This window comes from Chiloscyllium punctatum, chromosome 12, assembly GCF_047496795.1.
Source record: "Chiloscyllium punctatum isolate Juve2018m chromosome 12, sChiPun1.3, whole genome shotgun sequence".
Taxonomy (NCBI): Eukaryota; Metazoa; Chordata; class Chondrichthyes; order Orectolobiformes; family Hemiscylliidae; genus Chiloscyllium; species Chiloscyllium punctatum.
The window spans coordinates 81445813-81517901 of NC_092750.1; positions in this window are offsets into that span (position 1 = coordinate 81445813).

Here is a 72089-nt window from a genome sequence, read left to right on the forward strand (position 1 = left end):
CAATGCAATAAACTCAACTGGGTTTTGGTATCAAAGACTTAATTTAAAATTATCCGTTAAACTTCAATTGTTCACAAAACAGCAGCCAGAACATGTGTTTCCATTTAACAGCAATTATTATATCTACCTATTTTGGAACAACCCATCTCCCAATGTTCCTTACACTGGCAACTGGAAACATTCTATTCGGGTGCATAATGGTCTGACATGGTAACTGGTCTGCCCAGGACCATAAATAAAAACTACAGACGGTTGTATGCACAATCCAGACCATCACGGAAGACCACCTTCCATCATTCATGCTTGTCATTGTCGCAGAAAGGCTGGCAACATCAATGATCTCTCCCAAAACAATAATGATCTCCTACAACCTCTTCCAACAGGGAGGAGACACAAAGGTCTGAAAACATGGACGATGTATGCTCAGGGACACTTCCTTTCCTACCATTATTAGACTGACAAATTGATATCTCTCACTTTTCAAATAATATTAATCTTGCTAATGTCGAATTTGCTTTGCTCACCTCCTGTGAAGCTGTAACCATGTTTGCCTCACTGTGTGTAAGTACCCCACGATCACTGTTTACTTGGTTACTATCATGTGCCTGCATTCCTCGCAAATCAAACCTTTCCATTGTACATTTGATTAAAATTAACCAAATTAAATCAGGTCAATCACGTGGACTGCAGTGGCTCAAGGTCTTCTCAAGGGCAACTGGGAAAATGAACTCATGCTGGCCCAGTCAGAGATACCCATATCCCGTTAACAAATAGAAGAAGATGACCACACTCAGGGAATACTGACAGGGGGAATCAAATCGCTTAAAACATAACCTTAGACAAATACAGACTTCCCTCACTATCTGAAAGAAACCATTCGCAAGCTGATATGGTGTAAAGTGCAGTTGCACCAATTTATATGGGAAAAAAAATCGTCTTTCTTCATAAAAGTGAAAATCCTCTTTAGATTTCTTTTGGTTAGCGAAATAAGGCCTAATGTAGGTCATTTGGGAAGGTAAGTGGCGAAAAGCGAACTTTTGAAAAGCGGGAAATACCTATATGTACATGTGCATGATATTCAGGAAGATGGGAATGGCAAAAAATAAATGAGGTGAATCTCACATTTTCTTTCCAGCCCAGCTAATCATCATTCTCTTTGTTTCCTCTTTTTCTTCTATATCCCTCTTTCTCTATTGATTCCTCCTTCCCTTCAAAGCACACATCCCTGTCAACGGTATTAAACACACACTTTTCCAAGTGCTTTCAGTTCAGGAAAGTTCCCCAGCACTTTTTGTTCGTTTCTTTGCATTGCCTTGTATAATTTCAGATTTTCAGCGTCTTCCATTATTTGATTTCACCTTCAATTTTGTTCTTTCGTGGGATGTTGGCATCTCTGCCAGGGGCAGCATTTGGTGACCATCACTAATTGCCCTGATTCTAAGGCCATTCCACAAGCCAATATAAAGTTAAACACATTGTTATGGATCTGAAGTCTCACTTCACCCAGACCAGGTAATGACATTAGATTACCTTACCGATCAGTGAAACAGGAATGTTTTCAGACAAAATGTTGCTTTTACGTTTGTTTTTGTGAAATTCACTTTTATTCCAATTCTTATCAGTTTTATTGAAGTGCTGTCATCAGCTGTGATGGAATTGAAACAAATCACTTGAAACAATATCTTTCGTTTAATTAGCATTGCTTCTGAATTACATCCAGCGACATTCCTACGTTCATATATTGCCTTAATCATGAAGTAACGTCCAAGACAAGAACAATTTTATGATTGAAATGATTGTAATCGGAAAAGTGGTCAGAAGAGAGCTTGAAACATTAAATCTGAATTTTACCAACGTGCAGCCAATGGTTTGTTCAGCAACAGCACTGACGCAGAGATGAAGATTGGGGAGATTAGGAGCTGGGAGTGGACAGGTTTGGTGACAGAGAGTACAGAAGACATAAATCAGTTCAGGGCAAAAAGGGATCCCGAGGTTGTGCACAATTTTATTCTCAGATGTTGGTGAGGGAGTGGTCTGCAATTCATGGGTAATGAATGGAGACTGCAATTGAAACTGAAGACAAGAGTTTCTTTCTCTGACAAATATAGATAACAGAAATTGCAACGAAGTTCAAACTTGTTTGTGAGATTAATGAATGGACAGAGGTAGAGAATACCGACAAGAGGTTAGTAATAGGTTAGTAGCACATCCTCCACCCCGCGCAGAATAACAATCAGCACTGCTGATATCCGATAGGGTAGAAATTCCCAACAGGGGGAAATCTTGAAAAGATTCAAGGAAAACCTCCTCTCCATTGTTGTTATGTTCCAGTCCGCTATTCTCAGATTCAGATCTGTCCTCTTTGTGTCTAGGCAGCTGTTGATCTCTGTTACTGTTGAAATTGATGCATCTGCTACTACACTGGGATAGCACAGTGAATGAAGTCCCTCAACCAATAGGAGAGGGAAACCCTCCAGTGACACAGTTACATTGCATGGAGACTGACATTAATCATAGTCACTGAGCAACCAGTCCCAGCTTTCAATACAGCACATTCAGTTCACAATATAACTGGACTGGACTATATGTTGACATTGCTGGCTATTGGTCAAATCTCCCATCACCAATTGCTCTAGTGAAGTCAGTTGTGAGGGAGAATGTCTTTTGTCTTTTGTCTGTTTACTATGCTCTTACCATCTCTCCCCAAATCCCTCCATCCACCAAAAGAAACACAATCAGGATGTTGTTACTGTGCTGATCTCTCCTCCACGGGAACAACCGTCAGCCAACACACTGTCACTGGGCACAGTCGCCCTGAACATAGATAGGAAATGTGGACTTCTCTGAATGTTACTCTCACTGCTCTAATAAGGCAACTAGGGAATATGCTTCAGTAATTTATTTATGCAAATTGACAAACTTCTAAATGCAGTTTTATTTGCTGTAAAACTGTACTTTTTTGCGCATTTTGGCCTCAGTCCAAACCAAAAGTGGTAATTACAATGAACTTATTCAGTAAGACTTATGAATTAATGAGTCAGGTTCGAATGAACATGTCATTCGCTGGGAGATAGGACAGAATGGGATAGTGGCTGTGGAGACTGCATGGGGGGGGTGGGGGGGTGGGGGGGTACAATGATATTCCCTAGTCATCATCCCTCTTTCTGACCGACAGAATTAAATCTAATGCATAACAAGGAAACAGCAACATTTGAGAGATGCAATGCTGAATGACAATATGAACTGAACAGGATCATTTTAAATGTGATAAAGTGAACTATATTTAATGTGCACACCACTTAATCATTGGGAATACAGTTCGATTAGGATCACTGGACCAGAAACATTAACTTTGATTTCTCTTCACAGATACCGCCAGACCTGCTCAGCTTGCCCTCTATGTTCTGCTTTTTTTTTGTTTGAGCTTGATCATATGTTCATATATGGCAGGATACTTAAAATTAAAAGCACACACTAATAACAAAATGTGGAGGGCTATGGGGACAGTGCAGGAGACTAACAGTAGAGATATAGTCTTTCCAAACTGGAAGAGACAATGGGCTGAGTTACCACCACTTTTGCTGTAAATAATTCTGTGATATGTAATCAAAGCCTTTGGAGAGGGGGTAGACAAGCTAGTTCAACGAAGGACACGCCGTGCTCCACCATCAATAATTTATTCCTGTCATCTCATGAAATTTCAGCTAAAAATGCCTCTAAAATGTCTTTTCAAACAAAGTGGAGTTCCTGAGATTTACAGGATATTCAAAAAAGTATTTTTTTTCTTTGAATCTTAAAGAAGAAACAGATTTCGGCCGTAACACAGGTGTCACAGACACACCAACTATAACAGGAACAGGAAAGGACTACATTGTCCACATATAACAAAATTCAGCATGTAGCCCTGTCAAAAAGCATGAAATGTAGTGATACAGAAACATGAAAAACAAATAAAAATGGTGAAGAAGTGCCACAGATGAGGAAGTATCTGCAGAGATAAACAAAGTTAACATATCGAATATGATGTAACCCTGTTCTGAAAAAGTCATATTGGAATCAAAGGTTAATTCTGCGTATCTCTGCTCAGAGGGTGCCAGACCTGCTGAGCTACCCTCTATCGTTTTTTTCTTTTCTTTCTGAACTGTGACAAATTGACTGATCTGAATGATATAAGCAAAGCTGCTATCTGAGTTGAATCTCGAGTAAGTTGTAACCAAAAGAGAAAATGCTGGAAAATCTCAGCACGTCTGGCAGCATCTGTAAGGAGAGAAAAGAGCTGACGTTTCGAGTCTAACTGCCTCTGTTCAGAGAAATCAGAATTAAAGTTTCTAGGTTAGTGGCCCTTCCTCAGAAAGGATGGTAGCCCTGAAAATGTTTATTTATATACATAAGAGGCTGAATAGCTGTTAGTGGAGACTGTTAGTAGCTAACAATAAGGGGTGAGTACTAGGCTTGGTGTATGGGTAGGGGACATTGAGGAGTTCAGTCCCTAAAATTATTGAATATTATTTTGAGTCTGAAGGGCTGCATGGTCCACCCGCGGAAAATGAGGTGTTGTTCTTCAAGCTTGCGTTGAAATGCCCTGGAACACTGCAGCAAGTCTGACTCAGAGATATTGGCCAGGGAGCAGGATGGGGTATTAAACTGGCAGGCAACTGGAAACTCAGGGTCTTTTGCACAGGTCCAGTTTGGATATACTGTGAAGTGTTCACCCAGTCTAACTTTAGTTTCCCCAATGTAGAACGGTGGCACAGTGGTTAGCACTGCTGCCTCACAGCGCCAGAGACCTGGGCTCAATTCCCACCTCAAGCGACTGACTGTGTGGAGTTTGCACATTCTCCCCGTGTCTGCGTGGGTTTTCTCCGGGTGTTCCCGTTTCCTCCCACAGTCCAAAGATGTGCAGGTCAGGTGAATTGGCCATGCTAAATTGCCGTAGTGTTAGGTGAGGGGTAAATGTAGGGTTATGGGTGGCTTGCACTTCGGCGGGTCGGTGTGGACTTGTTGGGCCGAAGGGCCTGATTCCACAATGTAAGTAATCTAGAGCAGACCACAACGTGAGCAGCGAATGTGGGAAATGTTGATAGGATGCTGCTTCAGGTGGGAGGTATGTTTGGCCCTTGGTTAGCGAGGAGGGAGGAGGTAAATGGGAAAGTGTGACACCTCCGGCAGGGGACAGTGACGTGGACCTGTGTTGGGGGTGGAGGGGGGGTGGAGGTGGGGCGATGTGTTGGCAGTGAATAACGAATGGACTAGGGTGTCGCGGAGGAAATGGTTAGAAGGCAGAAAACGGAGAGTAGACAAATATGTGTCTGGTGGTGGCATATCACTGGAGGTGGGCGAATGCAGACTGATGATCTTCTGCATGTGAATGCTTGTGGGATGGTAGGTAAGGACAAGGAGAACTCTAACACTGTTGCATGAGGGAGGAGAGAGGGTGAGGATAGAAGTGCAGGAGATGGGTCAGAACTGGTTGAGGGCCCTGGCGAGAACAGTGCTGGGGAATACTCGGTTGAGGAAGAAGGTGGACATTTCAGAGGCCATATTTTTGAACTTGACATCATCAGAAGCAATGCGGTGGAGACGGAGGAACTGGGGAATGGAACGGAGCATTTGCAGGAAACAGCGTGTGAGGGTGTATACTCCAAGTAGCTGTTGGAGTCGGTGGCTTAATACTGGATATCAGTGACCCGTCTATCCCCAAAAATAGAAGCAGAAATGTCGAGGAAAGAAAGGGAGGAGTCAGAGATAGACCTTGTGAAAGTGAGGGATTCGTGCAAACTGGAAACGATGACCTTTTCCAATTCTGGACAAGAGAGAGGAGCAGCAGCTATGATATCATCTATGTATCGGAGAAGCAGTTATGGATGGGGACTGGAAAGAACTAGAACAAGGAATTGTCTATGTACCCCATGAAGGAACAGGTATAACTTGAGCCCACGTGTGTATCCATGCACCCCCTCTGTGTGGCAGGAGCAGGCTGAAGCAATGGGTCTGCCCAGGCAGTTCTGTTTGTGGATTTTCAGGAGGACATAAAAGCGAGCTCTGCGATCAGAGGACCATCAGCTTCAGGACTGTTACGTGGGGGCGAGTGGGTGGGAATCTCCAGTTGAACTGTTGTCAGATTTAGTTAATAACATGGCCTGATGTGCCATGGCAGGGTTATGGAGCTGCAGGTGATATGTGGAGGTATCTTAGAGCTGGCACTCAGCCTCTGAAATGGAGAAATGAGTCCACCAGACTACAGCAGCAGCACCCTTATCGGCACAGGCTGAATAACACAGTCAGGGTTGGATCCATGCGTACAGCGTACAGTCTGCTTAGAGGGTGATAGGTTGGAGAGGGTGACAGGAATGCAGAGAAATTAAAACAACCAGTATCACATTGAAAGTTCTCAAAGAACAGATTGAATAAATGCCAGAGGAATGGGTCTAGGTGGAGGGAGAGTGTGGGAGCTGGGGGAAGGGTCTGTGGGATGGGGAATGGACTCTTGCCCAAAGAAATGGATACTGAGGAGAAGACGGTGGAAGAGGAGTTTAACATTATGTCGTTCCTGAAATTCATTAAAGGGGGCGCAGAGGGATAACGCTGAGAACTTTGCAGAGTACAGAACATTCGGCATTACAGCGTGGCAGTTTAGGAGGAATAGTGAATACACGACAGGAGGTGGGCTTGGGGAAGGGGATGGGGTCAGAGCGCAGGGCATGGGTGGGGTGACAGGTTCCAGAGGCTCATCGGCATCTCTCAGTTATTCCACCTTGTAGTCCTCGTATAGCTGGCGAGCACGGCGAATGAGCTGGAGAATTATGTAAAATTGTGGAATGGTGCAGCCTTGAGTCAATTTGATGAGATGCCATTGGACAGAGAAAATATTGATCTCAGTGGCACTGACATCGCACGATCAGTCCACAGAAAGTAACTGATTGAAAATTAGCGTTATCTTATTGTAATGCTCTGATTTCATTGGGGTGAAAGTCAACCAACAAGATCTTACTTTTCTGAGACTTTAGACCAAACCGTGAAAACAAATGATGTTATTAATAAGACAAATTCATCCATGATTTTGGAAGGCAGTAGCAAAGGCAGAGTTTATTTGTCATTCCCAATAGCTCGAGGGAAGGTGTCATTGTTCATTGAGGAAATTACCAGCACAGAATTTCCTCTGATTCCCGTTAACCACAGTTATCTGAGGGTGAATGATGCTTCATGAGTCAAATATTACTTTGATGCGAGGCAAGTTACTCTGATCTCACCTCGAATGACATTGGAAAATCAGTTAAATTGGTAAAGACCAAAATGATAGTACACGGCTTATTTGAACAATGTGCTCACTGTCCTCACAACGTTTAAGGAAAAACTGATGGATGGTCGTCTGATTCTGAGTAGAGGTTTGTCCTATTTATGATGAGGCTGTTTGGTTACACAGAGACAGAAATAAAGTTCCACTCTCTATAGGGAACAGAACCACCATGTTCACGGTGCATTGGACGGTGACAGACACACACTATTGTCTGTTCCTGTTGGACATTGATCATCTCAATCTCATCATTCACTGATGAACAATAGCAGCACAGAAGCCAGCAGTTCCCATCACCCCTGTTGGAAAGCAAACAGGGAAAGGAAGGGCCAGTGGAAGTGGGAGTAACTAGGGAAGTGGTGTAACTTACAGTGGGAGTAGGGGAAAAAAGATGTGAAGAGATATCATCAATGGAAGAGTATGTAGCTGCAGATGGAGCAGTGCAAGGGAAGGAGGAGTGTAAGAAAAGAGTAAGAAGGCCGAGGAAGAATGGCTAATGAAGTTTTAGTGACTGGGAAAAACTTGCTTTAGCAAATGTGAGTTTGGGTGAAAAATATCACTGTTCAGGAAAATTGGGATCTGGTTCCATTGAAAATTAAGATTTGATGTATTTCATTTTCTATACTTGATTCTTGTTCAGATTGCACATTCACTCTGTATTTTTGTATCTCCATCAATTGCGGTTTACATGTTTTTCCCCCTAGTATGGTATCTCATTTTTGAATTTTTTAACAATATGTATTTGCTTCCAGTTCAACGTAGACATGAGAACATGATTTGATCTCCTGCAGTTTGCCCATAATGTAGAATTTAATTGAATAGTTATCCTCATCACAATCACTGATTCAAGCATTGACTCAGTATCCATCCGGCAGATGAAAAACTTCTTCAGCTCTGACTATTGATAAAAGAACAGCGCCACACAAATGGCTAATGTTCCAGTGCAAGGTGCCAAACCCTAGTTCATCTTAAATTAGGTACACGCTTTATGAATAAGACATGCTGAGGGGCAGAGTGTAAAAGGTGAATTCAACTCTGTGTCGAAAATGCGATTAGCAGCTCCCTCATAATAGGTGTTAACTACATCACTTTGTAAATTACCCAAAATGAGAATAGCAAAAGACTGGAATTCTTAATTCCTCTTCTGTGAATAACATCTGGAGAACAGGAAGGAAATCAAGGTTTGTTTGTGATATTCATAAATGATGATGGTGAGAATGTGGAAGATGGATAACGAATGTTGGGAATGACACAAAGATTAGCTGGGTGGTTCATAATGAGGAGGAAAGGGTAAGGCTACAGGACGATATAAACAGATGATTTCTATATCCAGATTAATGGCCGATGAAGTTTAACACTGATAAATGTGAGATGATGCACATCTGAATTAACAAGACAAATGAGAACTCAAACTGTGAAGTGTGAGGGCGAAATTTGCTCCTTTTTTCATTGCAGCAGGGAAGATTGAGGAGGAAACCTGGTACAGGTGTACAAAAGCATAAGGGGAATGGAGAGGATGAACAGACAGCAGCTGTTTCCCTTACTCGAAGGGTCAAAAACAAAGGGATACATGCTTAAAGTGAAAGGCAGGGGATTGAGAGAGGATTTGTGAGTCAGTTTTGAACTGAGAGGGTGGCACAGACATAGAATATAAAATTTCTACAGTGTGGAAATAGGCTCTTTGGTGCACAAATCCACACTGACCCTCCAAAGAATAGCCCACACAAACACGTTCCTCCTATATTTACCCCTGACCTATACATCCCTGAACACAATGGGCAATTAAGCATGGCCAATTCACTTAACCTGCACATCTTTGGATTGTGGGAGGAAACCGGAGTACCTAGAGGAAACCACGCAGACACGGGGAGAATGCGCAAAATCCATACAGGCTGTCACCCGAGGCTGGAATCAATCCTGGGTCCCCGCGCTCTAAGGCAGGAGTTCTAACCACTGAGCCACCGTTCTGCCCCTGGTGACATCTTCACCCGTGCCTGGTCCGGGGTGCAGATATATGGAGTCTGGGACGCAGGTCAGGTTTCATCACCATAGGTAACTTGTATGGTGTGATTCTGGCTCTCAATGTCAACACGTCTGCTCTCTGGGCCAGGCTCTGACTGAAGATGAATTTCAAAACCTGGTTGCTCATCAGCCATTAGTATTTAACCTGGACAATATTTGTACCTACACTGAAACCAGTGATAGCCTGTTGGCGAGTTATCCCCCTGCCCAAGGAAGATTTCAACTTACTTGCTTTGAAATAATGTTTGACTGGCTGCCCTGAAGCAGGTTAGAAACTCTATGCACAGATTTTGGAACAGGCCACTCAGTCTCTCTGTAGCACAGGCAGCAGTGAGTTCCAATACCACTGTAAATGATTTCAGATAAATTGGAAGCAAGTTTCAGCGTAGCTCACTGCAAGATGTTGAGTTTACTGACCCCGAACAATAATCGGATATTTGCTATAGTTCATGAATTGGGCAACAATAAGATGAGGTAAAAACAATGATAGCAGATGCTGGAAACCAGATTCTGGAATAGTGCTGCTGGAAGAGCACAGCAGTTCAGGCAGCATCCAAGGAGCAGCAAAATCGACATTTCGGGCAAAAGCCCTTCATCAGGAATTAGGCAGTGAGCCTGAAGCGTGAGGACGGTGGGGGTGGGGAGAAAGTAGCATAGAGTACAATAGTTGAGTGGGGGAGGGGATGAAGGTGATAGGTCAGGGAGGAGAGGATGGAGTGGATAGGTGACAATCTATTGCAGTGCCTTGTGTCTCTAAAGCCGTAACTACTAAATGTCATCTTCACATTCTCCAGTATCAAAATAAAATTGTACATCTCTATGAATGGTCAGAGTTACTACATGGATCACACAGTAGCAGTTATGTGAAGTAACCAGCAGCAAACGGCAATCCACAAATCACATTAATAACTGAACTTGGCGGATTCTGTCTGGGCTAAGTAACCACACAGATTATACTGGCTTTCTGGTGACTGTAACAATACACACTACAACTGGAGGTTTTGGCCTTACACTCCTCCAAAGCTTCCTGATCTCACACACATCACTCCCGCACACATTCAACAATTTAAGGGGAATCCACAAGCTTGTGAAACTGGAAAGATAGAACAGTGCAGCATGTACAGGCCTTTTGGCCCTTGACGTTCTGTTGACTTTTTATCCTACTCTAAGATCATACTAACCTACATACCTTTCATTATACTATCATTCATGTGCCTATCCAATTAAATATCCCTAATATAGCTGAATTTACTACAACTGTTGGCTGTTCATTGCACACACCCACCACTCCCTGTGTAAAGAACCTACCTCTGACATCTCCCCTAAACCTTCCTCCAATTACCTTAAAATCATAACCCCTCGAGATAGCCATTTCCACCCTGGGAAAGAGTCTCTGGCTATCCACTCTATCTATGCCTCTCATCATCTTGTACACCACTGTAAAGTCACGTTCCATTCTTCTTCGTTCCAATGAGGAAAACACCCCAGCTCCCTCAAGTTTTCTTTGCAAGACATGTCCTCCAGTCCAGGCAGCATCTTGATTAATTTCCTCAGCACTCTCATCAAAGCTTCCACATCTTTCCTACAACGAGGCAACCAGAACTGATCACAATATTCTAAGTGTGGTCTCACGAGGGCTGCATATAGTTGGCGCATAATCTTCCAGCTCTTAAACTCAATCCCTCGGCTAATGAACACATCAAATACCTTCTTAACCACCTTGTGAACCTATGTAGAAACATTGTGGGAGCTGCGCCGTGGCCCATATGATCCCCCGTTCCTCCACAATGTAAGAATCCTGCCTCTAACCCTGTATTCTGCATTCAACTTCGACCTTCCAAACTGAATCGTATCCCACTTTTCCATATTGAACACCATATGCCACTAAGCAGCTGGGTCCTGCATTCTGTCAATGTCCTGTTGCAAACTACAACAGCCCTCTACACTATCCACGATTCCACCAACCTGTGTTACATCATCAAACTTACGAACCTACCCTTCCAATTCGTCATCCAAGTCATTTATCAAAATCACAAGCAGCAGAGGTCCCAGAACCGATCCTTACGGAACACCACTGCTCACCTAGTTCCACACTGAATACTTCCCATTTACCACCACCCTCTGTCTTCTATGGGCTAGCCAATTCTCTATCCAGACGGATAGGACTCCCTGTATGTCATGGCTCCTTACTTTCTGAATGAAACTACCACGGGGAAGCTTATCAAACACCTTGTTAAAATCCATGCACTCTGCATTCACTGCTCTACCTTCTTCAGTGTGTTTAATCCCATCATCAATGAATCCAATAAGAGTTGTGAGGTATGACCAGTCCCTCACAAAGTCATGCTGACTGTTTCTAATCAAACTATGATTTTTCAGAATCCTCTCCAATACTTTGCCCAACACTGATGTAAGACTGATTGGTCTGTCATTCTCAGGACAATCCCTGTTCCCTTGCCTGGACAAGGGACTAACATTCGCCTCCCTCCAATCAACCGACGCTACTCAAATGGAGAGTGAAGACGCAAAGAACATCGCAAAAATCACAGAAATCTCTTTCCTCTCTTCCTGTAGTAACTTAGGGTGTTTCCTGTCTGGATGAGGGATTTATCTATCCTTATGTTTGTACTTCAATCAGTCTGTATTTCACCTCAACTTGTTTACTCCCTGTCTAACCAACTGATTGACTGCTTTCCATTTCAGGGCTCTGTACAGTACTGCCTTCCTGAGCAAGTATGGTTCCAAATATCCTGTGTATTATGGAATGGAAAACATAGGAAGGCAGAAATGCCTTTCTCATGAAGGGGAGATGCCAAAACTTTGACTCTGCTGCTCCTCAGATGCTGCCTGAATAGTTGTGCTTTGCCAGCGCCACACTTTTCGACTCTGATTACCAGGATCTGCAGTCCTCACGATGCCCATTACTGAGGGCTGTTCCCTCTGCACACTGAGCAGGGAACTAATCAGCAGAAACCCGTTGTAGTTAGAGTTGACTGTACAGTTCTGGAAAGCTGCATTTGATCAACACTTTTATTAAAAATGAAATTACAATTCAACAAATATTCATTCAGTCGCAGAGTTACAGTTTTGGTTCATGAATTTGGCAGCTTGATAACAAAAAGTGAATGACTGAAGAACTCCGAGATACAGAGTATTCCAGGTACTATATTCCAGGTTGGATGTTCTTTACCTTTATGCTGGGAATATAATCAGACAGACAGATATGACAAGGAAATGAGATGACATGTGGAAGTGTGTCATTTTTACCATTACAGAGATGAGTTTGAGGGAGGTCATGGCTGACAACTCAATATTCTGTGGTACCAGAACTATTGTCAGGACAGGAGATAGAGTAAAAGATGAGGTAGTGTTGTCTAATAAATTATGGAGTCAGTTACTGGCTTAAAAAGGAACGATATCTTGAAAGGATCATCTAATGAGGTTTGGTGGTTAAAGCTCATTGTCAAAACCATGACAGAAACACTGCTTGCGACACACTGTCGAACCCCAGATAAAGGAAAGTACGGGAGCAGGTATATAACCAAGTTATTGAGGTGTGTAAAAACAATAATAGGATCATTATATTCAGGCATTTCAATTCCAAACATTCATTATGGTAGTGATAACTCCTTAAGAGGAACAGGTGCTTTGAAATTTATTCCCGAGAGCTTCTTATATCAACATAGAGCAGTTACAACAATGGGCAGTGCAGTGCTGGGCCTCACTGTGGGGAACGAATCCAGTCAGGTGTTCCAGGCAGAAGTGGGTAAGCATTATCGGACCAGTAACTGTGATATCACACATTTTGACTTTGCTAAGGAAAAGACCCCAAAATGTTTGAATCATAAAAGCTTTTTGGATTGGGTAGACAGAGTTTATGAAAAAAAATGACATAATCCGAGCAAAGTGCAATTGCGTCTGGATGAAACGATAGCAGAACAAGTTGGGGCGGAGGTTGGGGATCATTTGATTAAAATCAAATTGATGACAGTGTCGGCCCAGCATGTTACACCGAAGATAAGATTTAGGAAAACAAGCCCAGAGAACATCAGATGTCGACACAAATCCCGAACAGGATGAAAAAGGAAAGAGAAGCTTAAAGCAGGTTCCAGGTGAGCGGGCCAATGAAGGTCCTAAAAGAATATAGAAAGTGGAGGGCTAAACTTAAAAAGGAGGGGTGATAAAACATTAGTGGGTAAGATTAGCAAGAATCCAAAGTCATATTTTGGTATATTAAGGTGAAGACGATAACATGGGAAAGAATGGGAGTGTTAGGGACTAAGGGGACCGCCTGTTTACGCAGCCAGAGAATATTTTAAATACATTCTACGAATCGGTCTTCAGTTTGGAGAAGCTGTTTCTGGATTCAGGGAGAGTGACCGTTTGACCCTTGAGCAAATTGACACAGGAGCTGAGGAAGAATTGGAAGTTTATGTAAGATAGAGTGGGCAAATCACCAGATTAAAGACCACCAAGTCTCACATCAGTGAGAGGGAAACAATTGTATAACATTCGGAGGGCTGTTGAGGCTGGATCATTAAATACCTTCAAGGCTAAGAGAGACAGACTTTTATACAAGTGTTATCGGAAATTGCAGAAAAGTGGAATGGGGGATTAACAAAATAAAAATAACCTAATCGAAGAACAGCAGTCTCAGTTTGAGGATACACATATAGTTGTCCCTATGTCTAATGGTGTTCTTTTCCAATAGCCCTGTATTCACAAGAACATCACCTCTCTCGAGGGATTCAAGGAATTCATAAACCGATACTAATAGACAGAAAGCACGAGAGGGCTGCGACAACACAGAATGCCTGTTGGGGTGAGGATTTGCATGGACAAGTCACCACTACCAGAAGGAAGACCCATGCAAGACACCCTTCAAGGCCAAGCAGAGATCTGCACTGGGGAGCAGGTAGTCTGTGGCCAGTTGTCAAGGAGTGCTGAAGACCTAAACACTGCATCACTGTCGTGTCCCCTTCCTTCGCTGGCCAAAGCCATATATGGAGAGGTAGAGAGACATGCCGTTGTAGCAGAGTAAGCAGTAAGGCTTTGATACGAGAGGCGTCGGAAAGCTCCACCTCAGCAAAATGTACAGGGAAACTGAAATAAAGTCCTTTTAACTTTATTGTTATAGCCATCGAGATGGCAGTTAGGGCAGTCACACGATCCTCTTGTTTGATGTGGGAGCTCACGGAGATTTTCACCGTCTCTGATGACTATACACTGTGGGATCATTTGATTAAAATCAAATTGATGACAGCGTTGGCCCAGCATGTTACACCGAAGATAAGATTTAGGAAAACAAGCCCAGAGAACCTCAGATGTCGACACAAATCCTGCACTGTGGACTGTGCATCCAGCTTCATCTCCTGGGAGACCGTGTTAGGGAGCTGGAGATAGGCTGCATGATGGCTCAGTGGTTAGCACTGCTGCCTCACAGCACAAGGGACCAGGAGTCAAATCCTGGCTCGGGCAACTGTCTGTGTGGAGTTTGCGCATGTTGCCCGTGTCTGCATGGGCTTCCTCTGGGTAATGCGGTTTCCTCCCACAGTTCAAAGATGTGCAGGTTAGGTGATTTGGTCGTGCTAATTTGCCTGTAGTGTCGGGGAGTGGGTCTGGATGGGCTGCTCTTTGGAGGGTCGGTGCGGACTTGTTGGGCTGAAGATAATTTAGGATGCACTCAGGGTCATTCGAGATACTGGGGACTTCATAGATAAGTGCTTTAGTGTGGTGGACACACCCAAGACACACCCCTAGTTATGTTTCTTTAATGACTGTAATATTCCAGTCTAACGTTCATCGCTCTCAGTTCATTAGCTTTACCTGTCAGTCCTGTTGTATTTAAATAAACACAATTTAATCCAACAGGCGTTCCTTGCTTCCTGTCATATTCCAGAAAGAGAGTAGCTGTGCGACCACCAGGAATGGCAAAGGGAGGAGGCAGAGAGTGCAGAAATATCCTGTGGCCATTCCTCTCCATAACATGTCGACCATTTTGGATTGTTGGGGGTGATGCCCGTTCAGGTGAAAGCAGCAGTAGCCAGGTTGGTTGGTATTACCACTGGCTCAGGGGCACAGCGGGAAAGGGCAAAGGTAAACAGGACGTTAAAGATAGGAGGGTTGATTGTTAGTGGGACAGATCGGAGATTCTGTGGCCACAAACGGGAATTCAGGATGGTGGGTTACCTCCCCGCTGCTCGGGTTCAGGATGTCTCCAAGTGGCTGCTGAACCTTCTCAAGGGTTTGGGTGAGCAGCCAGAAATCATTATGCACGTTGGCACAAATGATACCCGTTGAAATAGGGCCGAGGTTCTGGAGCGACATTACAGAGAGCTCGGAGAAACATTTTTTAAAAAAACCTTGACAGTGGTCATCTCCTTAGAGGGAGATTACCGTCCGAGACATGCACTGGAAGGGACACCAATATCTTGGCTGCCAGTTATGCTCGTGTTACCAGGCTTGGTTTAAACTAGATCGGCAGGGGGTGGTATCCTCCAGAGCAGGGAGACAAGTGCGAGGCTGGATGGAGATAGAGTCATCAGAAATAGTAAATTTAGGCTGGAAAATGACAGAGAGAAATGCCTTTTGGATTAAATTGCATCTATTTCAATACAGGTAAGGCCAATGAACTCAGGGCGTGGATAGGTAGGTGGGACTGGTATATTATAGCCATTACACAAACATGGCTAAGTGATGGATAGGACTGGCAGCTTAATGTGCCAGGGTACAGTTGCTTTAGGTGTGACAGAGATGTTGGAAGGAGGGGAGTGGAGTTGCATTTCTGATTAAGGGGAGTACCACAGCAGTAATCAGAGATAAAATAACTGATGAATCACCCAGTGCGGCTTTGTGGGTGGAGTTAAGAAATAGGAAGGTGTTCGTGAGGTGATTGGGGATGTGCTATAGGCCCCCAAATAGTCAACAGAAATGAGAGTAATAAATATGAAGGGAGAGGGGGGAAACCTGCAAGAGCAATAGCGTTATCATAATAGGGGCTTTTATTTTTTCGAATACAGACTGGAATGGCCAGAGCGTTAAGGGATTTGATGAGATAGAATCTGATAAAAGCTTCAGGAAAGTTTCCTCAAGCAATATACAGAAAGTTCTACTCGGGAAGGGGAAAAACACAAAATTTTCTTAGGAAATAGGACAGGACAGGTGACTGAGGTAACAGTGGGGGAGCACTTTGTGACCATTAACCGCAGTTCTATTAATTTTCAATTAGTTATGGAGAGGGACAAAACTGGTCCACAGGTTCATGTTCGAACTTGGGGCGTGGCTCAGGTCCAGGCCGCTGGGATCAAGGGAATTCCTGGAGGTATAAAAGAGATAATGGAGTTTACTGCAGAAGGAAATCAGTAGGGTGAAAAGAGGGCAAGAAAGAGCCTTGGCTGAGAAGATTAGGATGAATCCAAAAAAGGTTCTTTAAATATATTTTAAAAAATCAAAACAGGATCGAAAATAGGACCCCTCGAAGATCAATGTGGACAAGTATGTGTGGAACTATAAGTGATGGGTGAAGTCCTCAACGAATATTTCTACTCTATGTTTACCGTGGAGAAAGACATGTTGACTTGAGAACTTGAGGAAGTTAGTGGTGATAGCTTAGAGCCAATCTATATCATAGTTGACGAGATTTTGGACGTACTAGAATGTTTGAAAGTGGATAGATCTCATCGTCCTTACCCGATATATCCAAGAACACCTCAAGGGGCTCCAGACGAATTTGCGGGGACCCTGGATTTCAATGTTTATCATCAGTAACCACAGGTAATGTCCCGGAAGACTGGAGGATAGCAAATGTGCCCTTATTCAAGAAGAACTGAACAAAAAAAAGCCTTGGAACTACAGATCAGTAGGTTTAACATCTGTGGTCGGTAAGGTACTTGAGAAGGTTCTGAGGGATAAGATTTACATGGATTTAGAAAGACAGGCTTTGATTAGGAATAGTAAGTGTGGCTTTGTGCGAGGAAGATTGTGCCTGACAATTCTCTTAAAGTAAGTGGATGATGTGACCAGGAAGATTAATTTGTGAGGGGCAGTAGATTTTAAAACATGTGGTGTTGGATAAGCACAGCAGGTCAGACATTTTCGATGGGCAGAAGAATCTATGTTTCGGACATAAGCCTTTAATCAGGAACATCCAAAACATCGATTCTCCTGTTCCTCTGATGCTGCCTGACCTGCCGTGATTTCCAGTGCCACACTTTTCGTTACTCATCTCCAGCATCTGCTGTGCTCAATTTCTCCATTGATATGGATTTCAGTTACAGCAGAACAGAATGAGGTTTTTTAGTCCGTGGAGCCTGATATACAATTACAGGAGGAGGCCGATAAAACTGTAACCAGATCATGCAGCACCAGTATCCAGTTGCACAGCAACAGGATCAATCTATTCAGCTACTTGAATCAGTAACACAGGAAATGGAAGAGGTCACAAAGTGACTGGATTATGGGGCACTTCCATTCAGTAAGTCAGGGCTGATTTGCACTCGGCCGCAATTTCTCTTTCATGCCCAATTTTTTGTAGTTGTCGACTCTCTGAAGGGACAAAACCCATTGACACCCAGTCGCAACTCCCAAACATTTCAGTGATATAGCCTCCCCTAACTGTCTGGCCCCAACCATCACTATTCCCTGAGAGAAGGAACTACTCCCCACACATATACCTTGGCCTATTGACATGGATAGAAAATATGAACACAATGTAAAGTTACTGGCCCTGATATCACGGCAGTATTTGATTGCGCAAGATGTCAAGGAGACTGAACAAAATTGAACTTGATGAGAATCAGTTGTAAACTCCCCGCTGGCTGAATCATTCAAAGCACAATGGGGCTGGTGGACATCAATCCTCTCAGTCCCTGGATATCTCTGTGGGCAATCCTCAGGGTAGTTTCTTCGGCACAAACATCTTCAACTGCTTCATCAATGTCTTTCCCTCTTTCGTGCAATCAGAGGTGGGGATATTCTTTGAAGATTATGCAATGTTGAGAACAATGGGTCACCTGCTAAGGTACTAAAGTATCAAATCTGGACAACATTCAAGCTTGTGCTGTTAATATATAGGGAACATGAATTAAAAGCACTGCTGGAGAATAAACATTTCCACAGTTAAAAGAAAGAGGGACCCCTTTAGCAACTCTAGCTAGTTTCACAGTAATATAAGAAAGCCATTCAGCCCATCAGATCTATAGGATAACAATAGGTGCAATGGGTTCACTCACTCCTGCCTGTTACACAAGAAGACAATTTAAAATAAAAACAGGTGTTGGAATGCAAAATACACACGCAGGAGATGGAAGAACAGAATAAGCAAGGCAGCATCAAGACTTTGAGAAGTGAACGCCTTGGATATTACCCCTCATCAGGACTGTGGATGGGAGTAAGGGGATATATAGATAAAGTGCGGGTGAGGGAAGAGGAGGCAGAGTGGCGAGATGTGGATAAGTGGACACAGATAAAGGTATCAGCGAGTTGTTGATGGAACGGCTGAATCCAGTTGGTAGCTGGACAAAGGTTGATCAGAGGAATGGAATGGAGGGGAGTGTTTGGGAATGGAGTGGGGGGACTGGAAGGGAGGTTATTTGAAATTGAAGCATTCAATGTTGAGTCCCCGGGGTGCAGGCTGCACAGGTGACAGATGAGATCTTGTTCCTCCAAATTATGATTTGGTCCATTGTGGCAATGGAGGAGGCCAAGGATGGCCATGTCGGAAAGGCATTAGGAAAGACAATTGAAATAGGAAGTGACTGGGATATTTTCCATTTCACCTAACGACCCTACGTTTCATCCCTGATTCATCCCTCCCATCGCCCAACCAGGTTGCACCAACCACTTGTGTCCACATAGCCGTAACTGACCATCCCCCTGATCTCCCCACCCCAACCACTCCCTTCCCTCTTTATCTGCAGCTCCCCCTACCCCCTAACCCAGTTCTGAAGAACGGTTATAACTGAAATGTTGACTTTCCCAGCTCATGGTGCTGCTTGGCTTTCTGTGTTCTTCCAGCCTTCTGTTTGTCTCCTATAACTCAGGAAGTTTGAGTCTAGTCAGCCCAGCGTGCTGGGAGGCAGGAACCACGGGTTGCCCACTGAAGTCCTTGAACCCTGCCCTCGGGCCAGGAGGAAGACATTCAGTTCCTCCAGACACTGACACATGAACAGAAGAAGCCATTCAGCCCCTCCAAACTGTTAGACTGAAATAGGAGGATGTCATTGTTGCTGCAACACGACAAACCTATGAGCTTTCGACTGCAATAACAGACTGCTCCATGTTGTTCCTCCTGGCTCCATTGCTAATGGTGCACATGTGCTATGGTAACGTGGTTTGCTGATCATGAAGAGGAAAAGTGAATGGTTTGTGCCAAGTCCCAAGGAGGCATCTTCCATCTCCGAGATGTTATGAACTAGGTTAGACTACTCCAAACACTTATAAGCAGGCAGCCCAGAGCATACCTTTGCAATTTGTTTCGGTAAGTGTACAATGAAAATTACCGGAGGTAATTTAGCTAGGTTGACTATTTTGAAACAGACAAAACTTTATTCATAAAATTACACAATGAAACACAAAGAACAGAATAAAAAATCACGACAGAATTCAACCTATTCAGCTAGACTTAATTATGCTATTCCGAATACACACAACTGTCCCAATAAGCAAACTCCCAATAAAAACCAGTATAAATGGAAGACTAACTGCAAGGTTGAAGTTGAAGGTCAGAAAAGAGTGAGAGTTTCCACACAGCTCCCAGTTGAACTTCCCAGTTCAAGACTCAACTGAAAACTGCTCGGCTCAGCTAGTTCAGCTAAAATAGCTCACCACTCTCCGTTCATTATACTGGTCACTTATAAAGCATGGCCACTTTGGCCTGAAGTCTCATCTATTTCCATGCAAATAAAAGACCTCTGAAAGTACTTTTCATCTCTGTACCAAACCAGACTGATCGGAGCTTGGAGAAAGTGAGGAAGGGTTTATACCCGAAACGTCGATTCTCCTGCTCCTTGGATGCTGCCTGACCTGCTGCGCTTTTCCAGCAACACATTTTTCAGCTCTGATCGGAGCTTGGCCCCGTTTTATTGTTCCTCTTAAAAAGAAACCAAGGACAGAGTCTCCTTGAGCCAAGGAACACCTTTTCGACAAAAAGGAACTTGCTTTGTGCCACATCTCTCCCCACTTAAAAAAAAACATCAATGCTAAAAGGTGGCTGCATTTTTAACCCTTCAAACCCAGTTAGTAGTTTTAAAACTGACAGCTATACTGTACTAATTGTAAACATTCACAAACCCATACAAAACCAGGCTGCTGTATACCCACCACCGAAAACCTCCGTATCTCATTCTAGTCTCAGTAACTCATCAGCTTTCACGTTTTCGCGATCTGCCACATGCACAATTGTCTGATTGAATGGCTGCAATAACAAGTCCATCTAAACAGTCTGGCATTTTTGTCTTTAATTTTTTCCACAAATATCAATGTGTTGTGATCAGTTTATACGATTGTCTCAGATGCATTGCTGGTAATATATACACAGTTATGGTGTAATGCCAACACCAAGTTTAAAGTCTCTGTCTCCACCGTTGAACATTTCTGTTGATGAACGTTCGACTTTCCAGAAAAACACCCGATAGGTCTTTTTATTCCCTCATCACCCTCCTGCAGGAACACCGAACCAATACCCACATCACTGGCATCGATAGCCACCTTGAAAGACTTCGTGTAATCTAGTGTAGCTAATATTGGGGCAGTGTCTAACACAGGGTTTAGGTTGGAAAATGCCTTTTGACAGTCCTCTGTCCACTGAGAGTTCTTGCCCTTGACAATTCGGTGAGTGGAGCAGCCACACTGCTTAAAGTTTGGCACAAACTTTCAGTAAAATCTAGTCAAGCCCAGGAACCGTAGTATTACATATTTCTTATTGTCGACGGTGTGGAACATTCCCCAACTAATTTCGTTTTTGTATCTCATGGGGCCATTGGTCCATGTCCAATAACATGACACAGGAACGTGACTTGGCTTTCTCAAATTCACTTTTAGCTAGGTTTACCAGCAAGCCTGCCTTCTGAAGTCAATCAAAAAAGTGTGATAAATGCGTAACTATTCCATTCATGACTAAAAACTACCATGTGATCAATGTACACCACATGGTTGGGTAATCCGACAATGACCTCATTATCAGTCGCTGAAAGGTGGCTGTATCGTTTTACATGTCAAATGCCACAACTTTGAACAGATACAATCCATTTAGTGTTATGAAAACTGAAATTGCCTTTGCTCTCTCTGACAGAGGTCCTTGCCAGTAGCCTCTGAGCAAGTCCAACTTAGAAATGTAAGAAGCTTCTCCCACTTTTTCGACAAAGTTCTCCAAACATGGAATTGGATATGCATCAGTCTTTGTAACGAAGTTGAGTTTGTGATAGTCCACACATGTCCACTGGGTAATATCTGTCTTTGGCGCCATGACTATACATGAGCTCCAAGCACAATAACTCATTTCGATTATGCCATCTTGGAGCGTGTGCTCTATTTCCTTCTGAACCTGTACCAACTTTAGAGGATAATGGCTTTAAGGATGTTATTTAATCAGAACAGCATCTCCTCTGTCTACATCATGCTCGAATTATGTTCGTACTTCCCAGTTTATTTCCGTATATCGCTCCAAGATACCGTAATAACTCTTTCAGGTCACGATGCTTTTCTTGTGGAAGGTAACTCAATAATTTATCCCAATTTTTGGCAACTTTCTCATTGTTCAATTTGATTTGAGGAATGTCCAATTCAGAATCCTCTGAACTTGGGTCCTCCTTCAGTGTTGTAATCATTAACACCTTCTCAACTTGCTTTCCTTCCCTATCAAAATACCTGTTGAGCATATTCACATGACACACTTTGTGAGATTTCTTCCTGTCTGGAGTCCGTATCAAGTAGTTCATCTCATTCAATTTCTTCCCAATTTGATAAGGGACACTAAAACCTGCTTCTAGAGGCTCAACTGTTACTGGAAGTAACACCAATACCTTATTCCCAATTGCAAAATTGCCAATTTGTGATTTCTGATCCACTTCCTGTTTCATTGTATGCTGCGATACTTTTAAATGCTGTCTAGCCAACTCTCCAGCTTTATTTAATCGTTCCCTAAAATTTGACACATTGTCCAAATGAGTGGTCTCTGAATTCTGCCTTATTAATTTCTCCTTAACCAATGTTAACGGTCCTTTTACTTCATGCTCAAAAATTAATTCCAATAGTCTGAATTTGGTCGATTCATTCTGTGCGTCTCTGATCACAAATAGTTCAAAAGTAATTTCCTTATCGCAATCATCTGGATTATCCTGACCATAAACCCTCAACATGGTCTTCACTGTTTGATGCCGTCTCACTCATGTTCACTGTGATTCCGAATACTATGTAGCAGATTTGAATTGCTTTATTCCCAAGTTATTGATCACCTGCTTGAATAGTTTGGATGTGAGGTTTGATCTATCTGGATCTCTTGGTAGTCCGTACCTACGTAAAAAATAAGTATTTTTTTCTACAACTCCTTTAGCTGTGATGCTGCATAATGGGTCTGCCTCTGGAAATCTAGTTGACATATCCATTATTGTTAATTAATACTTATTCCCACTTAGTCTTTGCGATAGGGGACCTACACAATCTATCATGACTCTTGTGAAAGGTTCCTCAAATGCTGGAATAGGTATTAAAGTTGCAGGTTTTATTACTGCGTGTGTGACATGTTTGAGACATTTGGCAATATTCACTACATCTTTGTGAAGTCCAGGCCAGTGAAAATATCTTTGTATTTCAGCCTGTAATGTCCTCACCCCGAAATGATCTCCAAGTTGTAGCTCACGTGCCACTCGCAGCACTCCCTTTCTTTCCCCAACAGACAAAACAATTTGATGAATTTCTGTGCACGTCTGATCAGCTTCAATGTGTGCTGATCTCCATATCTGCATTAAAACAACATTTGTTAAGTAATAACACACAGGAATGCATTCATTCTCTTTCTTGCTAAATATCTTTTGATATAACTTCTGTAACTCCACATCTTTCTGCTGTAATTCAATCAGCTTAGCAGAGCTAAAAATACGTTCATATTTTCCTACTTGCTCCGTCTGTTTTCCACTTATCTGGTCAAAAAGAAACTTATGGTAACTCTACGTCAGCTTCGTTATCTGTGCCTTTATCCTGCTTAAACCTGTGCTTCTGTGATCTTCTGGTGATGCAATCAGGGGAAATTCCTGGAGACATATTCTCCAGGTCTTCAGTTGCCTGCATCTCCACTGGCTTTTCAACTAGAGTAGGCAGCACGCCTACCAGTGAAGCAGCTATATTATTTGCAAGGACAAATTTTATTCCTAGAGCTGAAAGTTAGGGCTCTAGTACACCTACCGCACATGCTCCAATCTTCTCTGGACACTCTCGCCTCACTTTACATAACTGAGCACTTTTTTTCTCACTATGAATTCCTGTTACCAGCACATTTTCTGGAAATAGTCTCTCAAGAGTGCATAAAGCCTCACCCTTCAGCATTACAGACTGAAAAGATCCTGTGTCAATTAATATTGAAACCTTCTTACCAATTAATCCTGGCCTATGTGAATAAACTTTACCTTTTCATGTAAGTATTGTTTGCAGATTTGGCATGTCCACTGATCATCTTGTACACACTGAGGCAGTTGCCTACTTTCCCTTATGCTTTTTGTTACGAATCCAACAAAACTTCCAGACTTGTTTGGTTATCCTACATCTGGTTTTCTCCCAGCCCATCAACACTGTGATTTTGTGTGGCCCTCTTTTTTACAATGAAAACACGACAGGTTTTTAACTTCTTTGTCCCCCTCAAGGTTTTCTTTATTACTGTGGTAAATTATCCTTATGATCTACACTGTGATCTACCTTTCCCTTTGCCCGTGAGGACATCTCTTTGCTCCAATTTCTGTCCCTCAGAGACCAGAACTGGTTCTGGATGCCAAACCAAGTTTATGGACCAGTTCATAATCATCAGCCATTTCAGTAACTAACCTTGCGGCTTACACTCTCTGCTCTTCCACCTGAGTTTGCACTACTTCAGGCAGTTTGAATTCCTCCAAGTGTTAACCTCTTTAAGGGCATCATAGCTTTCCTTGAATTTTAAAACTCTTATCCAACTATCGAAATTAGTCTGTTTGATCCTTACAAACTTAGTGTAGGTTTCACCAGGATCCCTCATTAAATTCCTGAAATGTTGCCTATGCAGACAAAATGATTTTTTAACCTCCTTATACTCCTCAGATACCTCCTCTGATAGGGATGTGAATACCTCACCAGTCCTAACTACAAGTTTTGTTTGGATCAACAAAATCCACATAGCCTCTGGCCACTGCATTTGTTTAGCCAATTTTTCAAATGAGATGAAAAGGGCATCACATTCTTCTCATCAAATTGAGGCGATGCTTGGACATGCTCACACAAATTCTCACTCGGCTTCTGGCTCCCAGGGGCTTGCTCATCCTCACTCTCTTCCTTACTAAGCCCACCCTCAGCCGTTATCTCCAGCCTTTTACACTGACTTTTCTTTTTAATTGTCAGTTTTTGTTCTTCAAAAGTTCTCTCTTTCTCTCTCCCCTATTGCTCTCTCTTTTGCCATTCTTTCTTTTACTCTCTGTTCTGCTGCTTTCTTTTTTCCCCCTCTTCTGTATTTTATCGAAAGTCAAATGTTTCATTTTGGATATTAGTTTGATTGGGTTGAGAAAACTTAGAATAGTAATGGCTATTTCAGTCGCCAAACGTTTTCTGGGTATGCATGCAGTGACTTTGGAAATTTTACGAAAAGTGAATAAGACCAAGTTGCAAGAATTAGCAGAGAAGCTGGAATTGGAACTGACTGCTACTGTGAGGAAAGGAGAGATAATTACAGCGGTACCTCGTCAATTAAACTTGCTGGAAAAACCATCAGAATCAGAGATGGCAAGAATTCAGTTGCAAATCAAACATCTTGAGCTAACGGCGAGAGTTAAGGAAAGGGCAGCCAAATTCCTTCACACTCTCCTCACGATACCATCACTGCAGGGATTAGTCTAGGGAAACTCCATTACACTGTCTCTCTGCAGCAAGGAGATCATTGAGTATAAATGAAAGAAAATACTGTCTCAAGTGTACTCCACAACTGCAGGACGGTGTCTTCACTCTTATGCTTTAATCATTTTGTAATGAACGATACTACTCAGTTGTTGTGCTGATGACTTGCTGAGTCATAGAGTAAAAGAGATGCACAGCATGGAAACAGATCCTTCGGTCGGACCTGTCCGTGCCAACCAGATATCTCAACCCAATGTAGTCCCACCTGCCAGTACCCGACTGCTCTGTAGGAATTCTGTTAGTGCCTCATGATCAAGGACATCCAGCTCCTTTTCACCAAGAGCACTTCCGATCATCTAGCCTTCTCATAAATACAAACTGAGAAGGATGGCATTTTTTGCCAATCATTTATTTGCCTTATGAAGCAAAGTCACAGCAACAACATCACTGTTGCCATTCGAGTTGATTGGTGATGCTGAGGAGGCGATGGCCGAGCTGTATTATTTCCGAGTATTAATCCAGGGAATCAGGTAATGCCCTAGACACCGGATCCGAATCCCACAATGGCAAATGTTGGAAATTAAATTCAATAAAATATCAGGAAGTAAGAATGAAATGAAACAATGAAACCAAAGTCGATTGTCCTACTTTGCACCCTCATGCCCTTCAGAAAAGGAAATCTACCATCTTCAGCTGGTCGGGCTTACATGTTACTCCACAACAATGTGGTTAACTCTCAGTTGCAGTTTGAAATAGCCAAGCCAGTCACTCAGTTATATCAGTCACTTCAAAGCCTCAAAGAAAAGAAACCGCATGGACCTCATCACTGACTCCTTACAGCCCACAGACTGCAGTGGGTCAGGAAGGCAGCTCACCAACACCTTCTCAAGACCAATGAGGAAAGGGAATTAAATACTGGCCCAGCATCGCATTACAGAATAAAAGACGATGATCACACTCAGGGAAGAGAGAACAACAGACATAAATATCTTTAAGCAGGGACTTTGACAAATACCTTACATGGTCATGATTATCAATAATATGGGAACAGGAAAAACATAAGTAATGTTTAATTTCAGTTTTTATTTCCATCACAGCTGACCATCAACAATCGCTTTGTTTGTTTATTTCTCTCTATCTCTTTCTTTTTCCATCTATTCAACTCAATCCTTCTCCCCTTCATAACAGATGTCGGTGTCACCAACATCAATCACACTATTTCCCAACTGTGTTCAGTTCCGATGTATGAATCGAATTGCCAATTCTATTTTTCTTTCGACCCGAGGGCGCTGCCAAATCTGCTCAGTTTGTCTGGCACTTTCTCGTTCTTTATTGTTTCTGATCTGTTGCATCATTCTTTGCTTTATATAACCTTTAATTTTGTTATTATTTGGAATGTCTGTATTGCTGACAGGAGCAGCATTCGTTGACCTAAACAAATGTCATTTACTGCGAGGTCATTCTTTCAGGTAGTACAGAACCAAGCACGTTGCTGTGGGTATCACATCAATCTTAAGTCAGACCAGAGAGTAACTCAAGATCTATTTACCAAAGGACATCACTGAAATAGATAAACGTAAATGCTGGAGATGTAATGGTTGTTATTAGTAAAACTTACTTTTTTTCCAATTCCTGTCTTGTGAATTTACTTTCTGACATCATCTGTGGTAGGATGTAGAACAGGATCTTTCTGTGTAATAATCTGTGCATCTGAATTACATTTCTTCCGACATTACTGCTCTGAGAGAGTGTTCCTGTCATTAAGTTATTTTAGAGACAAGAACAAATTTGTGATCGAAATATTTGCAACTGAAAGAATGCTGAGAAGAGAGGTGGAACCATACCGTCTGAATTTTACCGAAGCATAGATAATAGATAATGAAGCGTCAGCATTGAAGCCAAGATGGTGACTGGGCATATAATCGAGCTGGTAGTGGGTTGGTTTGGTGATGGACAGAATACCGAGACATAAATGAATTCAGGGATGAAAGATACTTCGGTATTGTGAACAGTCTTGTTCTCAGATGTTTGTGAGAGCGGGGGTGGGGTGATTCTGAAATTAGTGGGTACTTAATGGAATTTGCATTTGAAACTGAAGACAATAGTTTTCGTCTTTGACAAATATAGATAACAGAAATAGCAAAGAAGTTCGCCATGGTTGAAGAGATTAATAAATGGATAGAGATGAAGATACTTACCAGGAACACCAACAATTGCGAGGATAGGATAGTAACCCGCCTGGATAATCATCAGGGCACCCCATATCCGATATATTGACCGAGACGAGGAAAATAAGTAAAGACCATCGGATAAACTCCTGTCCATTGTTGCAGCATTCCAGTCTAATGTTCTCAGATTCTGATCCATTAATGGATCATTCCAGACTATTCTCAGATGTTTAAATCTCCTTTTTGTGTCTCTGCAGCTGTGTCCCTTTGAGCGTTGGAGTTGATGCATCTGCTGCTACAATGGCATAAACCATTGCAAGAGGCCTCTTACAAATAGGAGACGGAAAACATCCAGTGACACAACCACCACCCATGGAGACTGGCATCAATCACAGTCACTGAACAAACAACTTTATTTAACCCCTTTCAGTACGGTTCCTTCAGTTCATAAAAACTACTGGACTGGATTGAATATTGGCACCGCTGGCTATTGATCACATCTCCCATCACCCATTGCTCTCGTGAAGTTAGTTGTGAGGGAGAATGATGCATGTTTTCTTATCGAGGCTAGATGATTCTGCTGCGTTGTCCGTTTGTAATACTGTTACCGGCTGAACCGCCCACCACCACCACCCTCAGAAACCACAGTCTCCATACTGTTACCGGGCAGATCTCTCCTCGACTGGAACAGGCACCGGCCAATATATTTACAGTGGATATATTTGCACTCCAATACATAGGAAATGTGAATTTGCCTGGGCATTCCTTTAATTGATCTAATGAGGCAATTTTGTATTTTCAACTCTCAATGAGATTCAGCATTTTTTAAAATATAAACTCACAAACACCTTAACACACTTATTAAGCACAAGTTTCTCAATCTCTCCTCATGGTAGCATCATGCCAGGGTTTAGTCTGGACTGAATCGCTGATAAGATCATTATTTATAAAGTTGATTCAACCTGTACACAATACACCTCACAGTCTCTCAACAAAACACTATTTTTGGGAAAGATACATTTACTCTGGTATTTTAATCATTTTGCATGATGAGCCACATATCATTTACTTCCTGCTGCGTAAGAATTCTGTTTGTGACTTATGACCAAGCACATCCAAGTCTGTTTTAACAACAGCACTTCCCAACCTCTCACTATTTAATGAACATAAATGTGAATGATGATATTTGTTGTTCATATCTCAAATACTTCATATCTTGCGAAGAGCTATTGCCCAAACACTGATCCTTCTGATACACCAAAGCCTTCACTCCAGATAATTACATTAGTCTCTTCCTTCTCTCGGCTATCCAACTTTTAATACATTCGGTGTATCCACCCCTACCTACCCATGGACTCTAACATTCCCCACTCATCTGTATTCAACCATGTCAAACATCGACTGAAAATTCAAATACTTCATTCCCACTGGTTCTCAATTGTCGATGTCACAACGGACAATCTCCACAAAATCCAGCAGGTTTATCAAAGATCAAGATCATTTCCCCTTCCTGAATCTCGATTGACTCTACTGAATCATGTTATTATTTTCCAAGTGTCTAGTTGTCACATTCCTCATAAAAGGTTCCAATGTTTTTCTCACAGCTTACATCAAGCTAACCACTGTTTAGTTTGCTGTTTGCACACTCCGTCCTGTTTTAAATATTTAGGTTTACAATAGCTGCTTTCAAGTCTGGTGGATCCTTTCCAGAATCTAACCAGCTTTGAAGAACAATCAGTAATTCTTTCACAAGCTCTACTGCCACCTTCTCAATACTCGGGAATGTAGCTCATCAAATGCAGCAATACACCAACCTTAAATTCAATGAGATTTTGAAAGACGTACCTTTTATTAATTCTAATTTACTGCTGTTCCTCATTTTCAGCAGTCACTCTGTTCCCTTATATTTCTGGAAGTTTCTTTCAGTATCTTCCTCAGGGAGATGGACACAATATATTGCTCTCAGCGGACAGATGGGTCCTGTCAGCCAGTGAATATATCGGAGGACTGCACTCTGGTGATGGTGGATATGTTACTCACCCCTGCCTGGAAAGTTCCAGAATTAATCCAGTTTAATTTATGGTGAGCATTAACACAGTCCTGTCACTGGTGTGACGCTACACAGTATACTGAAGGAGGGGACACAGATCAGTGACCACCTCAGTTTTGAAACAAACTGGTTTCATATCTGACACCTGGTCAAGTTTAGACAAATGTCCCGGGAAATCCCAGGAAGGATAATGTACTGTCCTGCACCTCCCTATTTATAGACCTTTCCTTCTGTGGAGCCTCATCTCCATTTGTTTACCATGGACCCAGACACTCTGTAAATGCAGTGTATAGAGTGGGGTCACCAGACCCAGCGGCTGAAAATACAAACCCGAGATAAGCATCCACAGTAACTCCACTGATTTTCCAATGACAGGAACAAGTCAATTCCCCACATGGAACGTGCACGCGCTCAGTGTTGAAAACTATTTCCACTCCTGAGTTTCTCTTTCTGGCTGAGAAAGCCATTGCATCTCTGCACACTCCCACAGTAAGAGGTTCTCTCTCCAAAGAAGCAGTTGACAATGTAGCATTAACTTCCTCTATATCTCAGCAACTATAAGGGCAGCACCAGTATTGCTAATGGATTTGATCATCGCACTCAGAGAAGAGAGATAAGGGAACCTAATTCAATTTAAACAGGGACATATCTAAATGGACACGATATTCAGGAATATGGGAAATAGGGAAATGTGAGAATAACTTGCCTTTTTTTTTCCTTTCAGTTCATCATCAGTAATCCCTTTGCTTACTTTTCATTTCTTTTCCTCTCTTTTTCTGGCCATTTCACCATCCATTCAATTTAAACCTAGCCCCCACCTCTCTCTCCAACCCAACCATCCCTGATACCAGGATAAATAATATTATTTCCCAGTTTGCTTTCAGTTGTGAAGCAGGTTCAAAACATTATCTGCATTTCTCCTGAGAGAGGCTGCCATACCTGCGAAATTCTCTAACACTTTCAGACGCTGGAGAATTTTATTTTCGATCTCTAGAACCCACCATTCTTTGATTTATTTCACCTTTAATGTTGTTTCACGGGATGCCAGCATCACGGGCAAGGGCACCATTTGTTGTCCATCACTAATTGTCCTTGATCACGAGGCCATTTGTCAAGACAAAATGGAGCCAACAATGTTGCTGTGAGTCTGAAGTCACACTGAGCTCAGATTGGGAAATAATGTTAAGTTTCTTTAACAAAGACGATCAGCAAAATAATAAAAATAAATCTTAACGGCTTCTGGTTTCCATGAGTGAAATTATTCCAATTTTTGTCATTCGAATTTAATCTCTGACATCGGCTGTGGTAGGATGTTAAACACTGCCTTGGAGTCACAGCCCGTACCTTTGAATTACCCGTCTAGTTACATGATCACTCTGATACTGAGTCCTTATTGCCTAGTCCGTATTCCCTAGTTCCTGCCAGAGAGAGATGGTGGAGAAATCAGTTTAACTACCAACAATAAAAAGGATTTTGAGGAAAAAAGCGAAAGGGAGATTGAGAGACAATTTCATGTAAGATCACAGGTTTCAGAATGCTGAAATGAAGGCATTTTGACAGCATCCTACAACATGAGCCAGTATTCCCAGGATGATAGGTGAAGGGGATATTGACGTCAATAAAGATGAGGGAGAGTTTTAGATGAACATTTGTTCTGCAACTTTGTAACTGGGTGTAGGGTCAGCAGAGGCTTCGACTCATTGGGCTGAATCTAACAATAGTTTGTCTCAGTGACATTTTTATTGAGTGTGACAAAGGGATTATCTGTACGAGACTGAACTAGTTTCATGGCGCTATCTTATCGAACTCACCACATTAACTACCCACTCAATCTCATAGTGTTCCTCGCATTCAATGCTACCCCAATTCCACCCCAATATGGCTGGAGGGACTCACCATCGCACTGATGCCCCTGGCTACTCTATGATCACTGACACGGGTGCCATCTTTAAAAGGCCAATGGGCACACTGTTGTACTTCCTCAGTTTGAAGCCACCCTGAACAGTTGACCCCGAGCATGGCAGGTAAGGGGAGCCAACACCACGGTTTTTCATCAGAGGCACAGAGGTCCTAGTGGATGGGCTCGTATGGGGGGTCCATTCTCTTCTCAGAGGAGGCCCCACCACCAGCCCCACCGAGCACGGTCTGAGCTTACCACCCAGCTCAGTGCAGGATCTGCGGTCTCTCTCTCTCTCTCACACACACACACTTTGAATATGGAATTTTCCAGATAGTGTTCCAAAGAATTCCCATTGTCAGGTATAGGAACTTTCAGTCATTCAACCCCCTGGGTGCAAAAATATGCACTTATTTTATATCCAATCACAGTTAGTAATTCTGGCTATTTCACTTTGTCTCACATTATTGTATTCAGCCAAACACTGCTTCTTTATACTTGTCGCGTTATGAAATACAATTTTGAGCAGAGAACATTTTATCCTCAGCTGTAATCTTGACCGTTATCTGAATTGTACCTTTTTCCTTGTTATGAAAGTTTCTCTTGCCCTTTGCCTGTGCCTGTTTCTGTCTGTAACAGTTACACTGTCTCCCACTCAGTTGGCTGGACGGCTGGTTTGTGATGCAGAGGGAGGCCAGCAGCGCAGGTTAAGTTCCCCACACTGACAAGGGTACCATGAAGGGGATGCTCTCTCAACAATGGGCAATCGAGCATGGCAAATCCACTCTAAGCTGCACATCTTTGTACTCTGTGAGGAAACTGGAGCATTGGGAGGGAACCCACACAGATGCGTGGGGAATGTTCAAACTCACCTGACGTTGGAATTGAAACCAGCTCCTTGGTGATGTGCGGCCACAGTGATAACCACATATCCATCATACACCTCAGTTACCTCTGTTAATTACTTGTAGCTGACTAATGAAATCCAACTGGCTTGTTCTGATAACTGAACTTGACCCAGTCTGAGACCTTTATCATCGGCCATATCACCAACCTGGTTACATTTAAAATTTGTTTTGAGCAGTGGAGGAGTGGGACTAGAAATGGAAACAGTGACACCCTCCAACCTCAGTCAGAACCGGACTGAGGAGAAATTCACAAAGTGGGAATTCATTCAATTGGGAATTCTCTCGCCCAGAAGGTTGGGAGGGCTGAATCTTCATATTATATCGAGGCTGACTTTGTCTGATTTTCCATAGACAGGTGAATCAGGGATCATTGTGAAATCAGAGAAAAGTGCAGCTGGGAACACAATGAGATGAGCCATGACCTTATTGACTGGTGGAATAGTGTCAAATTTCCGAATGGCCCAGTCGTGTCCGTTCCATTCAGCCCTTCGGTCCTGCTGTGCAGGAGCAGATTGAGACCACTCCGATGGTTTGGTGTTGTTTGGCAAATGTATAGGAAAATCCAGGCTGGGTCAGGCAGTGACTCCCCTCCCCCAATACCTCTTTTCAGGCTTCTCCTCTCTGTAACTTCTGCTCCTGATGTAGGTCATGTTACAGGCTCAGATTCGCATTGAATACAGCCCCCATGCCCCACACAAGGTCAACTCAGACAAACCCTCTGCCGTCTCTGAATGCAACATTTTACATCATGACTTCCAGGAAAATAATCAAATATTTTCCAAAAACATAAATAAGAATGTAAGAAATAGGAACCTGCGCTCATTCAATAAGAACATGGCTGATCAACTCCACGGCTCAACTCAACTTTTCTGCTAGGCCCTTGCATCCCTCAACTCGCTGAAATGTCACAAACCAATCCACCCGTCTGTAAATATAATCAGTGACACAACCTCCATAACTCTCGGGGTTAGGAAATTCCAGCAATTAACTACATTCTGAAAGAAGACATTTCTTTACGTCTCAGTTTGAAATCGATGTTCCTTATTCTGTATCTACATACCTGACTTCGAGACTATGCCTGGTGTGGAACCACATTCTCAACACCGACCTTGTCAAGCCCCCTCTGTATCTTATCCGTTTCAGTAATGACACTCTCATTCATTTAAACCACAATGAATAATCACCTCAGCATTTTTGATGTATTCAATAATTCAAACCTTTCATTCCAGGAACCAGTAAAATGAACCAACATTTCTGCATCAGCATGCTGACGTAATGTTTCATATACAGGAACAGTCCAATCCGTTGTACTGCTCCTTTTTTGGGAGTCCTCTCCATTTAATAACAGCCTGCCTTTTGGTTGTCAGTGTCATCCTCAAATTCGAATGTATATCGCACTCAGCTCCCGTCGTCAGGAGCTGAGTACAGCTCTTGTAAGCAGCTCTTGCCATCGGACTGATATTTGTGGTACTCCAGTAGATACATTTTTTTTCATGAAGATCGATGAATCATGGCTCTCCGATTTGTAAGTGTTTACCAAATGCCACCCCATGCTAATGCATTACCCATCAGACTATGAGCTTCTGTCTTGTATAAGAACCTTTACTTTATGATACCTTGTGGAAAATCTCTAGAAAACCTCATGTCTACCAGTCCCCCTTTATCAAGGCCACTTGTTACATTCTCATGGATTTCCAGAAAAACTTTGCATTATTTTACAGGCAAAATGTAGTTCTCCTTTAACAAGACCATGCTGACTCTGTGTGAAGCTTTTCTTAATGCTCTGCATTTCCTTCCTTAATAACAGACTCTCACAGATTCCCAGCAATAATAGTTAGGCTAAGTGTTTCCTGCTTTCAGTCTCGCTCGTTTCTTGAAGACAGGCGCCACATTGGAGGGTCTGCCGTTTCACTGGATCACTCCTTTAATCCAGAGAGCTATGGAATATTTAACACAGAGCCACCAGCCACTCTGTGACCACTTCTTTTAAAACCAGCTATGAATTGCTGATGACCTGTTTAACCTTGGTCTTATCTGTTTGAGAATTGTCTTGTTCCTCATGTTAGAGACAGCTCAATATTTTCCCTGCTGTTACCATTTTGCTTATATCATTGAAATATTTACAGCTCCTTTACCTGTGAGGAATGATGTAAAATACAGGTGTAAATTATCTGTCTGTTCCCTGTTTCCAGTTCCCCAGTCACACCCACCAAATATCCTCAATATACTTTCCTGGCTTCCTTTTTATCAAAGATCACACACACACACACACACACACGCACACACACATCTTTAACTCTTCTTACATACATGGAAGAGCTTGTGCTGCTTGTTTTTATATTTCTTGCCAATTTACTTATATCACATCTTTTCTTCCCTTTTCTTCGTTTTCTATATTCATACAGCCTTATCACATACAAGCACAATCTTTGGTCCAACATGTCCATGCCGGCCAGGTTTTCCAAACTAAACTATTCCCATCTTCTTGCATTTGGCCCATATGCCTCTAAACGGTCCCCATTCACATGTTCGTCCAAATATCTTTTAAATGTTGGAGGTGTACTTGTATCTGCCAGTCTTCCTCTGGCAGCTCATTCCATAAACATGTCATCCTCTGTACAAATAACAGTTTCTTCTTCGTCCCTTTTAAATCTTCCCTCTTCCACCATAAACCTATGGCTCTATGAGTTACTTTACCTATCCTGTGGAAAAGACCTCGGCTTTTCACCCTGCCCAAGTCTCCCCTGATTTTGTAAATTACTATAATGTCACCCCTCAACCTCTTATACTCCATCTGATACTAACTTCAAGAACAAGCATTTAAAGATCAGCACGGTAAATTTGAAACAATGTTAAAAGTGACAGGTAAACAACGCTCAGCCCAAACTTCATACTGTTATTTGTTTTCTTCTTTATGTTACAATACTAAGGCAGCATGAAAATCTTACTAGTGCCAATAAGCCGTCAAGCACCTGAATTCCTTTGCCTGACGGCAGTGATCTCTACAGTGAAAATGTATCTCTGGACAGATCTATATAATACCACATGTTCAACATTCTCCCTCCTGGCCTCCGTATGACCTTATGTGATTGTGTCTTCTTTATCTTGCACTCAATAGAGAGAACCCCTTTCCCCCATTCACATCTTAATTTAATCTCAGTTTATACCATCTTCTCTTTTCACCACTGCTAAAAGCCTGTTTATCTGTTGTCACACCCTATTTTCCATTTCACCTACCCCCCACCTCTGGCAAGGAACTAAAATGCCCAGTTTCCAATCCTTTTCAGTTCTGAAGAAGGATCACACTGGACTTGAAATGCTAACTCTGTTTCTGTCTCTGCAGATGCTGCCAGACCTGCTAAGTTTCTCCAGAAATGAATAGGCACAGCACAAATTTTCAATTAAACAAATAACTATGAATACTAGAAATAAAAATGCACAAATTGCTGTAGAAAGTGGGAGCTTTGTCGAAGGGTTGCTGGACATGAAAGATGAACTCAGCTTTCGCCTCACAAGATGCAGCCAGACCTCCTTAATTTCTCCAGTAGTTTCTGTTTTTGAACATTTTCCAAAGACGTGTTGAATCTGCTCCAACACCCTGTCCAGCAGAGAGCGCTGTACATTGGGAAGTGAACAAAACGCAAAGTGCACAAGTTCATTGTCTCTGAAACGACATAAGGCTGGCATCACTGACACGACAGAGGTCTTAATCATGGTCAGGGAGAAAAACAGAGGAAAAAACATTCACTTCAAACATAGAAGATGTTATGATGGGAAAGAAAATGATTCCGATTAATATGTTAAAGTAACATCACAAATTGGAGGCATGACATCAGGGAGAGACCCTCAGCAGAATGAGAATATGAAACTGGACGTGTTTGCACATCAGACACCAGGTTAGGTTACTGAGTACAGGGCTGATGGACGAATGGGTATGGGTGTGAACTGGGGGAAAGTCAGTAAAATTGATTTGTTGTGCAAATATCACTGGATTACTGATCCAGACCAGGATAATTCTCTGGCAGCTGGTGGAAGTTGAAAAGAATAAACAAAATATCGAGGCATAAATTCTGGTGCCAGTAATATTGGCCTTGAATCTAATGCCCATTGTTAGCATCTGTCCCTTCCCCAATGTACTTTCAGGAAGTGAATCTCCTGTGCTTCCCGGTCTGGTCTACAAGTGTCTCCAGACACACAGACATGTGCGAAACTCTATTCTGGTCTCTGAAACGGCCAAGCAACACACTCATTTGTATCAAATTGCTCTGAGTTCTTAAAGGATAAAACCAGACAGAACACTGGCAACGATCTTTGGAAAAGGGAACAGGAAACACAGTCCTTTCAACCAGACAGATGCTGCCCTGCTAATGTTTAAGAGCTTGTGAAAACAATGACAGAGCTTTCCCACAGACTGCACAGAAACATCAGGAAGGGAGCAGGGCATTAGACACGTATAGCTTCCCTGTTCTCGCACATGGAGACAAGTTTACTTTTATAACCCTGGTTAATACATTCTTCAGAAACTCATCAATTCCTGTCTTATGCTGCTCAATGATTGACCATCCAACCCATACAATCACAGAAGCACTGACTCTGTACTGTCAGAAATACAGCACGATCTACATTCGTCCCACTTTCCGATACGAGGCCCATAGCCATGTATGTTATGGCACTTCAAGGGCACGACCATGTATTTATTGACTGTTGTGAGGTTACCTGTGCCACCTGCCCTCTCAGGAAGTGCATTCCTGAACCCAAAAGCCTCTGGATGAAAACCAATCCTCAAATCCTCACTAAACATCAAACCCTTCACTCTAAAATGATACTCCCTTCTTCTTCGCCCTTTGACTGAAAGGAGCAGCTGCTGTCTATCCATCCTGTCCATGGTCCTGGTAAGCTTATCCTTCTGAAGCACGTCCCTCTCAGCCTTCTCTGCTTCAAAGTAAACAACCCGAGCTGATCTACTCCATCCAAGGGAATATCCTGGTGAATCTCCACTGTACCCTCTCCAGTGCAATCACATACTTCATGTAATGTGACTCCCAGAACTATACATAGTATTCCATTTGGCCTAACCAAAGTTACACATAGCTCTTATAATCTGTGCCTCCCTGAATACAGTCTATGTTTATGGTCGCTATGATTTGTCAACTTGTGCATTAAGCTGTTTAATCACATTCACGGGTATTAGATTGGATTATTTACAGTGTGGAAACAGGCACTTCGGCCAAACAAGTCCACATCGATCCACCAAAGCGCAACCCATCCATTCCCCTACATTCACCCCTTTACCTAACACTACGGGCAATTTAGCATGGCCAATTCACCTGATCTGCACATCTTTGGACAGTGGGATGAAACCAGCGCACCCGGAGGAAATCTCCTCAGACACGGGGGGAATGTGCAAGCTCCACACAATCAGTCGACTGAGTCGGGAATTGAACCAGGGTCTCTGACGCTGTGAGGTAGCAGTGCTAACCACTGTGCCACTGTGCCACCGTGCCACCCATTATGTGGAGTAGCACTCTCTGAGCTTTCTATTGTGCTGCTATTCTTTGAGTCCTCCCCTGTCTGGTTCCTTCTTCCAAAATACATCACCTCATATTTATCAGGGTTACATTCCACCGGCTCTTGATCCAGCCATCTGATCAATCCATCTGTATCTTCCTGTAATATAAGGCCTTCCTCCTCACTGCCAACCAACCAGCCAAGCTTTGTGTCAAACGCAAACTGATTTATCACACTCACCCCAATCCCTTCCATATTCATAGCTGCATCATTTATGAATATGATAAATAATAAGGTTAAGAATCATAAAACATCAGTTTATAATCCAACAGTTTTATTCGGAGGAACTAGCTTTCGCATCGCTGCTTCTTCATCACGTGATCATGTTCTTCGAACGGTCATGCCTCCAAATAAACTGTTGGAATATCATCTAGTGTTTGTTACTTTTTTAACTTTGCCCAAGCCAGTCCAACCCTAGCATCTCCGAATCACAAATAATTTGGGACACAGCACTGATCCGTGTGGTACACGATTAGATACTGGTCTCCAGTCAAACAAACAGACTTCTACCAGCAGACCTTCTGTCTCCTGCCACTAAGTTGATTTGGAAGAAACTTGGCAAGTCACTTATGAGTCCTACCTGTTCCCTGGTTATTCTGTTCCACTTGACATCCCAGTCGAATATCTGGGGATTCTCCCTAATCTTGCCCTGCCAGCAGGTTCCCATGTCCCTGTGCTGGTCAGTCCCCTTCAAATGAAGAATTGCCTTCTTATTGCAGTCTGTTCCCATGTCCCTGTGCTGGTCAGTCCCCTTCAAATGAAGAATTGCCTTCTTATTGCAGTCTGAAATGGTCTATCCTTTACCTGGCATTATTTGCCTTAAATGTAGAGTAGACAACCAGAGAAAAATCCTGTTTATTTCCACCTTGTCATATGTTTAGTAACTTTTCTAAATTTCACTATGATTAGCTCTCATTCTTTGAAACTCTAAAGAACACAGGCCGAGTTTCCACATCAGGCAATCTCACCATCTGAGGGATTAATCTGGAGACTGTCCATCGCACATCCTCCGTGGTCAGTATATTCTTTTTCAGAGTGGGTCACCAACACTGGACTCAATACTTTATGTACAATTTCATTAGCAAGCTGTGAAACTGCTTCAACATGACCTTCCGACTATGTTCTGATTCATTTAAATGAAGGCGAACCTGACTTTAACTTTCCACTTCTATATATTTCTCCAATTACCATTTACATTACTTTATTTATGAATTCACTGCATGAGTTCTGATAAAAAAAAAGCCTTTTGAAAATCAAAATATGCCATTTCTATGTTGCAATCAACAAGTTCAAATCGTTCTGTAGTTTGTCAAATATGAACACTCTGTCAGACTCTGTCAGTGCATTCTGATTCTCTCCAATGTTGTTGTTAATTAAGAAATATCCAATATCAGACCCTATATAATAAATTCCATCAATTTCCCTACAGATGTCAAGTTAATCGGTCTGCAGTTCCCCACACTATCTCTTCTTCCCTTTGCAGTTACTTGAATCCCTCCCATCCATCTACAATGCTTGGAACACATTTACTAACTTCCAGCCTCTGCAGAATGTACAGGAAAAAAACAGTCATCGACAGCACAATTAATGCGTCTATTGCTGATTTATTTCTAATATTTTGATACGAAGTACAACTGGCTCATCAGACTTAGCAATGCTCAATCCAGCTACAATACTACTATGCTAGCCTTCAACTACTACCTTGTTACTGATATGAATTGACTTTATGTCTTCAGTTCCACAAGCTCCATGTGATCACTTAGTATTTCTCAGCGATTTTCCTCCGTGATGACAGATGCAAAGTAACTGGCTGCTTTCTTCGTCAGTTTCCTGTTCTCCACAATTACCTCTCCTCTCCCAATTACAAAATTCCACATTTGATCTTGCTTTTATTTTGTTTTCTTTGCAATACAGATTGTAGATTTATGTAGTCTTTGTGTTCTTCTTTCACAGAATCATTAAAAGCCCACAGTGTGGAAAAGGCCCTTGGGCCAAACAAGTCCATCCTGCCCCTCCGAAGAGTAACCATCCAGACCCTTTCCCATCCGATTCTACATTTTGCGACTGATGCAGCAAATCTACACATCGCTGAACACTTTGGGCAAGTAAGCATGGCCAATTCACCTAACGTGTAAATCTTTGGACTGTGGGAGGAAACCGGAGCACCCGGAGGAAACCCACGCAGACAGGGGGAGAATATGCAAACTCCACACAAACAAATTTCTGAGAATTATCCGGTTTCCACCATGTCTAAAATTCTTCTGAAATCACTTCCTACGATTAATATAATCTTTAATTTATCATGTTAGCATTCATTAAATCACTTACCCTTTCCTTGGTGATTCTATCTTAAAGAAATAGACATTTTATTTCAGACATTGCAGTATTTCTGCAGAGCTTCTGGTCTTGACCAGGTGTATCCAAGAACACAGCAAAAGACGACAGAAGATATTGCAGGGGTCCTGGCTGATCTTTTTGCATCATCGCTGGCCACGGGGGAGGTCCTGGAAGACTAGAGGGTAGAGAACGCTGTGCCCTTGTTCAAGGAGGGCTGCGAAGAAGAACCTGCAAACTATAGACCAGTTAGCTTAACAACTGTAATAAGTTGAGAAGGTTCTGAGAGATAACATATACATGCATTTGAAAAGATACGGATTCATAAGGAGCAGTCAGCACTGCTTTGTGCATAGGATATCATGTCTCACAATTCTTTAAGGTTCTTTTGAGGAAGTGACCTGGAATGTTGATGAGGTTGGGGTGGTAGACATAGTCTATCTAGATTTCAGAAAGGCCTTTGATAAGGTTCCACAATATAGGCTGCTCTGAAAGATTCGATAGCATGGAATCCATGGGACTCTGGCAAATTGAATACTCAACTGGCTTGATGGTAGAAAGCAGAGGCTAATACTGGAAGGATGCTTGTTGGACTTGAGGCCTGTGACTAGTGGAGTGTCTCAGGGGTTGGTGCTGGGCCTATTCCTGTTTGTTATCTATATCACTGATCTGGATGAGAATGTGCAAAGCATGATTAGTAATTAGGCTGATGACAATAAAATAGGCAGGACTGTGAACAGTGAGGTTATCAGAAATTACAGCAGGACCTTTATCAGCTGGGGAAGTGGGCCGAGAATTGGCAAATGGAGATTAACATGTGGGATGTTGCTTTTTGAAAAGTCAAATCCAGGTTGGAATTTCGTGGTAAATGTTAGACCCTGAAGAATTGTAGTGGAACAGGGGGACCTTCGTGCTCAGATCCGTGGTTCTCTGAAAGTAGTTGCACGTAGACAAGGCAGTGAAAAAGGCTTTTGGCACACTGGTCTTCATCAGTCAGGGCACTGAGTGTGGACGTTCGAGAGTTATATTGCAGTTGGACAGGACGCTGGTGAGACATGCACTTGGAATATTGTGTTTGGTTTTGTTCACTTGCCATAGGAAGGATGTGATTAAATTGGAAAGAGGACTGAAGAAATTTACAAGGATGTTTCCAGTACTCAATGGTCTGAGTTGTAGGGAGAGTTTGGACAGGAATGTTCCTTTAAGTGGAAGAAACTGAGGGGAAATCGTATAGAAATGTATAAGATCATGAGATGCGTCAATAAGGTGAATGCACTCATTCTTTTTCCCAGTTTTGGGAATCAAAGACTAGAGGACATCAGGTTAGAGGTTTAAGAATAAAAAGGATCCTGAGCGCCGAGTTTTTTATGCAGAGGTTGGTAGAAATGGAATTAGCAGACAGCAGTTTGATTGAGGCACGTACATTAATAACATTCAAAAGGCTTTTAGACGAATACGCGGTTAGGAAGAAGAATAAGGGACAAGGGCAGGGAAATGGAATTAGCGTGGATGGATATTTTGGTCGGCACGGACCACTTTGGTCCAAAGGGCCTGTATCCAAGCTGCAGGACTCCATGATTCTAATATTCTAACGACCATTCCGTGTCTACCACTCCGTGTTCAAACATTCGAGATTGTATGCAGGCGCCGTGTAAAATGCAGTATATTAACCTCTCTAGTCCTCAGAGCAAGGTTATTGAGTCCTTCTGACCACACAACACCAAATCCAAAATAACCTGCTCTCTTGTTTGAGTCACAACACACTCTTCAACCAACATGTTCTACGCTTATGGAATTTACTTTTCACAACATTAGCAGTCACTCAGTTAACGCAGTTTAGATGCAATTTGAGATCATGCAATCATACAATATTTGCATCTCTAATTTACAGAGCATATAATGCACAGAATTTGCCCGAGAGCAAATAATACACTAATACACTAATGCTTGCTTCTCCTTCCTATATGTAAAATCCACCCATACTGATTCTGTGGAATCTGAGGGACAGGGTCTGTGGCGTTATTAGTGATAGACGTGAACAAGCCATTCTGGGAGGGTCACCTCGATGCTGACATGATCTGAAGAAATGACCAGCATCACAGGACAAGCATCAATATCCTCCCCACTCTGCCAGGTTAACTTTCACCATACTCTCTCTGCGCCCTCACACTCACTACCTGTTATAGCACCTACCCCCTAACAAGGCTCATACCTTATCTCCAAATAAGGCTCAGGCACTACCACTCTCACTATTGAATTCAGCACCTACCACCACCCCACCCCCCCTCCCCACCCCGCGCACTCTCTCCCTCCACTATACTCCCAATACTAATAACACTGCATGGATACAACACTGTGGACTGACTCCCTCCGGACACCTCACCATTCCCCCTCCCCCTCCTCCTACACCAGCATTAACAGCATGGACACACACTACCACCACCACTCCCTCCCCCGCTTTCTCCCATTCCCGCAGAAACGGACTGTAATAGGAGAGAAAGGGGCAAGCCAGATGGTGGAGCACCCGATATCTGATCCTCCACCACCACCCCCCCCAACCATGTGGGGAGGACACAGGTATGAGCCAGAGAGGACTGGAACATGTCGTATGGAGATTCCGTGACATCCATGTCCCTCCAACAGAGTAAAAAAACTATGTTTTCATGAAGGGCAATTCGCACTTTAACCATTCTGTCTGTTCTCACAATTTTCTCCCTCCCAAAACAACAAATATCTCATTGCAGAGCGATACAGACACAAAAATATTCAGACATATGTAAATACGCTAATATACTGTCACTCACCGTACATACACGGAGATAGAACCGCACACAGGTATTGGCATACGGAGACATAGACAGTCGCACACAAATAGACACAAGCACAAGTAAAACTCACAGGTTAATACATAGATGAACCGATGTCAGCACATAAATACAGAAACACACAGATACTTGAACAAACACACACAAGTGCACATACAGACTGACAGAGACACAAACACTCGTGCTTATAAGACAGAGATCGATAGGTTTTTGATGAATAAGCATGTCAAGAGTTACGAAGAGTAGTCAGGAGAATGATGTTGAGAAATCTCTAATCTCTCTAGCATTCAGAGTCGATGGGCCGAATGTCCTAATTCTGCATTTTTTATGCACATGCGGTGTCATGCTATCAGTTATTCTCTTCCTGGGACAGGAGCAGGGAATTAGTTTAATACATATTTGATTGAAAATGGTCAGTAGTCCTATTGGACAGGTTTAGAGGGCTGAATGGTTTATATCTATGCCTAATTATTATGTCCTTGTATTTCAAGAAAGGTGGCGATTTCATGTTAGGTTAACACAGTTTAAAGTAACAGGTCGCACACTGAAATAAGGTCGTCCCTTTCACCTTAGTTTTGTACTATCTGTAGGGTCCTCATCCTCATGGAGCAGTGAAGACTCGTTTTTTGAAGATATTCAAGGCTGAGCTCGACTGATCTTTGCTGGACAGGACAGTCAGTATTTATTGGGAACAGACAGGAGAACGGATGGTCAAACACAATCGGATCAGCCATGAACATTCTGACTGGTGGCGCCGAATGGACAACTGCTGCCCCTACCCCATGTGTTGTTCCCTCAATCCACTCTCGAGGCTGTTACAGATACATGCTGCTCTCCCTACGTCATGTGTTGTTCTCGTAATCCACGCTCGATACTGTTACAGAGATATCCTGCTGCCCCTACCCCATGCATCGTTCCCTCAATCCACCCTCGAGGCTGTTACAGATACATGCTACTGTCCTTACACCATGTGTTGTTCTCATAATCCATGCTCGATGCTGTTGCAGAGACATACTGCTGCCCCTACCACATGTGTCGTTCCCTCAAACCACCTTTTGGTGCAGTTACAGAAGTATACTGTTGGCCTGACCCAATGTGTTGTTCCCTCAATCCACCTCGATGCTGTAACAGGGAAATATTGCTGCCACTACCCTATGTATTGTGCCCTCCATCCACCGCTCGAAGCTGTGACAAAGATAGGGGGCCATCTCATTTAGCCAGTCATTATCGTTACCATGAGACTGGAGAGTATATTCTGCCTATTTAACAAGTTACAGAGGAAAATAGAACTAATCATTTTAGCTCATTGAGTACATTTTACTGCACAGGACGCCATGAAAACATCTGAGCTGTTACACAGGAAGCTGTTGCTAACAGGAAATAGAGAGTAGCGATAAATGCTTATTTTCACATTACAAAGCTGTAACTGGTGGAGTGCGTCAGAGATCACTATGGGATCATCAACAATCAGTACCTGGACCAAAGATCTGGAGGAAGGGTCTGAATATATCAAAGCACAATTAGCTTAAACACCAAGCTGGTCATCCAGCATGTCATCAAATGGAGGTCGTGTGTTTTCAATGTGATATAGGTAAAGGGAGATAAGCGAGCAAACCTTCAGCAGATATAGCATAATGTGAGTTATCTATTTTGGATGGAAGGATAAAACAATGGTAAACAATTTAAGTGGAGAGAGATTGCAGAACTCTGAGATACAGACGGTATGCATGATCCTGCTATACGAATCAGATGTAGTTAGTCTGCACTTGCTGTAAGTGATTTGGAAGCTAAGTGGAATGATTGTGTTTCTGGCAAAGGGTACCAGGTTTAATCAGAAATGTTTTACTGCATCTGTACCGGTAAAAGTGAGGAGTGCAGATGCTGGAGATCAGAGTCGGACAGTATGAGGCTGGAAAAGCACAGACAATCAGGCAGCGTCCGAGGAGCAGGAAAATTGGCGTCACGGGGATAAATCCTTCATCAGGAATATTCCCGAAACATCGAGTCTCCTGTTCGTTGCGTGCGCCTGACCTGTTGTGATTTTCCAGCATCACATTTCTCGCGTCTACATCTGTACAGGGCGTTGCTAAGACCACATCTGGCACATTATGTGCAGTTTTGATCACTTAACCTAAAAAAAGTTCTTGAAGCTTATGAACAATGTTTTGTTCACACTTTTCTGGAATGAAGGCCTTTTGTTTTGAAACATTATCAATTTTGGTCTAAGATGAGAAATCCTTTAGAAGCATACACAATTTTGAGAAAAATCATCGGGATGCACATTTTCTCTTCTCAGGGAGACAAAAGCTATGGAATAAATTTTAAGAATAAAATGCATTGACTTTAGCACAGATGTTATGAAAACATCAGTCGATTTTTTTAAAATTAAGCATATGAATACCAACAAATCATCAAATTATAAAGCTGGAATTTTCTTTTTTGCAAATGAAAGGCACTGCGTGTAACAACAGCAATGATACATTTGCATATCGTCCATTGTGATCCATTCCAGAGAATTTTCACGACGAGCGCACACGGCCCAGTTTGGTGTTCAGTTGACATGATTGCATGTTTCAACACAGAGAGGGAGAACAATGTTGCCTGCCTGAGAAGCAGCAGCCGATTGATCCCTCTATCTTCTTTTGTTCCAACTGGCAACAGTAAATCTCTGACTCATCTCTACCTGATGAGTCGTGGAATATTCCTGATGAGAGGTTCATTGGAATCTCTCTACCGTCTGAAGCAAAGGGAATTCAGCTAAATCCAACTATTCTGGGGAGAAATCACATCACAAGTAGCTTGCCTGAGCAGAATGGGCGGCTCGGCGGATCAGTGGTTAGCACAGCTACCTCCCAGCACCAGGGTCCTAGGTTTGATTCCAACCTCGGGCGACTGTCTGTGTGGAGTTTGCGTATTTTCCTCGTGTCTGTGTAGATGTGCTCCGGTTTATTCCCACTGGTCACCTGCAGGTCAGGTGAATTAGCCATGCTAAATTGCCCATAGTGTTCGGAACATTAGCTAGAGAGAAATGGGACTGGATCAGTTCATCTTGGGAGGGTCGGTGTGGACTTGTTGGGCTGAAGGGCCTGTTTCCACACTGTAAGGAATCTAAATTAATGACTTCAGAGGACCAAATAATGTTTGGGACAGTCTATCATCTATCCATTTGTTATGAGTTCAACTATTATGAAACTCTGGAAAGCTTTCATTTTTCTGTTTGTCTTAAGATCTCTGTGTGTGTGTTTGACATTATTCTAGAAGATGAGTCAGGCTGACATTTATATCATTAGCCATATCACTAAACTTTGAAATTTGTTGTAAAACGTGGAGCAGTGTGACAGCAAAATGAAACACTGACCCTGCAATATTGATTGGACCACGAATGACTAATTCTAAAAGGGCTGTTCAAGTGGGAGTTCCCTTCCCCAGAAGTTTGTGGTGCCTGGATGTTTACATTTATTCAAAGTTTGTCTGTTAAATATTTGATAGACGAGTGAATGTAGGAAAATGGTGCACGTGCAGAAGAAGTACTGCTGAGACAACAATCAGATCAGCTACGATCTTGACTGCGTGGCAGAGCACTAAGACAAAGTGCCTAATGGCCCACTCCTACTCCTCAGTCCGATGTTCCTATATTCCATTCAGCCCCTCACAGCTCCTGCACAGGAGTAGACAGAGGCCAACTGTTCGAAATACCTGGTCCACAGTAAAACAGGATCTCCTTCTGTCCCTCACAATTGTCACACAAAGTTTGACGTGGGTTGAAAAATGTTAATTCAAAACGCTGGCTGGGCTCAAAAGACGCCTCTGGTCTATTCATAGAGTGTCTCCTCTCTGCAACTTGTGCTTCATTTCTTGGTCATGGTGCAGATCCAGATTCACTGTGATTACAGTCCCCATACCTCACCCTGAAATGACTCATAAAATGCTTTGCTCTCTGTAACTGTAACATCCAATAACGGAATGCTCAGGAAAATTACATCCATTAAATTCCTAATTACAGAATTTGAGAGCATAAGGAACAGGATCGGATGGTAATTCGGATGGTCAGGCCTGCCGTGCCATTGTATAAGATTATGGATGATCCAATGTTGTTATTAACTCTGCTTTATTTCCCAATTTTTCACATCCCTCAATTCCATGGCAAGTAAAAAAACCCACCTACCTCATCTGTAAATACTGTCAGCGATATAGCTCCCCGAACTCTCTTGACCAGATAATTTCTGACATTCACTATACTCTGTGAGAAGTTTACACGCCCCAAACATACACAATAACCTATTTGTATGTTCAAAAGAGTGAACACAGCAGCTCATGTATGAGTGACAGACCCTGATATTAAAGCAGGAGTTGACTCAGGATGGGATCAAGAAACGTTGACTAAATTTAATATGAATCAGCCACAATCTCTCCACTGGGAGTCAGCCATGGCCCAGAGGAAGATGCTCATGGCTGTGGATATCAATCTTTTCAGTCCCGGGACATCCCTACACGAGATCCTCAGGGTAGCTTCCTCGACACAATCATCTTCAGCTGCGTCATAAATGTCCTTCCCCATCATTACATCAGAAATGGGGATGATCACTGAAGATCACACAATGTTCAGAATATTTTCCCCCCTCATCTCCTGAAGCAGTCTGTGTCCATGTGCAGCAAGGCCCGGGCAGCATTCCAGTTTGTGCTGTTAAAGTGTTGGTAAAATTTATGTAATAGCAGGGCCAGACATTGCACATTTCCACAGTTAAAAGAGGAGCTCATTCAGCATCTCAAGTTGGTAACGCATGAATATGAGCTAGCATTCAGCCCATCATATCTACTGAAAAGGAAGAGTGGCAATACATTCAATATTCCTGCCTGTTACATAGGAAGAGGAGGGGTCTGCTCAGCACATCGAACTGTTAAACAGGAACAGGTGGAGCCAAAATAGTCTCTTGAAACTGTTCCACGGGACCAGGAAGAGGCCATTCAGCCTCGCAAAGGCTTATAGAGGAACAGGAGGATGTCACTGATGCTCCAACATGACAATTCACAGGAATAGATCTTGATGTTTATCGTGGCTCCATTGTCTGTGGAACAATTGCTACTTTAACGTGGTTTGCTGGCAGTGAGGAGGGAAGCGAGATGTTTTCTGTCAAGTCTCAAGGAAACATCTTCCATCTCTGAAAAGGCAGACCCATGTTCTCCGTGGGGATCAGAAGCTGGTGGGAATAGTTAACTGTTTTAGATTGTTGGGATTATGAATAACATGACATTCAGTGCAGGATCACTCAACAAATGTACTGCATTAATTTGTGGAGTTTTTATTCAAAGTCTGGATTTTCTGCTCTCTCATTGACATAGGGAGTGGGGGTGGTTGGGGGGGAATGTTTTCAGAGGTACTAAAAGTATCTAGAATTTTAAAAAGTTAGAAAAAAAAAGGCAGTGGGATCTATCACCGTATCAATTTCTGTTGAGAACATCATGTGTGATTGTCCATCCCCCTGAACTTCCAACGCAACCCCCTGAACTTCTCTCACAGTGCGACAGATTAATCTTAACTCACTCCTCATGGTTCCATCATCCCAGGGATTAGTTTGGTGGAACTCCTTTGAACTCTCTCTGTGGTAAGGAGATCATTCCTTATAAAGGAGAGAAAATCTGTGGACAATGCCCCAAATACTGCCTCAACAAATCTCTCAGGGATGATCACATTAATTACTCTCCCTCACTTCACCGTGTCCATTTCTTTCTCATGGCGTAAAAAGCATCATTCTCTATATATTGCCACTGATGCGAAATTTACATCTTCCTTACATCTGTATGTCAGTGTCAATAAAACCAGCATCAGAGGTGCCGATCGAGATGGACATCACTCTCGGGGACAGACTCAATGAGATGGAATACACCTCAAATAAGGAATAGTCGCCTCCCTGATGGAAATGAGCAGGAGCAATATGAGGCCCTGGTCAGACCAGCATGTTGTCCCTATCCTGAACTGAGTGGCTGGTTCAGCTGTTCAACTGGACAGTAAACAGTAAACCACATTGTTGTGGGTTTGAAGTTACACGGAGACCTGACCAAGGAAGGATAACCCATTGCCTTCTCGAAAGGACATGACACAAGCAGATGGGCTTTTGTTTATTAGAAATAATGATGGTTTCTTTTAAATTCCATCAACTTGCTTCATGAGACATCAACAGATCATTATTCTGTGCCTCTACATTGAAGAGTCAATGACTTGAGCACCACGCACTATCTTCCTTTCTGATAGATACTGTGGAGAGAACAAGTTAAACATCTCAAGTACAATTCTTTTCTCATGGACATGTTGTTAGAAGGGACTTGAAACAGATGAATCCAGATTTCATAGTGGCACAAATAAAGAAGTTTATTCAGAAGTTGTACTGAAGCTGACGATCAGACCGGGACATCATAATGGTGGTACTGGGCAGGATTGGTGAGTGGGGAGGATATGGAAATGTAGATCTGTGCAGGGCTAGAAGGATTATGGAGTTTGAGAACAGTCTGATTCCTTCTCGCATATCAGTGAGCAATTTATAAATAGTAATTTACTTTGTAGAATTTATCAGGAAAGGATTTTTTGATTGGAAGTGAAGACACTGATTTCCCCTTTTCCAAAATTTACCTAACATGACCAGAAACACAGTTCAGCCCGGTTTTATAGACAAAGAGAATGACTTACTAGGAACACCAACTATACCATTACCTCTGATTCTATCTTCTCCCTCTCAAATTGCAGAATAAATTCAATCATATTGTGATTACTGCTTCCTTCGTGTTCCTTCATTTGAAGTTCTCTTAAATAATCTGCCTCATTGCACAACACTAAACCCAGTATTGCCTATTCCTGAGTGGGCTCCACAACAAGCTGCTCCAAAAAGCCCGATCGAAGATACTCCACAAATTATTTGCCTTGCAAACCACTACCAACCTGATTTTCCCAGTCCCCTCCCCCCCCCCACCGTGTATTGAAATCTCCCATGACTACTGTACTTTGCCTTTTCTATGCAACTTTTCTATCTCCTGGTGTATATTGTGACGCAGCTCCTGACTACGTTTTGGAATCCTGAACATAACGTCATCTATGTGTCTTTATTCAACCTTTCGGGATACTCTATTCGACCCACACTGATTTTGTGCCATCTGACCCTACTTTATGTCATTCAGTCAGAACGTTATACAGTCATGGAGATGTACAGCATGGAAACAGATCCTTCAGTCCAACTCGTCCATGCCGACCAGGTTACCCAACCTAATCTAGTCCCATTTGCCAGCACTTGGCCTATATCTTTCGTACCCCTCCGATTTACATACCCATCCAGATGCCTTTGAAAGATTGGAATGGGACCAGTGTCCATCACTTCCTCCCACAGTTGTTTCCATACACAAACCAGCCTGTGCATGAAAAAACTCATCCACAGATTCAATCAATAAACACATCGACCTGGACCCAATATACCGGCCATTGCAATGGACAGCTGGAACTGACAACTGGAAGCGGCAGATTCAAACCACTATAAATGCCGGAGGAAAGATCACAGAAGCGCTTCACAGGAGGATGAGGATGTCACCTAGACAGGGGACAAAACGTCTGCAACACAAATTCCCAGCTCGGCGAACAGAACCACAACAGAACACACGAGCTACAAATCTTCTCACAAACTTTGAATATTCTCTGTGACCAGGATTGAGAGTCCTGAAGGTTGTGCTGCCTACCTGGTGCTTGCGTTTGGGATATGTCATCTGGGGTGCATGGGGTGCATTGCCTTTATTCAGCCCCATCTGGGCTGAATAAAGGCAATTACAGAGGCATAAGAGAGGAGCTGGTAGAATTAACTGGGATACAGGCCCAGAAGGAAAGACCGTGGACAAGCAATGACAGGAGATTTTTGGAGTAATTCAGGATGCACCAGAGATTTGTCTTGACGAAAGAGAGGCGTGATAGAGAGAGGATGAGGCAACCATAGCTGACTAGGGTAGTCAGGGACAGCACAGAAGCAAATAAGAACGCATATAATGTGGCGAGTGGCTGTTTGGGAAACCAAAGGATTGGGAAGCTTACAAAGACAAAATGGAGAACGAACAAAATAAAATAAAGAGGGAGATTATTAAATATAGGGGTAAGCTAGCCACTAACATTAAGGAAGTCTGTAAGATCTTCTTTCAATATATAAAGTACAAAAGAGAGGCAAAAGTAGACATTGAACTGCTGGAAAATGATACTGGAGAGGTAGTAGTGGTGAACAAGAATAGGCCGAGGTACTGAAAAATTTGGTCACGGTCGAAGATACGAGTAATACCTTAACATTCAAGACAGTGAGGGGCCAGAGCTGAGTATGCTGGCCACCACCATGGAGAGCGTGCTAGAAAAAACTGAATGACCAGCAGGTGGTTAATTATCCTGGACCGGATGGACTACATCCCAGAGATATAAGGAAGATAGATGCAGAAGGCGTGGGGGGACAGTGGTGATCTTTCAGGAATCACTAGAGTAAGGAACGATCCCAGAGCACTGGACACCCTCTATTGTGACACCCCATTGTAACAAGGGAGTGAGGAAAAAGACAAAAAATATCCACAATTAATGGCTTAACTTCGGTCTTGGGTATGATCCTGGAATCCATTGTGAAGTATGAGATTTCTGAATACTTGGAAGTGTTTGGTAAAATGGGACAAAATCTCTTCATCAAGGGAAGGTTATGACTGACAAATCTGTTGGAATTATTTGAAGAGGAAATGAGCAGGCTTGACCAAGCACAGCCAATGGATGTTATCTACCTGGATTTCAAGAAGGCCTTTGACAAGGTGTCACACAGGAGGTGACTGAGTATGATAAGGGCCTGTGGTGTTAGAGGTAAGGTATCATGAAATACTTGCGTGCCAAATAACATAAACAGCAAGGGACAGACAGAACTGAACTATCCCACAACGAATGCATCTGATTTAAACAATGCAGTCCTCCGAGTTCGATCATGGATGGTGTTGGATGATAAAACAACTCACTGGAGTCTCCACAAATATTCCCATCCTCAATGATGGAAAAGCCCAGCACATCAGTGCAAAAGGTAAGGCTGAAGCTTTCCCAGAAATCTTCAGTCAGAAGTTTCAAGTGAATTGTCCATTTCGGCCTTCTCCCGTGGTCCCCATCATTACAGATTGCAGTCTTCAGCAAATTCGATTGACTGATGTCAAGAAACGATAGTAGGTACTGGGTCCTGCAAAGGCTATAACCCCTGATAACCTGCCGGCAATAGTCCTGAAGACGTGTACTCCAGAACTTCCCGCTTCCCTAGGCAAGCTGTTCCAGTACAGTTACAAACTGACAATGGGGAAAAAAAAACTGCTGGAGTATGTTCTGTACAGAAAACGCAGGACAAATTCAACCCGACCCAATACCGCCTTATCAATGTATTCTCCATCGTCAGTAAAGAGATGGAAGTTGTCATCAATCGTGTTATCAAGCAGCACCTGCTCAGCAATAGCCTGCTCAGTGACGCCCCTTTTGGGTTTTGCCAGAGACACTCAGCTCCTGACCTAGTCACAGCCTTGGTTCAAACATAGAGAAAGGAACCTAATTCCAGCCCTTGACATTAAGGCTGCATTCTTTCAAACGTGGCATCAAGGAACCCCAGCAAAAAGGGTATCACGGGCCAACACTTGTTATTGGAGTCATAATTGACAGACAGGAAAACGGTCATTGTTATTGAAGGTCAGTCATCTTAGTTCCAGAACATCTCTGCAGTAGTGCCTCAGGATAATGTGGATGTAGGTTTGCTCCATGAACCGGAATGTTCATTTACAGACGTTTCATCACAATTCTACGTAAAATCTTCAGTGGCCCTCCGGATGAAACCTCCATCCAAACATCTTCAGTGGCTTCATCAATGACCTTTTCTCCATCATAAGGTCAGAATGGGAATATTCGATGATTACTGCTCAATGTTCAGCACCATTCGCAAATGCTCAGTTATTGAAGCAGTCCATGCCTAAATGCAACAAGATCTGGACAATCTCCAGACATGAGCTGACAAGTGGCAAGTAACATTCACGTCACACAAATGTCAGACAATGACCCTCACCAGTAAGAAACAATATAAACACTTGGTATTCAGCAGCATATTTGTCACTACATTCGCCATTCCACACCCTCTATCAATACACTTGGGGTTACCATTGTCCAGAACTTCAACTGGACTCGCCACATAAATATAAGAGCCGATCAGAGGCTAGGAATACTGCGTGAGTAACTCACCTCCTGTCTTCCCAAAGGATTTTCACCATCTACAAGGCACAAGTCAGGAGTGAGATGGAATTCTCCCACTTGCCTAAATGAGTGCAGCCACAATGACACGAAAGAAGCTTGACACCATCCAGGACAAAGCAGCCCTTTTGATTGGCACCACATCCACAAGCATTCACTGCCTCCACGACCAACGCTTAGTAGCAGCAGTGTGTACTATCTACAAGATGCACTGCAGAAATTCTTCAAAGATCCTCAGACAGTACCTTCCAATCCTACAAGCCCTTCCATCTAGAATGACAAGAGCAGCAGGCTTTTGCGAACACCACCACATTCAAACTCCCCTCCAAACCAGTCAACATCCTGAGTTGGAAATATATCACAATTCTTTCACTGTTGCTGGGTCAAAACCCTGTAACTCCCTCCCTCATAGCATTGTGGGTCAATGCACAGCAGGTGGACTGCAGCGGAACAAGAAGGCAGCTCAGCACCACATTCTCAAGGGGGCAACTAGGGACGGACAAGAAATGGTGGGCCCATCCAGCGATTCTCATATCCGAAAAAAAAGTAAAAAGTTCCAAGTTGAGCACCTTGATAGGACAAGTAGTCTGATTTGAACATGAACAGGAAAGCAATGTTTCTGATGATGAATATTTTAGACCATTCTGTTATTAGAAAGGTGTTCAGTGTTCCATGACGTATTGTTGCTGAGCGCTGTGATAAATTGCACCTATTTTGTTAAATTCAACAACATCAGCGTAACAGGATCGATCCTTCAAAAATACCAAACTGAAAATGACAATCATCATAGAGACTCACAGATAGCAGCTTATATTCAACATATTACTGCTCTACTGACTGGCACTGAATTATCCCACCATCCATATTGCAGGGGTTACCATTGACCAGAAGGTGAAGTCAAATCAACGTACATATACAAGGGTTACAAGAGCAGGTCTGAGACTTTCAACACTGCACTGAATAATAGACTGTATGACCATAAGGGCATGAGATATAGCAATAGATTTAGGCTATTCAGCCTATCTCTTCACTCTGAAACTGTGCCATTTTGTCGTAGCCTCTAAGACGAATGGAAATGTCTTCTATACTCTAACTGTATCAATCTTTGCAGTTGTCGGTCAGCTTCAATCAGATGCGCCCCCCCCCCCCCCATTCTTCTAAATTCCATTGAGTACAGACACAGAGTCCTGAACTGCCACTCATATGACAAGCCATCATTCCCAGGATAAATCATGTCCAACACCCGTAGATCCTTCCCCAGAACAGCTCACAATAATCCAAATGCCGTCTGACCATAGTCCATTACATTCTCATCACTCTCACCCTCTTGAAATGAATGTTAACATTGCATTTGCTTTCCTAACTGCCAATAGAACCTGCGCATTAATCGTAAGAGAGGGCGAGGACTCAACTCCTTTTGTGCTTCAGATTTCATGAAGCCTTTTAGAACATAGTGTCTGCCTGTATTCCGCCTACTGAAGTGCATAATCTCACATGTTCCCATTTGGTTTTCCATCATCCATGCGTTTTCCTAGTGTCCTAAATTGTCCAAGTCTTTCTGCAGTCTCCCCACTTCCTCAATACCACCTGCACATCCAATCATCATTGTATCATCTGCAAACCTCGCAAAACTTCCGTCAGGTCAGATGGTTCACGTAAATGGCACTTTCTGACTACCTAAGGACTGTCCATCATTGAAAAGGCACAACGCTCAAGATGCTTGACTCCATTTAGGTTTAAGCAGTGGTTTGCCTGGAATTACACCTGCAAAGTCTTCACTCCTTGTACCACTGGCACTGGCACCCTGCACACCATTTTATTATGAATTTACCCCAATATGGTGATGCATAACTTGATGGCGCACGATCCCACTCTATTAATGCCAATCTGTCTAAACGCTAACAGTGTGGTGCTCACAACAACCAATGTCATTGTGTGTTGAAGATGTGGGGTGAGGATGTCGATCATAAATGACTGTGTGACTGTCACTGAGGGCTGACACCTGCCGCGAAAGCCCCAGATGTACCTGTGTCTGTTGTCACAGCTGCAGGCAAGGTCAGTCTTTCAGTGAGTCAACTCAAAGAAAGTGATGGGCCTGGAGAGTGTTCCTGGCTGAGCACTCAGATCCTGTTTGTACCAACTTTCAGAGGTATTCACATACAACTTCTGCCTCTCCCTCAAGAAGCCGAAGTCCCAACCTGACTCCAGAAGGCCATCATCATCTTCGTAAGTGAGAAAGCACATGGAATGTGCCCTTGTAGACGATGAAGTGCTTTGAGAGGCTGGTTATGGCCTACACCAACTCCAGTCTCCCAGCCTGACCCGCTGCCCTATAATGTGCCGACTGATGTAACGGGTTCACAACAGATGCCAGACCCGAGCCTGCACACATCCCTAGAACATCTGGACAACAAGGACACCTACACCAGACTCCTGCTCATTGACTAAAGCTCCACCTTCAAAATCATTATCCCTTACAGACTAATCCCAAAATTTCATGAACTCGGTCTCAGTTCGATCCTCTGCAACTGGCTCCTCAGGCTTTTGACCCACAATTGTGAAGATCGGTAAAATCACCACCTCCACAATAACAATGAACACTAAAGCTGCTGAAGGATGTGTTCTCAACACCCGACAATACTCTCTGTACACCCACGGCTGTACCCTCAGCACCTTTCTGTACGCCCTGTACACCCACGGCTGTGTCCATAACCCCCCCACTGTCCTCCATGCACACCCACATCTGTGCCCTCAGCCCCTTACCTTATTCCATGTACACCCACGTCTGTTCCCTCAGCCCCTTACGGTACTCCATATACACCCACGGCTGTGACCTCAGCCCCTTAATGAGTTGCCTGTACACCCACGGCTGTGCCCTCAGCCAACCACTGTACTCCCTGTACACGCACGGTTGTTTCTGAAGCCCCCAACTGTTCTCCCTGTACACCCACAGCTGTTTCCTCAGCCCCGTACGTACTCCGTGTACAGCCACGTCTGAGTTTCCAAATTCCAAACAACGCCAGTTACAAGTTCGCTGATGACATCACTATAGCAGTACGGATATTAAACAACAACGCATCAGAATGTAGAAAGGCGATAGAGAGCTTGGTAGTATGATCTGTTGATAATGACCTCTCTCTCTAATCCAGCAAACGTAAAGGACTGATCACTGACTTTATGAAGAAAGGAGGGGAACACACCCCATCTACATCAACCGTTTGAGGGAGTGCAGAGCATCAAGTGCCTCGGAGTGATGATAACTGACAACCTGTCCTGAACGTCTCACATAGGTCCGACGGTCGGGAAGGTTCAACAATGCCTCTCCTTCCTGAGGTGATACAGGAAATTCAGCATGCGCTACGTCTACAGATGCCCCATTGAGAGCGAACTGTCCCGGTGGATAACAGCCCTACTCAGGACCACGAGAAACTTCAGAAGGTTGGGTGCAGAGCTCTGACCAACACGGAATCTAACATCCCAACCATCGATTCCATTTACATGGCTCGATGCCGCAGAAAGGCTGCCAACATCTACCCCAGATTACTGAGGGAAGCGAGACAGGAAATAGCTGAGGCATTAATAGATATCTTTGAACACGGCTGATGTCCCGGAAGACTGGACAATTGTTAATCCCCTTGTTTTCGAAAGGTAGTAGGGATAATCCAGTCAATTATAGACCGGTGAGACTGATGTCAGCGGTAGGGAACCTGCTAGAAAAGATACTGAGGGATAGGATCTACTCTCATTTGGATGAAAATAGTCTTATCAGTGATAGGCAACAAGTTATTGTGCAGGGAAGGTCATGTCTTACCAACTCAATAGAATTCTTTGAGCAAGTGACAAAGTTGATTGATGAGGGAGAGAAAGTGAGGACTGCAGATGCTGGAGATCAGAGCTGAAAATGTGCTGCTGGAAAAGCGCAGCAGGTCAGGCAGCATCCAAGGAACAGAAGAGTCGACGTTTCGGGCATAAGCCCTGAAGAAGCCCTTCCTGAGGAAGGGCTTATGCCCGAAACGTCGATTCTCCTGTTCCTTGGATGCTGCCTGACCTGCTGCGCTTTTCCAGCAACACATTTTCAGGTTTGATGAGGGAGAGACTGTTGGTGTCAAGTACATGGACTTCAGGAAGGCGTTTGGTATGTTTCCCCAAGGTCGGGTTATGGAGAAAGTGTAGTCACATGGTGTGCTAGCTACGTGGATAAAGAACTGGCTGGGCAACAGGAGGCAGAGAATAGTAAGGGAAGGGAGTTTCGAAAAATGGTGAACTATGACCAGTGGTTCCATTTGAGATGTTTCTGGAAAGATACATGAATGGGAAGAGAGCAAATGGATACAGATCCTTAGAAAATAGGCGACAGGTTTAGATAGAAGATTTGGATCGGCGCAGGCTTGGACCACCGAATGGCCTGTTTCTGTGCTGGAATGTTTTGTTCTAACATTATCAAAGACCAATCACACCCCAGTAATGGTCTCCCACAACCTCTTCCATCAGGCTAAAAGATATGGAAGCTTGAAAACACAGAGCAGTTGGTTCATTGAAAGTTTCTTCCTGACTGTTATTAGACTGATGAATGTACTCTCTAATCTCAGATAATACTGATCTTGTTCATGTTGATCTCGCCTAGCGCATGCGCTGTGCAGCGTAACCTGTATGCCTCTCAGACATGTTTTATAGCCATCGTTCTGCACATCCTTGCTTACTATGATCTGCCTGTACACCTTGTTACAGGTCATAGTAAATGTTCATCTTCCTCCCCCCAGCTCACTCCAAGCTCTCTCTGGTCCTCACCCCCAGCACCTCCCATTCCCACCCCCAGCTCACTGTGACCCTATCCCCAGCTCACTGTGACCCCATCCCCAGCTCACTGTGACCCTATCCCCAGCTCACTGTGACCCTATCCCCAGCTCACTGTGACCCTATCCCCAGCTCACTGTGACCCCATCCCCAGCTCACTGTGACCCTATCCCCAGCTCACTGTGACCCTATCCCCAGCTCACTGTGACCCTACCCCCAGCTCACTGTGACCCCATCCCCAGCTCACTGTGACCCTATCCCCAGCTCACTGTGACCCTATCCCCAGCTCACTGTGACCCTATCCCCAGCTCACTGTGACCCTATCCCCAGCTCACTGTGACCCCATCCCCAGCTCACTGTGACCCCATCCCCAGCTCACTGTGACCCCATCCCCAGCTCACTGTGACCCCATCCCCAGCTCAATGTGACCCTATCCCCAGCTCACTGTGACCCCATCCCCAGCTCACTGTGACCCCATCCCCAGCTCACTGTGACCCTATCCCCAGCTCACTGTGACCCTATCCCCAGCTCACTGTGACCCCATCCTCAGCTCACTGTGACCCCATCCTCAGCTCACTGTGACCCTATCCTCAGCTCACTGTGACCCTATCCCCAGCTCACTGTGACCCCATCCCCAGCTCACTGTGACCCCATCCCCATCACACTGTGACCCTATCCCCAGCTCACTGTGACCCCATCCCCAGCTCACTGTGACCCCATCCCCAGCTCCCTGTGACCCTATCCCCAGCTCACTGTGACCCTATCCCCAGCTCACTGTGACCCCATCCCCAGCTCACTGTGACCCTATCCCCAGCTCACTGTGACCCTATCCCCAGCTCACTGTGACCCCATCCCCAGCTCACTGTGACCCCATCCCCAGCTCACTGTGACCCTATCCCCACTCCCTGTGTGCTTTGTCTCTCACTGTTTCTCTCACACTATCTGTTTCCCTGTCTTTTCCTTTTCTCTGCATTTTGTTTCTTTCCCTGAACTTACTATCTCCCCTTCTCCCTGTCCATGTGACTGTTTGTTTCTTGTTTTGTTTCCTTTCTCTGTTTTACTGACTGTCATTCTGTTTCCCTCGCTGTGTTCTCTCTCTCCTTATATGTGTCTGTCTATTTCTCCCTCGTTGTGATGGTGATGGCGTCTCTATTCTTTTGAAGCATGTGATGGCTCTTTGGTTGGACGTTGGCAATAAAATAAACTCAATTGTGTTTTGGTGTCTTGGACATAATTTAAATTTATTGGTTAACTTTCAATTGTTGTCAAAACAGCATGAAGAACTTGGATCTCCATTTAACAACCAATTGTTGCATCTAAATATTTTGGAACTGCCTTCTCCCAGTGCTCTGCACACTGGCAACTGAAAGCATTCTATTCACGTGCATAATAGTGTGACGGTAATAGTTCTTCCCAGGACCATAAGAAACTACAGACGGTTGTGTGCACAGCCCAGACTATCATGGAGGACAACCTTCCATCCATTTATACTTCTCATTGTCAGCGAAAGGCTGGCAACATCAAATATCTCTCCAAAACTGGTAGTGATCTCCTGCAACCTCTTCCAAAAGGGAGGAGATACAGAGGCATGAAAACATGGACCAGTATGCTCAGGAACACCTTCTTCCCCACCCTAATTACACTGGCGAATTGAAATCTCGAACTTTTCAAATAATACTAAAGTTGCGAAAGTCGCTCTTGCTTTGCGCACCTCCTGTGCAACTGTCACCTTGTGTGCCTCGCTCTGTGTAAGTGCCATTGAGGCTCAAGGTCTTCTCAAGGGCAATCAAATAAGTGAATTAATGCTGGCCCAGCCAGCGATACCTATATCCCATTAATAAATATAAGAAAAGAGCGGGAGCAGCAGAGGAAGTGACGGTAAACAGAGGGGCAGCCGGGAAGGAGAACGGTGAGTATAAATACTCCCCCTTTTAATCACCAACGGTCATTTGAGTGGGAGCAGCGGCCGAGGAAAAACGAACCCGGGAGACTACAGCTAAGGTAAGACAGTTTGTTTCAAAATTACTTACCTGTAGCGGGCAGCGGAAGTGAGGTTGGAGCGCATAGCTGGGCGGGAAGGCAAGTGATTAGTATTTGAGTGGGTGTGTTCTAGACCCCAGGTCCTACTTCCGTAGGGCCTCCCTCCCACCCTCCTCCTCTAACCTAACTTTAAAGTCCACAGGTTATTGACTCAGTGTTCTTGTTTTTGGAGACAGTGTACAGTCATGGCAGCGCAGGCGGTGGAATGTTCCTCCTGCAGGATGTTTGAGGTAGGGGTGACCACCGATACTCCTGCCGACTTCGTGTGCAGGAAATGCAGTCAGATCCTGATCCTCACCGAACGAGTTAGGGAACTGGAACTGGATGAGCTGAGGATTATTCGAGAGGCTGAGAGTGTGATCGATAGAAGCTACAGGGACATAGTTACGCCAGAGAACAGAGGTAGCTGGGTAACAGTTAGAGGTGGGAAAGGGAAGAAACAGGCAGTGCAGGGTTCCCCTGTGGTCGTTCCCCTAAAAAATAAGTATACAGCTTTGGAAACTGTTGGGGGGGACAGCCTTGCAGGTGTAAGCTGCAGTGAAGGGGTCTGTGGCTCTGAGATTCAGAAGGGAAAGGGGGAGGAGAAGAAGAGAGCGCTACTTATAGGGGACTCTCTAGTTAGAGAGACGGACAGGCGGTTCTGTGGACATGGGCGAGACTCTCGGATGGTTTGTTGCCTCCCAGGTGCTAGTGTCTGAGACGTCTCGGACCGTGTCTTCAGAATCCTTAAGGGGGAGGGTGTGCAGCCAGAAGTCGTGGTACACATTGGCACCAACGACATAGGTAGGAAGAGGGGTGGGGAGGTCATTCAAGAGCTCAAGGAGTTAGGCTGGAAGCTAAAAGCTAGGACAGACAGAGTCGTCATCTCTGGGTTGTTGCCGGTGCCACGTGACAGAGGCAAAGAATAGGGAGAGAGTGCAGTTCAACACGTGGCTGCAAGGATGGTGTAGGAGAGAGGGCTTCAGATATTTGGACAATTGGACTGCATTCTGGGGAAGGTGGGACCTGTATAAACAGGACGGGTTGCACCTGAACCAGAAGGGCACCAATATCCTGGGGGGTAGGTTTGCTAGCACTCTTCGGGGGGGTTTAAACTAATTTGGCAGGGGGATGGGATCCGGACTTGTAGTCCAGCAAGTAAGCTAGCTGTGTGTCAGGATGTCCAAGACTGTAGGGAGGCTGTGGAGAAGGTAGCACTGACAGGGACTACTTGCAGACACAGAGATGGGCTCAAGTGCGTATACTTCAATGCAAGGAGTATCAGAAATAAGGTGGGTGAACTTAAGGCGTGGATCGGTACCTGGGACTACGATGTTGTGGCCATCACGGAAACATGGATAGATGAGGGACAGGAATGGCTGTTGGAGGTTCCTGGTTACAGATGTTTCTGTAAGATTAGGGAGGGTGGTAAAAAAGGAGGGGGGGGGGTGGCATTGCGAATTAGAAATGGTATAACGGCTGCAGAAAGGAAGTTTGAGGGGGATCTGCCTCTGGAGGTAGTATGGGCTGAAGTCAGAAATAGGAAAGGTGCAGTCACCTTGTTGGGTGTTTATTATAGGCCCCCCAATAGCAGCAGAGATGTGGAGAAACAGATTGGGAAACAGATTTTGGAAAGGTGCAGAAGCCACAGGGTCGTAGTCATGGGCGACTTCAACTTCCCAAATATTGATTGGAAGCTCTTTAGATCAAGTAGATTGGATGGGGCGGTGTTTGTGCAGTGTGTCTAGGAAGCTTTTCTAACGCAGTATGTAGATTGTCCAACCAGAGGGGAGGCCATATTGGATTTGGTACTCGGTAACGAACCGGGACAAGTGGTGGGCTTGTTAGTGGGTGAACATTTTGGTGATGGCGACCACAATTCTGTGACTTTCACCTTGGTTATGGAGAGAGATAGGTGCGCACAAGGAAGTTTTTACAATTGGGGGAAGGGAAATTACGATGCTGTAAGACAGGATTTGAGGAGCATACGTTGGGAGCATAGGCTGTCAGGGAAGGATGTGGTGGAAATGTGGGACTTTTTCAAGGAGCAGATACGACGTGTCCTTGATATGTATGTACCGATCAGGCAGGAAAGAAATGGTCGTGTGAGGGAGCCTTGGTTGACGAGGGAGGTTGAATGTCTCGTAAAGAGGAAGAAGGAGGCTTACATAAGGTTGAGGAAACAAGGTTCAGACAGAGCAGTGGAGGGATACAGGATAGCCAGAAGGGACCTGAAGAAAGGGATTAGGAGAGCTGAGAGGGCATGAAAAATCCCTGGCGGATAGGATCAAGGATAACCCCAAGGCATTCTATGCGTATGTGAGAAACCTGAGAATGACGAGAACGAGGGTAGGTCCGATCAAGGACAGTGGTGGGAGACTGTGTATTGAGTCGGAAGAGATAGGAGAGGTCTTGAACAAGTACTTCTCTTCAGTATTTACGAACGAGAGGGACCATATTGTTGAAGAGGAGAGTGTGAAACGGACTGATAAGCTCGAAGAGATACCTGTTAGGAAGGAAGATGTGTTGGACATTTTGAACAACTTGAGGATAGACAAGTCTCCCGGGCCTGACGGGATATATCCTAGGATTATGTGGGAAGCAAGAGAGGAAATTGCAGTACCGTTGGCAATGATCTTCTCGTCTTCACTGGCAACTGGGGTGGTACCAGGGGACTGGAGAGTAGCGAATGTTGTGCCCCTGTTCAAAAAAGGGAATAGGGATAACCCCGGGAATTACAGGCCAGTTAGTCTTACTTCTGTGGTAGGCAAAGTAATGGAAAGGGTACTGAGGGATAGGATTTACGAGTATCTGGAAATAACTGCTTGATTAGGGACAGCCAGCACGGATTTGTGAAGGGTAGGTCTTGCCTTACAAGTCTTATTGAATTCTTCGAGGAGGTGACCAAGCATGTGGATGAGGGTAGAGCAGTGGATGTAGTGTAAATGGATTTTAGTAAAGCATTTGATAAGGTTCCCCATGGTAGGCTTATGCGGAAAGTCAGGAGGCATGGGATAGAGGGAAATTTGGCCAAGTGGATAGAAAACTGGCTTACCGGTCGAAGTCAGAGTGGTGGTAGATGGTAAATATTCAGCATGGAGTCCAGTTACAAGTGGAGTTCCGCAGGGATCAGTTCTGGGTCCTCTGCTGTTTGTAATTTTTATTAATGACTTAGATGAGGGAGTCGAAGGGTGGGTCAGTAAATTTGCAGATGATACGAAGATAGGTGGAGTTGTGGACAGTGAGGAGGGCTGTTGTCGGCTGCAGAGGGACTTAGATATGATGCAGAGCTGGGCTGAGGAGTGGCAGATGGAGTTCAATCCTGCCAAGTGTGAAGTTGTCCATTTTGGAAGAACAAATAAGAATGCGGAATACAGGGTTAATGGTAGGGTTCTTGGTCAGGTGGAGGAACAGAGGGATCTTGGGGTCTATGTACATAGATCTTTGAAGGTTGCCACTCAGGTGGATAGAGTTTGTAAGAAGGCCTATGGAGTATTATCGTTCATTAGCAGAGGGATTGAATTCAAGAGTCGTGAGGTGATGTTGCAGCTGTACAGGACTTTGGTTAGGCCACATTTGGAGTACTGTGTGCAGTTCTGGTCGCCTCACTTTAGGAAAGATGTGGAAGCTTTGGAGAGGGTGCAGAGAAGATTTACCAGGATGTTGCCTGGAATGGAGAGTAGGTCGTACGAGGATAGGTTGAGAGTTCTCGGCCTTTTCTCGCTGGAACGGCGAAGGATGAGGGGTGACTTGATAGAGGTTTATAAGATGATCAGAGGAATAGATAGAGTAGACAGTCAGAAACTTTTTCCCCGGGTACAACAGAGTGTTACAAGGGGACATAAATTTAAGGTGAAGGGTGGAAGGTATAGAGGAGAAGTCAGGGGTGGGTTCTTTACCCAGAGAGTGGTGGTGGCATGGAATGCGCTGCCCGTGGGATTGGTAGAGTCAGATTCATTAACGACCTTTAAGCGGCATTTGGATAGGTACATGGATGGGTGCTTAATCTAGGATAGAAGTTCGGCACAACATCGTGGGCCGAAGGGCCTGTTCTGTGCTGTATTGTTCTATGTTCTATTTAAGATGACGACACTCAGGGAAGACAGACAGTTGGGATCAAATCGCTTTAAACATGATCTTAGATATATATAGTTTCCCTGAGTATCTGAAAGTAGAGTGTTCCTACAAAACCTTTCATAAGCTGATATGGTGTAAAGTGAAGTAGCATTGATTTATGTATGAAAATAAATAATCTTTCTTGGTAAAAGTGAAAATCCTCCTCGGATTTCTTTTGGTTTGCGAAAACAGGACGTAATGGAGGTTTTTCGGAAAGGGAAGTGGCAAGAAGCGAATATGTGAAAAGCGGGGTATACATGTACCGGCATGGGCAAGATATTCAGGAAGATGGGAAAAGTCAAAAATAAATGAGGTGAATCTCACATTTATATTTCCATACCAGCTGATCATCATTCCTGTTTGCTTTTTTTCTTCTATCTCTCTCTTTCTCTCTCGATTTAGCTCACTCCTTCTCCCTTTCACAGCAGACTTCCCTGTCCCCAGCATTATTCACACTATTTTCCAACTGGTTTCAGTTCAGGAAAGCTCCCAGCACTTTCTGTTCTTTGCTTTGCATTTCTTATGCAACTTCAGATCTCCAGCATCATCTTTTATTTGGTTTAAGCTTCAAATTTGTTATTCCATGGGAAGTCGGCATCTCTGCCAGGGCAGCATTTGTTAATCATCACTAATTGTCCTAATCGTGAGGTCATTCCATAAGCCAATATAAAATCAAGCACATTGATATGGGTCTGAAGTCACACTTAACCCAGACCGGGTAGTAACATTAAATTTCTTTAAAGTCATCAGTGAAACAGCAAGATTTTCAGACAAAATCTGGGTTTTATGTTTGTTTTTCATGAAATGCACTTTATTCGAATTCTTATCATTTTTATTGAAGTTCTGCCATCAGCTGTGGTAGGACTTGAAACAATCGCTTGAAACAATGTCTTTTGTTTAATAAGCTTTGCTCCTGAATTACATCCAGCGACATTCCTACTCTGATACATTGTCCTAATCATGAAGTAACGTCCGAGACAAGAACAATTTTGAGTGAAATACTTGTAACTGGAAAAGTGGCCAGAAGCGAGCTTGAAACAGAAAGTCGGAATTTTACCAACGTGTAGACAATGGTTTGTTCAGACACGGAACTGACGCAGAGATGGAGACTGGGGATATTATGAGCTGGTAGTGGACATTGATCGTGACGAGACATAAATCAATTCAGGGCCAAAAGGGATCTTGAGGTTGTCCACAGTTTTGTTCTCAGATGTTTGTAAGGGAGTGGTCTGCATTTCAGATGAATGAAGACTGCAATTTGAATTGAAGATAATAGTTTCTTTCTTTGACAAATATAGATAACAGCAATTGCAATGAAGTTAAAAATTGTTTATGGAATTAATGAATGTACAGAGGTAGAAAACACCAACAATAGCGAGAATAGGTTAGTAACACACCCTCCACCCGGCCCAAAATAATGATCAGTACCTCTAATATCCGATATGGTAGAAATTCCCAACAGAGAAAAATGTTGAAAAGTCCGAAGGAAAGCCTCCTCTCCATTGGTGTAATTTTGCAGTCCATTATTCTCAGATTCAGATCTGTCCTCTCCACGTCTCTGCAGCTGCTGAACTTTGTTACTGTTGGAGCTGATGCATCTGCTCCGACACTGGGATAGCACACTGAGTGAAGCACTTCACCAATAGGAGAGGGAAACCCTCCAGTGACACAGTTACAATGTGATTGATGCCAGTCTTCATGCAGTCACTGAGCAAACAGTTCTAGCTTTCAATACAGCACATTCAGTTCACAATATAACTGGACTGGATGCTGACATCGCTGGCTCTTGGTCACATCTCCCATCACTAATTGCTCTCGTGAAGTCATTGTGTGGGAGAATGATGGATGTTTTCTTTTCGCAGGCTAGATGATTCTGCTCTGTTGTACGTTTGCAATGCTGTAACCATCTTACCCAGAATCTCCGCCCCTCCACAAAAAAGAAACACAATCAGGACGTTGTTACTGTGCTGATCTCTCCTCCCCGGGAAGAAACGCCAGCCAACACACTGTCACTGGGTGCAGTTGCTCTGCACATAGACAGGAAGTGTGGACTTCTCTGAATGTTCCGCTCGCTACTCTAATAAAGAAACGTTGGACCTTCCATTCATAATATGCTTGAGTAATTAATTTATACAAATGGACAAACATTTTAATACAGCTTTATTTGCTATAAAGCAGTAATTTTTACGCTTTTTCTCCTCAGTCCCAAACCAAAAATGAACTTATTCATTAAGACTTTTGAATTAATGAGTCAGGTTTGGCTGGGAGATAGGGCAGGATGGGGGCAGTGGCTGTGGAAACTGCATGAGGAGTACAATGATATTCCACATGTCATCAACACTCTTAATGTCAGATAGAGTTAAATATAGTTCATAACAAGGATATTTTATAATTTATATACACACCATTTAATCATTGGGATACAGATTAAGTAGGGTCACCGCACCTGAAGCATTAACATTGATTTCTCTTCATAGCTACTGCACGATCTGCTGAGCTTTCCCTCCAACGCCTGTTTTTGTTTGAGGTTGATCATATTGTTCATACCTTGCAGAATGCTTACAATGAAAAACAGATACTAATAATAAAATGTGCAGGGCTATGGGGACAATACAGCAGAATAATATTGGAGATATCGCTCATTCCAAACTGGAAGAGACAATGGGCTAAGCTTTCACCACCTTTGTTGTAATAAGTCTATGTTATGCATTGAAAGCATTTGTAGAGTGGGGAGACAAGCTTGTTCAATGAAGGACACAATGTTCCATCATCAATAATCTATCCCTATTATTTCATGAAGTTCAGCTGCCTCTAAAATATATTTTTAAAAAAGATCTCCTGAGATTTATGGGATGTTCAGAATTTTTTTTACTTTCTATCTTAAGGAAGAAGCAGATTTCGGTTGTAATTCAGGTGTCACAGGAATACCAACTGTAATAGAACGAGAAATTACCACAGTGTCCAAATATTACCAACTTCAACGTGTAGACCTGTCAAGAAACATGAAATATAGTGATAATGGAAACATGAAATATAAACTGAAATTGCTGGAGAAACGCAAAAGATGAGGAAGTATTTGCAGAGAGCAACAGAATTAACATATGTCATATGATGTGACACTGTTCTGAAAAGTCACATTAGAATCAAAGGTCAATTTTTTTGCATCTCTGCTCAGATGTTGCCAGATCTACTGAGTTTCACTCCAGCTCTTTTGATTTCTTTCTTCTTTCTGAACTGTGATAAAGTGTCTGATCTGAGATGATAACAACAAAGTTGTTATCTCAGTTGAATCTTGAGTAATTTGTTATGGACATTAAATGAGAAATTACAAAGTTCCTCTGTTTGACATGGCTCTAAATATCAATGACGTATTGTATTGTGAGAATTTGCGATGAAATTGTTGAAACAAAGCAGAAGTTGCTGCAACTGTTCAGTAGGTCTGGGAGCATCTGTGAAGAGAAATCAGAGTTAACGTTTCAGATTCGGGGTCCCTTCCTCAGAACTGATGGTAATATGGAAAATGTTGGTTTATATGCAGAAAAGACTGGATGGTGAGATTGGATGAGAAATCATCACTACTCAAGAAAATCGGGATCTGGAATTCATTCAAAATTAAGAAAGGATTTCTTGTACTCTCTCTTCTATCGCTTGGTCCTTGTTCAGGTTGTACATGTACTATATATTTCTAAATCTCCAACAAGTGCAGACGACATGTTTTTTTTCTCCCCTACTGTGGTTTTGCAATACTATTGATTATTTTCCAGTATGTATTTGCTTCCAATTCAAGGTGAATATGAGAACATGACTTGACCTTCTGCAGTTTGCCCATAATATAGAATTTAATTGAATATTTATCTCCTAAACACCCTTTGAATTAAACAAACAATGCATGAGTCCACGTCCATCCTGCAGATGAAACATTTCGTCAGCTCTGGCTATTGCAGGGAATGTTACAAAGAACAGTGCCACACAAAATACTGATGTTCCAGCGCAAGATGCCAAATCCTGTTTATCCTAATGTATTTACAAGGTTTATAAATAAAACATGCAGAGGGGCGTAGTGTAAAAAGTGAATTCAACTGTGTCGAAAATGCTATTTGTGGCTCCCTCATAAAATGTGTGAGTTACATCAGTCATAAATTCACCAAAATGTGGAAAGCAAGAAACTGGAATTGTCAAATAATCCCCTGAATAACAACTGTAGAACAGGAAGGAAATAACGGCTTGTTTGTGATATTCAGAAATGATGATTGTGAGAATGTGGAGGTGGGGAGCAGTGAAATGGTGACCAATATTGTGGATGACACAAAGATGGGCTGGGTGTATCATAGTAAGGAGGGAAGTATTAGGCTACAGAAGGATTTAAACAAATTATTCCGATAGCCAGATCAATGGCCTGATGAAATTTAACACCGATAAATTGGGAAGATGCAAGTCAGAAGTAACAAGACAAGTAAGTACTCAAAAATGAGGATAAAAGATGAGGGCTAAATTTGCTCGTTTTTTCTTTGCAGCAGGAAAGGTTGAGGAGGAAATCTGGTACAGGTGTACAAGAGCATAAGGGGTATGGAGAGGATGAACTGACAACAGCTGTTTTCCTGAGTCAAATGATCAAAAAATAAAGGACACAGTTTCAAAGAGAAAGGGAGGGGTTTGAGAGAGAATTTGTGGAATGTGCATCGAACTGAGAGGGTAGCCTGAATCTGGAATGCGTTGTCTAGGAGGGTGGTTGAGGCAGGTAACCTCACAAACGTTTAAAAAGTCATGGGATGTGCACTTGCTGGCACAGGCGTGATGAGCATGTTTTTCATTGCATGATTCTTTCCAGTGGCAGCCAAGAACACTCTGGTATACTCTTAAACAATAAGCAATGGCATTTTCTGCTTTGTTCCTTTGATGGTACTCAGTAACTTTCTGTATTACAAAGCAGCAGCATCTCATGCAGCTTCAGCACTTACTCAACCAAAGTCAGCCCAGCCATCTCTGGGAACATCCAGGGTAATTCACATGCTCTGTGCAAGCATTGGCCAACAACAGCACTGACACTATTCTAGCTGTTTGTCACCGTTATTATAGTTACAGCCATAATTTGAATACAGCTTTTCCTCCATTATAATAAACACCTCTAGCAATAAGGATGTTATTTCGCTGAAGCATAATAAATTATTTCCCAGGTATTCACTTTGACAAACAGCAAGTTTTCCTGTGTTTTTTTCTGCCAGTTGTTTCTCACAGAATTCCCCATCCCACCCTCTTTCCACTTTATCATTTTCTTGTGCACTGTCTCTCTGCTTTCACACACCTCACTCCCTCACATCACCCACACTCTCCATCCTTATTTATTAATCCCTGAAAAATTGCACCTAATCTCTATAATTTATTCCAATTCCCAACTCACATTTTGGACTGATTTGATTCCTTCTCTCGGCATGGTCTTTAGACTGGCCGTGCCTGATGTCCTATTAACCTCGACATTCTGCTCAGTTGCTGATCTGCTGCTTTGATTCTCACTCTCCTGGTTTATTCAAATCCATCTGACTTGCACTAGCAACACCTCCCGGCAAGGATGTTGGTGATCGTCCAGTTAAGATACAACCTGTATTATTTGTACAGGTCCTCGCCTGTCTTGGAAGAGATCGCAATGATCCAACAATCTGAAATCCCCACCCTTGAACGAGCCTGTTAACAACGTGTTAAGCTATACTGCCTTCCTCATCCATCCCTCTTTTCCACATGGCACGGGGAGTAATCCAGAGATTATAGAGGATTGTTTTCTCTCTCTGTCTCTGCCTCTCTCCGTCTGTCTCTCTCGCCCTCTCTCTCTCTCGCACCCACCCCCCCAAACAAAACACACACATTCAGAAGACAGACAGACAGACAGACACCAAATCACTTTGCAGAAGAATACAAATAACCTTAAAATAATAGGAATGATAACTGGAATGAAGGATTTAGTGAAAGGGAGGATCAGAGAAATTGCGCTTCTTCGGGATGTCAGTTTGATCGCTGAGCTGGAGAGTTCATTTTCAGATGGTTCATCACTGTACTAGGGAACATTATCAGTGAGCCTCTGGTGAAGTGTTGGTATTATGTCCCACTTGCTATTTATGTGTTTCGGTTTCCTTGAGTCAGTGATATGATTTCCAGTATTGGTGATTTTATGTCCAGTTTTTTTCCTCAGAGAGTGTTAGATGGAATCAAAATCGATGTGTTTGTTGATAGAGTTCCGGTTGGAATGCTCTGCTTCTTGTAATTCTCGTGCGTGCCTCTGTTTGATTTGTCCTAGATGGACCCAGTCGAAATGGTGTACTTCCTCATCTGTATGTAAGGATACTAGTGATAGTGGGTCATGTCTTTTTTTCTGGATAGCTGATGTTCATGTATCCAGGTGGCTAGTTTTCTGCCTGTTTTTCCAATGTAGTGCTTGTTACAGTTCTTGTAAGGATTATTCTTCCTGGAGGAGAACAGACAAATATGTGAAATTATTGCGGTGCTCAAAAGTATGAAATAAAGTTGTAGAGTAAAACAGGAATACTCTGTTTCCGTTAGTTGGCATTACAGCATCAAGAAGTTCTAATTCCAAGACTGTTAACAAAAGAACCAGGTTTGAGATAAGGAAAAACTTTATTGAGAGAGTTGTTAGGATTTGGAATGGACTGCCTGGGAGAGTTGTGGATGAAGATCAAAAAGAGATCCGGATATGTATTTGGAAATATGAATTTAACAGGCTGCAGAGATAAGGCTAACAAATGGGAGGGGCTTTGGAGACATTCCTGGAGCTGATGCACACACTCTATCATGTGTCTGATGTGAATAAAAGTCAGTATACGATTATTTCCCATTGTAAATGCTCGCGCATATCTGATTATTTAATGCAGCTTAAGCATTTAAAATGCAAGTATTGCAAGACCATCTTCATTATATAGTCTAATTATTGCTCTGAACATGAATATTTTAAATTTTGAATTCCAATTACGAAAACAAATCTGTCATTGCTTTGGCACTAGTCTCTTTGAAAAGGTCTGGCTTTTCACTCACACGATAATATGTTTATCGTTTTTGTTCACTGTCTGCATTTCAAATTAAATAACATTTTTTCTAAAAATTAAACGTTTTCAAATTATTGTTCACTAGAATTTGATAACACAAATCATTTATTTAGTTGAATATTCACAGTGCAAGTTGAATTATAGCCATTTCTAATTCGCTGGCAAATAGCTGAAGCTTGTACATTTCAGTGAGAAATTAAACTGATTGATTATGTCTAAATGTATAAGAATGATAATTCTATTTGATTATTCAATCGTTTGCTCACCCTACACATGTAATCATTCAGAAGCCAGCCGCTTTCAAAATGTTGGAGTGACAATGCATTATTTTGAATCCTGACATTGTGTATGTAATTCTGATCGCCAAAAGAGTTACATCCATGTTGTTTGTTCGACACAAAAAAAAACGTACATTCTTTATTTCTGTGTTAGAAAATCTTGACAGGCGTTTATATTTTTGATCCATAAATATAGAATCAACCTAATTCTTTTCAGAGATTATAGTTCAGTTGAATAATCATAGTTGATGTCTTATTTTTGCCTAATTCACTCAATTTAGCAAACATCTGACTAATGCATGGGTCACCCAACAGATTGTATCTGAAGAAAAGAGCAGCAAATGACAAGTCATGAATCACGTTAATAACTGAACTTGGCGGAGCCTGCCTGTTGTAGGACACCACACATACTGGCATTCAGGTGAATGGAACAATGACCAA